We start from the raw sequence: 58,149 nt of genomic DNA, 5'->3' as shown, positions 1-58,149 counted from the left end.
GTAGTTTCTGGAGACCACAGATGTTGCCGACATCTCCTGCTTAGAAGGCTGGGCCTCTTCTATGAGCTGGCGCCCCTCTTAAGTGTCTCCTGAGAAGGGACCTAAATGAAGAGCACCTCTCAAGGGCACCTCTGAAAATCCTGGGGCTGCTTCGCTAGAATGGCCAAGAAGAGCTTACATGTTACATGTGGAGTGTGTTCTCCCCTCTGAGCCTGATCTCAGGGCCCCCCAAGAGATACCTCTGTTGGCCTTTACCACAATGGAAACAGCCTCAGGAGGGTCTGCTCCAAGGGCTTGAACCTCTCTCATCTCTAGGTGAACATAACCTAACAGGTGCTTCAGTAAATGCAGTCCCCATACTTGCCAGCACTACCTCACCAGGGAACTGACTTGAACCCCAGAATTCTGCATCACCCCTTGACTAGGAGACAATGGCTTATCGCACAGTGAGTTCTGAGAAGCGCCACTACCCCTGCTGATCATGGACAGAGTCGGGGGTGGGGGCGGAGTGGAGGATCTGCCCTCCTGTCTGCTGCATTTCCTGGTGCACAGAAGAGCAGCTTACCTGCCGGGTGAGAGAGCGGCAGTGATGCAGGTTTACACTCTCGATGGGAGAAGACCATCTCTAACAGCCTGAGCTGCCTCGACTTAACATGGGCAGCTGTGCTCACTGGTTCATTCCAGGTGGCTGGACAACAGAACCTCTCTGCTGGAACAAGGATGGCTATCGCAAGGGACCTGACTTACAGCTTTCCATAACCCAAGCTATGTGTAAGTGATAAGGGGCTGAAGTCTAAATAGTGTGGCTTTATACACATAATGTGGGGATCATTTGCATATGAAAAAGGCGATCCCAAGGAAAATCTGAAGTGTTTATTTGTTAAAAACTATTTCGGCACAGACAGTATCTTACCATTGGGCACACCTGTTCTGTGGGTCTTCCACAACACGCAGGTAGAAAACCAAGCTGAGCAGACAACTCTGGGCCATACCATGAGAGCTTGTCACCACTGCACTGCACTTAGGCTTCCTCGGTGTCACATCTACAGGGACCCCTGAGTGGAGGACTCCTCCCTTCATTTTTGCAGGTGTCTGGAGGCATTGTTAGAAGGTCTTCCCTTCCCGGGATTCTGGTCAGCACAAGTAGATCCCTGAAGAAGAAAGAATTCTTTAGAAGGGGCATGTGCACAAGGCAAGACGTATGACTTCTCTTGCTGCTGTGACAAAACATCTAATAAAAGCAACTCAAGGAAAGAAGGTGTTACTCTGGCATGCATATATATAATTTTGTTTTGTTTTGTTTTCTCAAGACAGGGTTTCTCTGTGTACCCTTGGCTGTCCTGGACTCGCTTTGTAGACCAGGCTGGCCTTGAACTCACAGTGGTCCTCCTACCTCTGCCTCTCGAGTGCTGGGATTAAAGGCATGCACCACCATGCCCGGCTCTGGCTTATAATTTGAAGGTACAGTTCATGGCATCAGGGAAGGCATGGTGGCAAAAACATGAAGCAGGTAGTCAAGTCCTATCTGCAATCAGGAAGCAAAGAGAAATGTGAGCTGGTGCTCAGCTCTCATTTTTCTTTTTTATTCAGTCCAGGACCCAAGTGCTACTTGAATTCAGGACAGGTCTTCAATTAAACCTTTCTAGAAACACCCTCAAAGATACATGCAGAAATACATCCATGTAATGCATCCATGCATCACATAAGAGAACAACAGGAGGCCAGGACCACTCCTCTATAATAATACTTCTAGACAAAACTAGCATGCCTTGCATGGCCAGCACTAAGCCCTGTGCTACCCTGGTGACCTAACCATGCCCCATTAGATCCATCATCTCAATACCACAATGAGAACCGGGCTTCAAGTGCATGAGTCTACGGAGGCGAGCCACATCAAGCACTGTTGCACCTTTGCTAAAAATGCAGTTCACTTTGTAGTTGTTCTAACTACCTCAGCACATTTCTCAGCTTAGGTGGCACTGCCAACCCTGTCCCTGTTCTTATGCCATTGGTCCTCTCGGAGCTGAGCCCTGACTCGCATCTCATAGCTAGCCCTCCTTAGTGTTACAGTCTTTCTCTACCCTTCAGAACACTGTCTCGGGAACAGCCTGTTGACCCCTGCCTGCCAGTCTTTCTGCCTCCGCGCTCCCAGCTCTAATTTCCTCTGCATCTGGGAATTTTAAGCCAAATCTCTTCTTACTCATTTCTAAACCTCAGAGTGTTCTAAGCGACTTTGGTCTGGATCTCTGTGCTTTTACTACTCCTTTGTTCCTCTGTGAATACAACTGAGAGTGTCAGCAGGCCAGTCAAGCATTACCCCGAGAGTCAGACTCCCACAGGACTTCAGCTCAAGGAGAAGCCATGGCTGCTCTCACTTGTATACATCTGGCCCCCACTGGGTAGTTTCACTAAGAAGGAGCTACTTCACAGAGCATCGTGATCTCAGCGGAACTCCACTCCTTCCCAACACACACACACATACGCACCACCCACAGTTACCATATTGGCATTGTCTAGCATGCTGCTTTTATAGAAGATGGATATTTTCCTTTTGACCAGGGTTCACCATCACTACTTATCGGGAAAAGCAAGTCAAAACCACAAGGAAATGCGACCTCATACCCACTGTGCAAGCTACCACCATACCACCAAGACAACAACGCAAAGAAGAGGGCTTGGAATCCTCATGCTCTGTTGAGGGGGATATGAAATGGTGGTGTGGTTTTGGTCAGAACGTCCCCCAAGGCTACCTGATAAAGGCCGTTGGTTTCTAGCCTGTGGTGAAAGGGAGAGGTCTTTAGGATATGAGACCTAATTGGAAGAAACAGGTTGTTGTAGGTGTGGCCTTGAGAGGGCTATAAACTTCCTCCTTTAGTTATAGTTCTCTCAAGTACTTTGTCACAACAACACAAAAGCTGACTAACACAAATGATGAGACTGTTAGAGGAAAACAGTAGTTCCTTTGAGATTTGAATATATAATTATCATGTGGTGTAGCAATTCCGCTGTTGGCTGTCTGCACAATAAAATAAAACAGGCACTCAGATAGATGTTTGACCATTCATGTCCATTGCAGTACTGTTGACAATAGCCACTCAAGTGTCCACTGACCAGTGGTGAGACACAAAAATAAGAGATACCCATGCAGTGGAATAGTATTAAAGCTGCACGATGGAAGGAGTTCTGAAACACTCTATAGCACAGATCAACCTCAAGAATCTATGGTCGTGAAATAAAGGGACATGTGTGTGTGATCCCACTCACATGAGACACCTAATACAGTGAGACTCAGAGACAAAGAAAACAGAATGATGTTCGCCAGGGCCAGGAGAGAGAGTAGTTAATGAGTAATAATTCCATTAGGGGAGATGAGAAAGGTGTGGGAAGGGTAGGTATACTTAACAGTATCTAATTTGCACCAAAATATGACAAAATAGTAAATCTTAGTTTGAATATATTTAACATAATCTTAAGAGAAATAACAATACACCGAGAGAGAGAGGAGACAGAGAGAGGAGGGGGGAGAGAGAGAGAGAGACAGAGAGAGAGAGAGAGAGAGAGAGAGAGAGACAGAGACAGAGAGAGACAGAGACAGAGACAGAGACAGAGAGAGAGAGAGAGAGAGAGAGAGAGAGACAGAGAGACAGAGAGAGAGAGAGAGAGAGAGAGAGAGTCCTTTGCCCATTGTGATATTTCCATTCACTCATATGAAACAGGACAGCACAGGCTAGACCCTCAAGGAAACAGCACCCCCTTCACCAGTTTTTCTCCACTTCTCCCCCTCCCCTTGAACAGATAAAGGTGCAAGTTACCAGAGTAGTCCTAGATTCAGGTTTCTGAGCCAAAAATAAGGTGGGAACACCTGCTCAGTACCACCCTCCATGACAGCGGGAGGGAGGAGAGGCAACTGGCCTGACTCCACAGAGCAAATGCAGGAAGAAGCTTGCTTCCTTCCACACCAGGTCTCCTCCTCCTCCTCCTCTTCCTCCTCCTCCTCCTCCTCCTTTTTCCTGGCCCCCATGGCCAGCAGCTGTACTTCCTGGTGGTCCAGCTTCCTCCAGATGCTCTTCCCACCACTCTCAACTCAATCCAGCCCCAAATCTATCGATTCTGCCTATAGACATCTTCACTCGTCTGCACTTTACCATTGCTTCTTACTCCGACTGCTAGGTCTCCTCGCTGCCCTTACTTGCAATCTGCCCCCTTCTAAAAGGTCCCACAGAGTAGGCCAAGGTTGCAACTAGCACAATACTCTGATCTACAAAGTGCCAGAACAATCATGCTTACCTCAAGAAAGATTGAAACTCCTTGACACCTCTCTGTCTCTGCAGCTCTCCAAGAGTCCCACTTCCTTGAGCCTCTTTGGACTGACCGTGCACTGCCCATGTAGAATTCTTCTTGTTGAAGTGTTAAAATATGTCCCCACATTTTTGTCCCCTCTGTTAGAAGAGGGAAATACCATGCCACTTCTATGGCCCTCAATAACTTCTCAGCTGAGGAAAAGATGGCCCACAGTCCAAGGACACTCGTCTATAAAGAGGTCTACCAGCATCTGTGAAGAAATGGCCTTGAGAGGCCCTGAGACTATCTAGAGAAAAAGGGATGCCCCCTGCCCAGCTCCTGCTACAGGTGGTCAGATTCTCCTCAGAGTCCACATTCACAACCCCATGAGAGATAATAAAATGGTGTGGTCTTAAAGAATTATTTTCATGCATGTGAAAGACTTATCTGTTTGTTTTCTGTATGTGTATGTGCACCCACCATGTGTTTGCAGGTTTCCCAGGAGGCCAGAAGAGGGGTCGGATCAGCTGTAACAGGACTTACAGGTGATCGTGATCCCATGTGGGTGTTAGGAACTGAACACAGGTACAGAGCAAGAGCAGCAAGTGCTCTGAGCTGCAGAGCCATCTCTCCAGCCCCAAGTGATATCATTTTCAAGCCTCTGGGGCTTGGAGTGTTGTTATGCCACAGCAGGGAAGCAGGTCCTCTCTTCCACTCCACCTCCTTTTCGCGCTTCACCCTCTCTCCCTGCCAGTCTTCTGTCCACTTCCTGAGTCTGAGCCTCACGTCCTCCTGCTACCCCTTTGGAGTCATAACCTACACCTTTTCCCTGTCTGCTTCCTCTGGGTCCCATCCTTACAAGCACACACCTGTTGTTTGCTTTTTGTGGCTCCTGATCTCACAGCCTCCTCCTGTTTTCTGTGTATCCTATCCTCGAAGCTTGTCCACTGTCTTTTTCTTCTTCTCAGTCTCTTTCTGTCTATGGCATTGGCATAAAAATCTTTTCTTGTATATTTCTTATGGATCTTAACCTTATAGTTTTTGCTTACCAGATTCCTACAGATCCTGATTTTATGGCTTCTTCCTGTCAGCTTCTTATGAGCCCCAAGTTCACAGCTTTTCCTTGCCTCCTTCCTATGTACCCTAAAGTGCTCTACCTTAGCCTATGAGATGCCCTAATTCCTAGCCACACCTAACTTCCTGAGTCTTTAGGCACTATGTGCTTCCCATGTGCTTCCCATGTGCTTCCCATGTGCTGTACATATCATTATGATAATGTATGTGATGTGTGTTTGCATAGCCTACTCAGTGGTCAGCTTTGAAGGGAGGACACTGTCCACATGACTGTCTCCTCTTCCAGTGTATCACAAGGCCACAAGGGAGACTTTCAGAAAACCTCACTGAACACAGTGGACTTCTTCTTTAAAAGCGTTGGGTTGAAGCTAGGGAAGAGAGTCTTTTTGAAACATAGCCATTGCCACTTCATGCCATGCCTTTCTACAACCGCAGGACATCATGTCGATAAGCTCTAGGCCCAGAACAAAGCAATCACTCCGCTGCTCTGAGCCCTGTGTTGGATAGCCATGCATCCTGGGCCCTAGACATGGGATCTCAGTGACCCAAACCTATGGACAGATGTCTCACAATGTAACCTGTAACTACATACACTTTACTAATGGTCTTTGATGAGAAATCTATGCCTGCCAACAAGAGGAGGCCAAAAAGCCTGCCCAGCACCCAAATGATATCCAAAACCCAAATTAGAACTAAATAATTGTTTGGCTTGATGATGGTGGACTGATGAGGACATTAGGCAAATTGTATTATGTGAAAGTATTAAATGTGCCTGAGTGTTGTGTTTACTACCATGGGAGACCTCGGCATCAGAATCCAGTTTTCTGAAGTACTTTTTTTTTTTTTATATTCAGTTGCCAAGTGGAGAGGCCAAGCAAGTACAGGTGAGTTTCAACTTTGATGTCACCTAAGAAGATCCAAGGTGCCATCTGGCAGATTCAGGAAGATGAGGCATTCCTTCTCACTTTCTCCCAATCCGTTCTGATGAGTCTGTCTAGTTTCAGTTCCATAGCAGGTAGGGGGAGGCTATCACAGATGGAAATGACTCTAAAAGGTAAGTCACACTCTCCCCATGGGTCCAGATTTAAATTGTAAGGACTAGATTACACATGTGTCCTGAAATACCTAGGACCTGTTCTCAGGGTTCCAGCAATTTGAAACCACTTGACACAGCTGAGCTCATTCGTTAAGGGCCCTGGCTGTGCTGTCACCCTACAGCATATTAACTTTCCTGACAGCTCCAGGGAAGACCTTTGCCCCTTACACTCTTCCCATAAGAAGGTAGGGTAAAAGCCACCAAAAGCAGAGAAAGAAAGGGAAAGAGACAAAGTAGGAGTAATGGAAGAATAAATGGGGGAGGGGAGAGAGGGAGGAATGAATCTCCAAACACATAGCATTGTGTTTTAATCTAATTCCTGGAGGCTGCTGACAGAAAATGCTAACTGCTTGTCTTCTAGGTAGCTCTGAGTGCTGCACTGATGGCCTGGAGAAGAATTATCAGGTCCAGAGGGGCTGACTGGGACTCTTCCTTTCTGTCACCCAGGCAAGGATCCCAACAAAGCAAATGAAACGTCACTATCTAAATGGCACCGAAAGTCCATCCATTCACTCCCTTCTAGGTAAACCAACACTTTCTGGGCCTCTAGGGAAAACTCAGTAACAAAAGATAAATGCTTAGAAACAATTTTACTATAGCCCATGAGCAAACCCTTAATTGAGTTTTCCAGGAATTTAAATTAGTTGCCATCACCAGCTAGACTCCACATTATGGAAACGGCCTTCCTACAGCCTTCGTCTCAACAGCCGCATTCTGCATGAAGCTGTAGCTTCCAGTCCCCCCAACAACATGCAGCACCGAGGTCCTGAAGAGAAGGAGCCAATCCACTGCCCTGAAACGGTTTCCAGACAGAAGTGCCGAGGAAACCCGGAAATCTGGATTAGTGGCCACAGAGATCAGAAAGAGGCCAAGAACACAAGTGTTACCAGAGTCACATACAGGACAGAGGGAACTTTACAGAAAGAAAGCACTAGACATCTGCAGAGCAGTTTCCTCCAGTCTTGGCTAAGCTGTGGTATGCACATACATATATGACGGGAATCTACCAATGCTAGGAAAAGAGTCGCTGCAAATGCAATAAGAATAAGGTTTCATTGGATCCAGCCTTAAAAATCTCTAAAGCAATGTTCTATGAAGTCCACCTGTGTGGACACAAAGCGTATGCAGCCGTTTAGAAAGGTTAGCCCTTCCGTTAACTAACCCAATAAGAAGTGCTCACTCCATACGAGATGTGTTCACTGCTTAGTCCACACAGATGATAGACTGTTTTGTTACAGAGTCAGCCCTAAGGGGTAGGGGCGTGGCTCAGAAGTAAAGTGTTCCCTGTGTAAGCATAAGAGCCTGACCTCAGATCACTGCACCCACACAAAAGCCATGCATGGCAACACATGTCTTTAACCACAGTGCCAAAGGACAGAGACAGAAAGACCCCAGAGGGTCTCTGGCCAAAGAAAAGGGCGTGCGGCAGACTCCATGAGAGACCCTATCTCAAAAAATGAAGTGGGGAAACAGTTGAGGGAGGCATCTACCTTTAGCCCCCACCTATGGACATGTGGGTCGGTGTACCCACACACATGTGTACGCCAAATACACAGGCAAAAATAATAGCAAAGTTAGCTCTAAAGGATCTAGTTGGCTTCACACAACTTGGCTATTCAGAAGACAAAAATAAAAGTCTGTTTAGCAACCAAGAATATAAAAATCACAGTGTCCACAGTACAATCACAGCTTATCAGGCTACCAAAGAATCAGAAAAGTAAAATTCATAACCAAGAGACAGAACACACAGTGAGGACAGATCTTTAGATGAAGGCAATGGCGGGCAACAGGCAAGGGCATTGCTTTCCTCCCTGTACACTCCAAAATGTCGACGACAGAATGAGTATGATGCAAAGACAAACTCAAAACATAAAAAATAACTGACATGCGACATCAAGAGATGGGAAATAATGCATCTGAAATGAAAACCACATTGGACGAGATCAGTATTTTATTAGAGAATTAGAAATCAGGAGATTCGACAATGGGCATTATATGCAATGGGATACATGGGGGGAAACTCAACTAACAGCAACAGTTGCCTGTGATGTGATTTAACATACATTTGACTGAACCACAAATAAAGGAGGAAAAAATTAGAGATGGGATAATGAGGGGTTTTTTTCCCAAATTTAACAATAACTATAAATTTAAAGATCCAAGAAGCTTAGCAAAACCTAAGTAGAATAAATCTAAATAAAACTCTTCTCAACAAATGTAAAAAGGAAAATTGTAACAGTCATAAAAAATGGACACCTTGGCCTAGAGAGAGGGCTCAACCATTAAAGGCTAAGCTCGCAACCAAAATTATAAGAAAATGGATGCTTTACAGTGCATTTTTTAAAAATTAAAGGTCAAAGGTAAGAATTAGAGCCAGCTGATCACTAGAAAGTATCTGGGCAAGAAGAGATGGGGGGGGGACAGCTTTGAACCCTGAAGAGTACTTTGAGGCTAGGGTACATTTCAGTTGTAGAGACTTAGTCGTGAGTTAGATCCCTAGCACAAAATAAGGAGGAAGGAAATGAGAGAGAGGAAACAGAGGGTGGGTTAGCAAAATTATGAATTCTGACAATCCCACCTGCTGACAATACTGGATAACAACCGCATTCTATTCCACTGTCTCTCAGAAAACTGTCTAGTGCAAACAATGTGTCTGTTTCCTATTAACATGTAACAAAAGGACAGCCATATGATGACTCAGCAGTTAAGAGCATCAGCTGCTTTTCCAGAAAACCTGATTTCCATTTTTAGCAACCATACCTGGTGGTTTATAGTCACCTACAATCCCAGCTCCAGGGGATCCCATGCCTTCTTCTAGCCTCCAAGGGCATCATCTGCACACAAATGTCACACACGCGCGCATACAGATACACATACTCACACAGGGAGAGAAAGCTCTGGCCATTAGGCACCCGGGACATCTCAGTCTGCTGTAGCTGGAGCCTGGCATTCCCAGAGAAGTCACAAGTTTAGTGAAGAATCATTCCTAGACTGAGGGACACTGGGGACGCTGATGACAAGGTAAGTGCAGCTCAGATGGGGAAGAGCGATTCCCTCCTTCCTTGTACCAACCCCAAGCCTTGTATTCACAGAAACTAGCATGACAGGGCTGGTAGCTCCAGAGGAGTAGCTGGGAGGCTTGTGGTCTTGGCCAACACAGATCCAGTGATGTCCATGGCTTGGGCCTCAAGTATTGAACAACGTTTCCCTGAGATGCAGGTTCCCAGGCATCCAGAAACAGGATCTGGGATCGCAAAGTCTGAACCAGGTAGAGTTCCTAGACTAGGAAACACAGACCAAGTAAGTGCTAGCCCACCAGCACCCCTGAAGTGGATGTAAACATGTTTTTGTTTTGATCTCAAGGTGAGGGATATGAAACGGACTTGTGTATGGGTGTATGGTGAGAGAACAGATGATGTTTGTCCACTAAAAGAGGAACCACCTCTCGCGGGGCATGGTCTTTGTCAACGGATAAACATCCTCCTGTGGACTCCGAGAGGAGCCATATATATGAGCCCAAAACAAGAGGCGGGGATTTTGGTCTTGGCTGTTCATCTCTCCACTTCGAGACACTCCTAGAGAGAACCACCGCTCCAGAGAACACTTCGAGGTTCCATGTCCAAGTTGCTGCTCCGGGTTCCAGCGGCTGCGGTTGCAGTAACCTCTGTTGAATTTCTGGTTTGCTGTTTAACGGGTCTGCTGGAATCCAGCCAACTACGTCAGTGGAATCTCTGCAAGGAATTGAGTCTAAAAAGGTCTACTAACTCTCCTTTTTCCATCAACCTCTTTTCTCTCCTATCTAGGGTAAGTGGGTTGGAAGGAAAGTATAAGCATTAAAGAACCCCCAAATAAAGTAGGTTTGAAAAACGTTCAAAGCCTACACACCCCAACCCCACCCACATGGCCTCCCATCCTTCTCTGCCTCCCTGGCTTTGTCTCCTGCCACCAAAGCCCTTTATCTCCATCTGCCGTGTCCCCCTTCTCCATTCTTTGTCCTCAGTTTCCCTCTAGTACTTGTCATTTAACATGATGCAATTTATGATTGTGTCACATGTACGGTTGATCATCTCTTTCGTCTGTCAAGAGGACAAGCCACAGGAGGTGGTGTCTGTTGTTTGTTCCCCTCTGAACCCAATGCAGTCAGAGCATAGCGTGCTTAGTAACAATCTGTGAGAGGATGGAAACAAAAGAGGAGCGAGCGAAAGTTATCAGAGTCAAAACAGAGTTCTTTGGCCAAACCCTACTGAAGTAAAACCAGCAAGTCACAGAGATCCAGCCCTGCTGCGTGATCTGCGCAATAACAAGAAAACCACAAGAAAGTGCCAGAACCGCAACATTGCCTACAATGCTTCTAGCTTCCAGCAGCTGCTTGTTCAACCATGCCAGCCATCGGACTAATCTTGTGGCCAGGGATAATAAACGTTTCAAAACAATTCCTGCAAACTTCCTCTCTAGTCTTTAAAATATAGTGTAATAAAGGAAAGGGGAGGAGGTCAGAACAAGAGTATTAAGAGGGTATGGGATGGGAGAGCAGGGAGTATGGTAGGGATAACTAATACTAAAGGCTTCTTGAAAAACCATGTAATAGCCTACTACTGTTAGACGCTTCCTAAAACATATGCCTATAACAAGGGCATTTAATCACCACATAATAGGGGAAGAGAGTACCCCAACTAGACATCATAGACCACCAAATGAATCCCCCAGTGCCAGAAATGGGTTATATCTTTTTTGAGTTGTCAGTCAACATTACAGGCTGCTGCAAAGGCTACTTGTTAACCCTCTACAACTTGACTGTAAGAGCCTATTACTGAAGACACCATGTATTTATGGCATGGACCATGGAGAAATCTAGATGCCACTCAGTGGGAAGCTTCGCCTTTACTGGCTAGCATTCGTAGTGCTAGAAGGTGCTATATACACTAGCAAAGGAAAAAAAAATCGCCAGTCTCACCCAGCTATGAACCTTGTGAGCTATAACACGTCGGCAAGATATGCCCACTGGTGCAACCGTGGCATAACTGTTAAGGGAATAACTAACCACTCTTGCTTAGATTTAGGGCCCAGTGCATAAGATGGAGTATAGCCTGATACTGTTAGTGAAGCCACGGACTTAAGGCTAGATAGGTCATGAGCCCAGAGGAAAGCAACTATCATTATTCTGTTAAATGAGCATAGCAATAAAAGGAATCCTAAGAGCATTACTGTGTGACAACAGAGCAAAGCATCGCTCAACCTTCAGCAAAGAAGCTTCTCCCCGCAGTAGGTGGTACTTAACACAGACACATACAAGTCAACAATGTGCACAGTGAGAGACTCACGAGTGCATAGTCCTGAGTGGGATGTCTTGTCACACATACACCTCCATCAGGGTTCCGGGGCATATGTGGAAGAGGGGGCAGGAAGATTATAAGGAGACGAAGTTGTGGAGGGTTTTAAGGAAACAGCCTTTTTCCTGACACAACAGGCCACGTATGAACTCAGAGAGATGAAGAAGACCTGTACAAGCTCAAAACAGACAAAAATCTCGAAAGGAAGTAATGGAAGTCAACACAAAGTCTCATCTCTAGCTAAGAAGCTATCCTCAATTAATAGCTGCTGGGAGAGGGAAATTTTTTGTGGTTTTTTTTTTTTTCCAATGGAGTCACACTGAGTACATCAGCCACACTTCAGGGTAAGGAGTAGTTGGCCCACACAAATTGGATTCTGGTATTTTTAGTGGCTTTTTTCAATTTCTCTTTTGAAGAAAAAGAAAGAACATCAAGTTGAGAGGACAGGGAGGAGGATCTGGGAGGAATCAGAGGACAAGAAAGAATATGATAAAAAAAAATTGCGACAAATTTCTCAAAGAATAAATTAAAAAGTAAAAATAAAATAAACAAACAAAAAAAATCTACTTGATGTCCTTTACCTCCTCAAATCTGTTTGTGATCCTTCAGAGCACACACATTCCAAACAGTTCTGCTCTGTCTATCTGGAGTATAGAGAGGAAGAAGAGAAGAAAGGAGACAAGGAGGGAGGAATCGAGGAGAAAAGAGACTGGCCAGCAGCAGTGATGGGGCGGCAATGGACTGGGATCAGATGGGAGACAGCCTGTTTCAAAGCAAGCTTTAAGAAACCCACACAGAAGCCCAGTCGGTGGTAGTGCACGCCTTTAATCTCAGCACTTGGGAAGCAGAGGAAGGCAAATTGCTGCGAGTTCGAGGCCAGCCTGGTCTACAAAGTGAGTCCAGGACAGTCAAGGCTATACAGAGAGACCTTGTCTCGAAAAACTCTCTAGTTTGGGAAGCATTGGGGTACGTGGCACTGCTGGGTAAGGGAAGCCAGTGAGGGACCAAGTCTACCCCAGCAAGCTCCCTCACTCCAAAAGCATCCCACTGAGTAAACAGAGATGAATCTTCCCATAAAGAGGGACTCCTACCGATGCCATTACTAATTGCTGGCAATAAAACTGCTAAATAAAGAACAGAGACGAAATGACGCATCTACGGGAGGGCACTCCGACAGAACAATTAGACTTGAGAGATGAACCCGTGCTCACGGGCTGCAAAGGCAGGCATGTATTATTAATAAAACAGACAGTGAGCCCAGGTCCGTAGCAAAGGAAAGGGGACCCCAGGCTCTCCATCCCAAAGAAGCCATCAAAATTTCTTAACCTTGGCACGTAGCTGTATCTGAAAGGTGGGTGCTGGGCAGCATCTGCCACAATGAGGTGCTAGAGCAACCCCTGCCCCATGCCTGGACCCTGATGATCCCACTTGTTCATTCCCAGGTTCAGCTCCTCTGCTCTGAGAATGTGAGGTCAGGAGATGTGCTAGGGAGAGCCGGGAGAGAAGCTCTGGCTGTGACTTCCAGACACTGGACAGGAGCTAGCACCTCTCCTGGCAGGGTATCACCAACAGCCACTTTCAGTTATCAACTGGGCCAAGGCTAAGAGATGGGGGGTGAGGTGGGATGCCCTCCCCCACCTAAAGCTCAGGAGCTTAGTCTGCTGTGTTGCCTGAAGACCACTAGAAAAGGGAACACATTCTGAGGTAACCTAAATGGGTTTCCATTCTTCTAGGACTGTGGGCCTGAGGCCCCTCGGTTCCTGCATGGAGCATGGAGCTGCTCCTCCCATATAGCCCTACGGAGCTGTCCAAGAAGAGATGAGAGCCTGTAACCAATGGGGGAAAGGCTGTCATCTTACAGCCCACGTTGGAAGCAGTATCCCAGAATTTTGATCGCTCAATCCAGTTGTACACTCAAGAGGAAGGCGGTACGCAAGAGGCTGGGATCGCTGGGGTCGCTTTAAAGGCTGTCTGCCACATCCCTATACATGCTGGAGAGACAGGGTGATACGATGTAGCAAGTGAAGCCACCAATTAAAAGGAAGCCAGAGCCCAAGAAAGTGAAATAAGTCAAGGGAAGAGATGAAGAGAAGAGAGGGGAAGGAAGAGAGAAGTGGGGAGGAGGGCAAAGTATGAAAAAGGAGCATCCTACTGTGTGTTATTAGCCAACTTTACATAACTCCAAAAAAATCACCTGACACAGACTGCTTAGAAAGTACAGAGGTTTATTTTCGTGGTCCCAGAGAATCAAGTCCAAAATGCATTAGCCTCGTTGTTCTGGCAAAGGCCATATATCTTTGCAGACACATGTGTCTGAGAATAAGCCACTCCATCAGGAGCCAGTGGCAGCAAGTGGGGTCCCATAATCTCCTTTAAAGGAACGCCTTCAGTGATGTAATGACATCTCATCAGGCCCCAAATTAAAGAGCCTAATAGTTCCTGCATCTTTGGCACCAAGACTTTAGCAAATGAGCCACAGCATCCTGGCACCCACCTGACCTTCTAGGCTCAGCACTGTTCTGCAGCTCCTGAGGTGTACAGTGGGAGCCATGTCCTACTCTGTCCCTGGGGTCCCCTCTCTCCTACCTCCATGTAATTACTGCCCTCAGTGGGCCTGAGCTCTCGGGCACCACAATGTCTTCAGTATTGGTCTTTAAACCAACTCATTTTTTCATGCAGATCAAATATTTGAAAGAGAAATTACCTCGGAGGTCAGCTGTGCAGCTACTTATTTCTTACACGTTTGACTGCTACACTTCTACACAGCAGTGATATCGGCACAACAGTTGCCAGGTTTTTCTGGGCCAGTAATGCACTGTAGCCTATAATCCAGGAAGTTCTGCCCCAGCTCCATGCAGGGGGCAGCGAGCCTGCTGTTGGCACAGCTCGTGAGCTCAGGAGTGACCCCGGAGAAGTGGGAAGTGGGGCACACTGAGTGCCAGCTGTCTGCTGTGCAGTGGGCAGGGTTGAAGGTCCCTGCACTCTGAGGCCCTGGAAAAGGGGTAAATCCTACTCCAGTGTGCACTGCAGAAAGCAGAAACTCTCCACCCTCAAGAAAGGAAGGTCCCAAGAAGAACCCTGATGCTGGCTGTCTTCCCTGTGGGCCAGTAGCAGTAGGGAAAGTGGGGAGTTGGAGTTTGGGTACTACATGCTCCAAGTGGAAATTCCAGCTGTTGGACTCTGGATAAGTCACTCAAACCTGTGTCCATTTTCTCCAAAGAAAAGAGAATAAAAGAAAATAAAACACTCCCGTCTGGCCTGGATTCGTGTCAGGGTTCTTCTTTGTTGTTTACATAATCTCCCTTGAAATAGGAAGGAGGCGGGAGCTTTAAGAGTTGATGAGGGGGGACCTTGTGGGTAAATTAGTGTCCTTACCACAAGAGCAGACTTCTTAGGAAGCAAGCCTGACTCACTCGCACGCATAGCCCCCAGCCTCGATCACACCATGTGATGCTTTCTGCCTCCATGAAGCCAGATCAGGCTCCTTGGTCCTGAACGTAACTCCCCAGTCTGAGCAATCATGAGCCAGTGACTTTCTGGTCTTTATAAGTTGCTCAGTCTCAGACATTTCATTAGCAGCAGAGTGAGCTAAGACGCCGGCCTTATGAACGGATCACAGTTGGCATGGAAGGAGGACCTGGCTGTGTGCCAGTACGTGGGCATCACCCATGACTTATCTTTTTCACAGCCACAGCCACAGCCACCCTTGATATCCCAACCCTCTGCCTCCCCTCACAGATAATGCCAAGACTTGGACCCCGGCTCACAGGCCCTGGGGCGTGTCCCCAGCCTGTGTTCTCCCCCTTTCTCTTTCCTCTGTCATCTATCTACCCAAACCCCCTGTACTCTTCACTTGGGAATATTGACTACTTATAAAAATTATTATCATTTTGCTCATGTTGATTTTAATGGCGTGTTGATTACAAATATCTATGGGAACCATATTTCTACCCATGATATCAAATGTGATGATGAGATCGAGGCTGACGGGCCTATCTGTCAACTCAGACATCCTCACTTCTTTGTATCTGGATACAATGACTCTGCACATACAGGCAGCAACCTTTTTACAAAGTGAAGCTTTCCTACAGTGTACGGCCACCCCTACATCAACCTGTGAACCAAAGCCAGACTTTGAAACAGTGGTCAATGAAAGAGCATTTTCAATAAAACAGCATTTTAGTCTCTCTCTCTCTCTCTCTCTCTCTCCCACCCCCACCACCCCCCAGTACACACACACACACACACACGGAACAGATGAAAGTCACTGTGCATACCACTGTTACAAAATACTGTCCCCCCGCAGGGGCTCACTGGACAGAGAACACTGGGCTCATCAGTGAGAAACCAACAGTGGAAGGGCCCATATCGCAACTTAGGGGAAGTTTCTAGAATGTGCCAGTGGAGAAAATAGAGTCACATTAATTATGAACGAGCTGCCAAATGGCCACACATGAGAACAGGGAACTCTTCGCAAGTTATATACTTCAGAGGAAAAGAAGCAAAGACCAATCAGTATGGGTGGCATGCTAAGTTTTGCTTGAAAGGAAAGCATGCCAGCCTGTACGTCTCTGCCAGCACACAGATTCTGAGGAAGAGGCGCAGCGAGGAGGAACCTGGCAATGTCCTTTATTGCTGTGCAAGTAAGTAAGTTCACAAGACCTTACGCTAAGCTTCCGACACGCTACAGATTGCAACGCCAAGGCTGGCATTCCATCTCTCTTGATGAATTGCTCCAAAACGTTAATAAGACATCGCCACGGTGAACTGTGCATTCTTTGCCTTTACACTTCCAGGATCCCCATTGGTTGTTTTTGGTTTTTGTTTTTTTTTTTTTTTTTTTTTTCCACGCCGAGGATAATTTCCTCAGATCAACATCAGTAACCATTATGGAAATACAGGCCACAGCCACAATGAGGTGCCGCCGCATGCCCATGAGCATGGCCACTTTAAAAGGAAAACAAATTCCAAATGTGATGGGCATGCTCAGAAACTGGAGCCTTATACACTTCTGGGAGGGACGGAGGACGAAGCAGCCAGAGTGGAATGTGGGACAGCGGCCTGTCGCTTGAGCTGCTGTGTGGACTTCGCAATGCCACCTGTGGATATTCATCCAAAAGACATGAAAGCAAGGACCTGAACAGATATTTGCACAACTGTGTACCTAACAGTGCTATATGCAAAGGCAGAGGCAACCCAGTGCCCAGCATCTGGTGAATGCCTAACCTAGATCTCACACACACCTATGGTAACATATTCTCAAGTGTTTATCTCCCCCAAAAATGCATGTTAAAGCTCCAAGTCTACCTGCATTGAGAGAAAAGGGGCTCTAGGGTAACAATTAGGATTAAATAGAGCCCAGATCTGATAGAACTAATGTCTTGCCTTAAAAGATAGAGGACAGTGCTCCTCTCTCTCTCTCTCTCTCTCTCTCTCTCTCTCTCTCTCTCTCTCTCTCTCTCTCTCTCTCTCTCTCTCTCTCTCTCTCCCCCTCTCTCTCTCTCTCTCCTCACTTCATTCATCTTCATGCACACACAAGGAGGACAGGCCAGATGGAGACATAGAAAGATCATCTACCAGCTGCAGAGGGATCCATCCCCTGGTACACTGATAGACCCTTCCAGATCTGTACTGATATCAATTTCTGTTGCTGAAAGCACCAGCTTGTGGTGTTACGTGATGGCAGCCTGAGCTAAGGAGTGCCCGGTATGGTTGGTGCTAACTTGCTGTCTTTGATATCCTAATTCACCAATGGGAAACAATTCATGCTTAAATTTAAAAACAAGCTGATAGCCACTTCAGAAGCCCTTGTACAAATCACTCTCAAAATAAAACCGATTGGTGAGGAACAGACCGGTAGTTGCTAGGGATGGGGCTGGTATGGAGCAGTTCTACACCCCAGCTAAGGGATGGTGACCGTGAACCTGGATGTGCAAGGTGTTTCATCCAGCTGTTGTCCCAACTACAGAAGGAGCCTAAGTAAAAACTGGTAAAATCCAAGAGATACACAGATCACCAGTGCCAGTGTCAGCTTCCCGTTGAAGCCCATGCACTCGGCTTTGAGGAAATGGATACAAAGAACAAAAGGCACTGTACTGCTCTGCAAATTGTATCTGAATCTAAAGTTATTTCCAAATAAAAAGCCTTTTTAAATTGAATTTCTTTTCAGGAATTCCTTGCTTGGCGGATCCTATGTCTTGAGGTACTTCATGTTTTTCCTCTAGTGTCTCAGAGTCTCAGGTCTTACATGAAGGTTTGTGGTTCCTTTTGAATTGATGTTTGTGAGTGGGGAAAGACGTGGGTCTTGTGAAAATAGTTTTCCCAACACTGTTAGAAATGTATCAATATGTTTTTGACAACTTTATCAAAATCAGCTAGCCAAGTGCTGGTGAGATGGCTCAGTGCTTAAGTGTCCTGACTGCATGGGGGCCCGGTCTGCCTCAGTAGGAGGCAATGTGCTTAGTCCTGCTGGGACTTGAGGTACCAGGGTGGGTTGGTACCCCTTAGAGGCCTCCTCTTCTCTGAGGAGAGGGAGGAGAAGGGGGTAGAGGTGTGAGAGTGGAACTGGGAGGAGAAGAGGGAGGGGGCTGGGATCAGGGTTTTCCTGTAGACCTGGGTTCAATTCCCGGAACCCACATGACAACTCACAACTGTCTATAAGTCCTGTTCCAGGGAATCTGACACCCTCACACAGACACACATGCAGGCAGGATACCAATGCACATAAAAATAAAGAAATCACTAAAGAAAAAAAAATCAGCTACCTCTCGTCTGATAGGATCAGGCGTGCTCAAGGTAGTATGGCCAAACACAGGCCCTCCACTCTATTTCAGTGGCCCATGTGTCTGTTTTTGTGTGGCTGCTATGCTGGTTTTGTGAAAGGGGGAAGAGATCACAAGGGTGGTGAGAATACAAAGGGAGGACAGAGGGGAGATGGAGCCAGCTGGAGGGGAGAGGGTGCGTGGAGAAGGGCAGTGGGAAGGAGAAAGAATGAAAACAAGTATAATGAATGGCCTGTGTAGGAAGATGCTGTGATGGCAATCATCATTTGTATGCTAACCTAAAAAGTTAATTTTAAAAAGAAAAATGAAATCATGACATTTGCAGGAAAGCAGATGCCCCGGTCACTGAAAATCATTGGGTTAAATTAAACAACACATAAATTAAGAACAAATAGGATATTGTCTCTCATATATGGAACACAGATGTAAAAGCGCACATGCACATGCATGCATGTTTATGTGTGTAGGTCCTAAAGCTAGAAGGGGCGGGTGGGTCATGAGAAGAGAGGAAGTGTTGCTAAGGGAGTGGCAAATTGTGATGGAACACATCACATCTGAGGAGAAAGTAGGAGGCACTCTCAGGGAACAAGGAGGGAGCTAGCAGCTTTGGGGAGGAGATATAGAGGGCAACAGTAGGGGAGAAGATGGTTAAGGAAAAGTATAATGCTGTATACATGTGGACATGCATAATAAAACCAGTTTCTTTATATGCTAACCTTAAAAACCCTATTAAATAGTGGGCTAGTGAGCTAGCTCATCAGGTAAAGGTATGTGCTGACAAGCCTGACGACCTGAGTCCAGTCCCTAGAACTCCTGTAAGTTGTCCTCTGCACGCGTGTGTGCGTGTGCACGCACGCACGCACGCACGCACGCACGCACACACACACACACACACACACACACACACACACACACTGCTTCCTTACACAGGGTTTGCATAGCTCCAGATGCACTGCAGGAGAGCATTCAGCACATCCCATCTCACAGATGGGAAGACTGAGGCCTGGAAAGGTCAAGAGACTGGCCACAGACACACAGCCAAGGAATGATGCTGATCCTTGATTCCATGGCTCGGGCCTTCACAGCTTGGCTCCTACTCTGCCCCTATTAGCCACCTTGACTGCCACCTGCAGGCTGGCCTCTGGCAGCAGGTGTGAGACAAGCCAATAGGAACAGGGAGCTAATGCAGCTGTTCACAGCAGCCTGGGGCCATGCTGCTGTGCCGGTCTCATTCTTGTAGATAAAGTGCCCCACTTAGGAGAAGCGATCTCCCGCTCTCCTGTTGCAGTCATTAGCTCACTGACTCCTGGAAAAACCATTTGGCCCTTGCTGACAGATGCGGCCATTACAGGATCACTTAGCCCCACTCCCTGCCCCTCCCGACCTTGGGGAGGGTGGGATGCTCAAGTCAGGCAAAGCCCTGGGGACAGTCCGGGCCATTCACTTCCTGGCGCTGCTGCCTCCTCCCCAATCCTAGGCTGCATTTCACCAGACCGTACTGAAGCTTCAGGAGGCAGCTTCAGATGGTGTAGCAAGCTGCCAATGACCTTGTCCTCCTGAGACCTGGTCCAAAGCTGCCTGCACCTTCTTCGTCTCCTTGGCTTCTCACAACAACCCAACCATATATGCTGGAAATGAGGCTTCTAGTGGTCACTCCACAGGTGGAAGAGGGGAGCAGAGAAGTTGACTTGCTCAAAGTCACCCAGGTAGTAATGTCAAACTTCAAATTCTCAGGCCTGTCCTACTTCCCCAGCCACAAGCTGCCACAATCCTGTAGGGATGCTAATGCCTGTGGGGACTTCAGTAGGGGAGTCCCAGGCTAGGGCGAGGGCCATTTCTCCGAGTCAAGAAGATGAAATGAGCTGGTGGGCCTTGTTCTGCAGTGAGAACAGCTCATACTGGGAGAAAGAATGGGGCCTCTGCTCAGGATGGAAAAAAAAAAAAATGCTGGCCAAGATGTCACACCTTATTTCTTTTGAACAGCTGTTGGTAGTACTGTGGCTCCATAGGTCCACCCTCCCACACAATAGCTTTGTCACTGGAAGGGTCATCTGGACACAGGTGGACAGCTGAGAACAGCTCATAGGAGCAGCATGGTGTTTCGTGGCTGCAGGGACCATGAATCTCCCGGGTGCAGGCAGGCACAGCACACATTTCGTGCTTCTGTGTGGATTTGCAGCAGTGCCCTGCTCCTGCCATGAAATGTACCAAGTGCTGAATTCTATGGCAGGAGGATGTGTTCTTCCTTTTTCAAGTGAGTGGTGGGCCAAATAGGCCAGCCTGGCCTTGAACTTGCTGTGTAGAGGACAACTTTTTAAGTCCTAATCCTTTGCTGGTAACTCTTGAGAGCTAACCAGGCATGCACCACAGTGCCTACTTTTATGTGATGCTGGGAATCAAACCCTGGGCTTCATGCATGCCGGGCAAGCACTCTGAGCTTCATCCACAGCCCTAACTGGCATTTTATAAATCGATCTTTCAAATTTCTAAGTATCCTTGTGGCAGCTAGTTCCACCACATCTGTGCCTTTCCCTGCCTCGAATGCAGCTTGCCCTGAGAGGCACACTCCTTGCCTCTATCTAAGTCCCTACGAACTGCCTGCCCCTCAGGTAGGGTGGAGCCTGGGCAGCCCTGATTGGCCACGTTCCTTCGAACCAGATGTATCTGCTGGGCCTTGGCTAAATGGATCAGTGCCACTGCCCAAGAGGTCTAAATGAGCTTTCAAAACCACCCTGAACCAATCAATGCCTCGGTGAACGAGAGTGCTGAGGGATGAAACAGAAGGGCTGTGCTGCCCAGTGGGGAGGATCAGAGGTCTCTGCAAAGAGCAGCAAAAAGCAGAGGAAAGAAAACACACACACACACACACACACACACACACACACACACACACACACACACACACACACACACACACCTGCCTGATTCTCTTGATACCTGCCCCCTGAAGTCCAGGAGGAGTCTGAGCTATATGAAGCTATATGAAGTCATTTTGTATCCTTTTGACTTACTGGTTTCAACTTACTGTAAAACTAAGAGCCTGTACTTGAGCATCCTCAGTCTTCCTGGTACCCTGTTCACACCTCCTCGGTGCTGAGGAGCAGGTGAGAGCCTGGGCCTATGCCTCCTGCCCTTCCATGAATTCTGATGGAAATGGGGTCTGGTGGACTCTTTCATCCTCTGGATCCCTTTTCTTCTTGAGAGCACAAGGTTTCCATCCAAGAAACATCTTCCACCCCCAATAACTGCAAGGTGTTAGGGGAAGAGAACCAGCCTCCATACTGTGTGTCCTCTATACCAGGCATCATTCAGAAATAGATTCAACTATCGCCTTCAAAGAGCCCCAAGAGCCTGTTGCCATGGTTACATAAGACTTAAAGCACAGAAAGGTTAGATGACTGGCCAGAGTCACACAGCCAAAAGATATGGGATTTCAAACATATAAAATGTATACCTTGGCAAAGCTCTGAACCGGCAGATATTTTACCTTTTCTAGTGAAGCCAGAAGCTTTCATGATGTATATTGGTTGAGCCCCAGGCTGTTTTGTGGTAAACTCCCGAGAAAAATCATCTGAATAGCCAGGAGTTCTCATATCATTAGGGTTGAAAAATCCCTGCTAAGTCTGTCCCCAGACAGACTTGCACACACCAGAAACCCAGTGCACTGGCTCAGAGGCAGACCAAGAGGGAAGAGGCTGGCCTCTGCTCTGCTAGGCTGAACCCAGGGAGGCCTCCTCCCTTCCCACAAGCCTTCAGGCCAGAGTCCATAGACAGCAAGCAAAACAACACTTTGCCCTACTTACCATCTGTCAAACTTCTGCCACTTGCCTGCTCTCTCAAGCCACCTGTGCCCTGTGCTAGGCACAGGGCCATTAAACACTGCTGTGTGCTCAGCAATGAGCCCCTGTTCCTCCTGCTGAGTGTCACCAGGTAATGTCACCTTCGAGAAATTGTCCAACCTTTATGCCCTCTGTTTTCATATCCATTAAGTGGGAATAAGAATAGACTCTCTCAGATGCTTGTGGCCAGAAATGTTTGAGATTTGGGACATTTTCAGATACTGGAAATTTTTTTTTCATAAGCACAATGACATGCTTTGGGGAAAGGATCCAAATAAAACCCGAACAGAGTTTGTATTTCATAAACACTTTACGTGGCCTTTATACCATTGTTTCAAAGATTCCATGTGTGAAGTAGGGAATGGAATTTTCTACTTCTTTAATATCAGCCTTCAAGAGCTTTTGGGTTTTGGAACATTCTGGATTTTGGGTTTCCAGATAGAGATGCACTCAAGCAATACTTACTTTTGGGTGGAGAGTTGGGGTATAGTGCCCTAACCGCCGCTGCACTCCCAGCCAGTGGGACGCGGTGTCTACCAAAACTCTCTCTACCCAGATGAGAGGCCCCTGCACTAGATATTCCTAGAGAAAATGCAAACTGAAGCATGGAGAATGAATTCTTGAAATGGCCCAGCGCCCTGGTTCCAGGCCACCCACTGTGATTCCCTTTGGCCCCTCTGTTGCTCCTCTTCCCAGGACTATCACCCTGACCCACACTAGCCACTGGCCCTATCATGGCTGCACCGGCTTCTAAACTCTATCACCATAACCAGCAGTGCATTAAGGCACGCTCTTTGGAATGTTTCAACTAATAAATTAATAATAGTTATTAATCAATCATCAATCAATCCCTGGGGCCTGAACCTCCCTTCCCAGACCAAAGCTGGCTATCTTTTTATAGTCACGTTCTGAATTTATGCAGACAGAGCAGCCCACAGGGGCTCCAGCTAAAACATCCCAAAGAGCACTTCCCCAATGATGGCCCTAATGAGGACAAGGTGGGGCAGGTGGCCTGAGTCCTGAAGTCCTGAAGCCAGGAAGAGCTCTTGCTAGCACAGGGGCCTCCAAGCTGCCCTAGCATCTGCTAAAAGGTTCCTGTGCTGGAGGCTTCCAAGTTCTCCTCCTGCAAGCTTCCAGAGCCTTTCCATTTGCAAGCTGGCCTAGATGGAGTATTAGAGAGCACAGACTCCGCCCAGCCCAGAAGCTGAGGGATCAGGGACCAGGAAGGGAAAAAGAGAAGTCAAGGGAGGTCTTTAAAGTCTAAATTTATTCAGGTGTTTAAATGAACAGAAACAAAGTCATGCATCGGTTACTGTTTCCCTTTGTACAACAAAACTAAGTGCTCAGATATCTCTGCAGAGGTTTGGCGCTCGCTTTTTTTTTTCTTTCTTTCTTTCTTTCTTCCTTTCTTTCCAGAACGTCAGGCAGACTTTTCAATGTTATCCAGTTTTGCACAGTCACTGGAGTGTCGCGTCATGAATTATTAAATCAGTGCTTCGTGGTAATACATAATTTCTTATCAATTATTCATGCTAATGTGTGTGTAGTTTACTTAATTGTGTTATTGACGATCAAAAGTAATTTCCTGAAAGTCCTCAAGGACACAAAATTTAATCAGCATAACTACTTTTCGGATGCAATGCTGTTAAGTATTCTTAATTTGCCCAACAGTTCACTTATTTATGCACCTTTCTGGAGGAAATACGAGTTTAATCAAACAATTAGATTGAAGAGTTAGTACACATAAGGGCTGGAGCATACATTGCTCAACCAAACCTTTGTAATTACAGGGAAATGGAAGCAACTTGGCCTCTTTTTGGCAAATCACTTCATCTTTGTACTCAACAAGCAAAATACAGCAGGAACAAGGATCTGGCTTTTTTTTTTTTTTTTAAGGAGACAGTGTGTTCTATCAAATGCGTTGCAGTAACTGTAAGTGAGGCACGATACACTTAGGAGTATTACAGGGGGGGGGCTCCTGAAGAGTTAGGGGAAGCAGAGGGCCGGGGAGCATGGCCTCTCAGTTATCAGAACTGAAATGAAAACAGCCTTCATGAAAGCAATAACTGTTGGCGTGGAAACATCCTCAGCAAAAGCCGCTGAGGACCACAACCCTTCCAGTACCGGGCGAGGGGTGGGGCTCATGCGATTGCACATCTCCCCTTTGATCTCTTCGAGATCAGCATTCACGTGAGAGAACACAGCCAAACTAGACCGAGGCAGACATCTCTATGAAATGTGGCCCTTTGGGATCCATTCTCTTCCACACAGGGAAGTCACCTTCCTGGCTTTCCTGTCTGCGCATCCACCAGTCCTGTCTTGTGGCCCCTGCAGATCTCCCACCACATACGGGGGACATGAGGAAGAGCAGTTCATGTTGTGCAGAGGTATCTCAGGGCCTTCCTGGGGACTTCCTCCACCATCAGGGCCTCCTGTCCTTTCATAGGCCACAAAGCTACTTTCCGATTGGTGATCTGACTGTCTGTCGTTCTTCTGAGGTGAGGCAGGGCCTGCACGTGGACACTGTAATTGCAGGGGACCTACATTTGCTCCACGCAAAATCAAGAGTTCCCAGGTCACAGAACTGGCAGCCTGGCTGACAAGTCCAGGGAAACCTGCTTAGGGTCAGGACCACTGTGTAATCACCCTGTGTTTTGTCATTTCCTAACCAAACCTTCAGCTAAAACAAGAGAAAAGGGGGTTGGTGCCAGTCTTGGTTGAAGGGGGGAGGGAGGATAAGAACTGGTTGATATTCCACCAGTTCTGTGGTTCTTAGTATGAGAGCGACTGTCTCATTTCTTGTCATGAGATGTCACTTCTTGACATCTTTCAGGGATGATTCTTGCCACAACCCTTGGAATTGACAAGACCTTCCCAAACAACAAAGGTGGTAGGATAAACAGTCCTGCTTTGCTCCAAGGCTGGTTGGCCTGGAAAATAAACAAAACCAAACAAAAAGCAAACAAACAAACAAACCAAAAAAAAAAAAAAAAATCCAGAGACCTCACCACAGATCAGTGTCCAAGTGCCATTGGAAATTGTCACCAAAAAAGCCAGAACACAGCCTACCAGCAGAATTCTAGAAGGACTCTCAGGTGTCAACCGGGCTGCAGGTCTCGCTTTCCCTGCAAGATCCATGAGGAGGTGGCTACTCCTTTGTGGTTCAGAGAGATGCAGGGCTGAAGCTGAGAGAAGCAGGGGTGAGGCCGGGCTCCAGGCTGGGGACTCTGGACCCTCATACGCTCTTCTCTCCCTCGCTCTGTTCCTTGGTTGGGGAGGTCTTGTCCTGGCTGCCTTCTGGAGGCATGTGCTTGGAGGCGGGGCTTGGACTGCTGCTGCTGCTACTTGATGGCAGGAGGTTAGCGGACTGCAGGACCGCTTCCGAATGCTCGCGGGCCTTCATGCGCAGGGCAGCCACGCTGGCTGTGCGGTTACTCTGGCAGCCGTAAGTGGGGAGGAAGGAGAGCCCCATAGGGTCTGGGACACAGCAGGAGCACAGTGGGCCCCCTAGAGGAAGGAAAACAATAAGCTCTATCAATGTCCATATCCTGTTTCTTAAGGCTGGGGAGGTGCTTGGCTCCAAAAGAGGGACATTGATTCCCTTTGGTTCCAGAGACAAGGCAGAGGACAAAGCCCCAGGTCCCCAGAGATGCATGGCTCAAGGCTCAAGTTGGTAACCCAGTGGGAGACCTGGTAAGTCTTGGTCCTCTCACCAGCCATCTGTGTTATCTTAGTCCAACATATTGGTTCTCTGAACCTTGACCTCTACTTGGGTACAATGGAATGATATACATAACATCACAGGATTGTTACAAGGGTCTGATAAAGTCATCCCACACCCCAGCCCACTCACTGCGAGGCTCTGCTGGGTACCCAGCCACTCTGCCAGGTGCCAAGCAAGCTACTAGCTCAAAGTCACGCCCAGCTTTACTGTGAGACCACAACATATTCCCTCCAAGAATATCACATCTTTGTGAAGCATGACTTTGCAGGGACCACCTGGCATTGGCGGGGGTGGGGTCGGGGGGAGGACAACATCAGATATAAGATGACAGTGGTGGTGTGGTCTGCCTGCAATGTTGAAGAAGCTGAGCAAGGCTCACCATGTACCCCAGCTCTTTTCGAAGAGGTTTTAGCTGTTTAAATTGTCTTTCCAGTTATAAGAATTCTGTTCCAAATGTCTATGAAACTGCTGGAAAGGTACACTGCTTACTAAGGTAAGCATTTGTATCTGGCCATTTTATGGAAAGAACTGTTGGCTATTGCTTATGGTCCAAGAGCTGAAAGGACTGACGTCTGGGGCTCTGAAGTAGTTTTTGGAAACACATTGAATACAGACCCGTGGCCTGAGTTATTATTTTTACTCACTTGTGTCCTCTTGACTAACAAAGATGAGACATGCTGAACTGGAATTCCTGGAGGGGCCCAAGCCAGAGTTGAAAACCGCAGAAAGAACAGAGTCCCCTGTGTCCCTGTGTCCCAAATTCCCCTGCCATCTTGGGGATTTTCTGTCTGAGCATAGCTCAAAGGCCGCTCATCAGGCCACCTCAGAGCAACAATCCAGATAGTACGCCAGTGCCTACTTTGTCTTCAAAGCCATGCACACCCGCGTCTCACAGAGCCCAGCGTCTGGGGGTGAATGTAGCAGTGTCAGCTATGTAGGCAACTGAACATCTCCACCCTCTCTTCCCTAGGACAAGTGTTGCCTCTCAGTGCCCTGGCCAAGCAACCCACCTCCTCTTCAGCATATTCAAGGCTTTTGTCCTTGGCCTATCCTGCTTAAAAGCAACAAGAAGATCCTTTTGGCCCCCCACTTACCATCCCTCTCATCACAAGTATGACCCTCAGAGGGGTCCCCAGGTAAGAAGACAGAGGCTCTGTGACATACAGAGCCGGAGCAGCCCATTCTGCTGCCTTAATAAAATGGTTGAAATGCGCCTCGGCTTCCTGCCTTGGTTTTGAAATGAGGACCTGAAACCCAGGCAGCAGCTACCAAGATGAGAAGGAGACCTATCACCAAGGCCAGTGCATAAGAGAATTTAGAGAACTGTTTTCCCAACCCTGGCTGCCTAGCTGGCATCTAACATGAGGTGCATTTGATCAAGCCCCAAGTCCTGGTATCCCTTGTTCCCAGTGGCTTCACACAAAGTGATGTGCTGGCACCAGTGAGATTCCATAGCAGAGACTCAGCTTTGCTGGGAAGGAATGTGTGTGTGTGTGTGTGTGTGTGTGTGTGTGTGTGTGTGTGTGTGTGTGTGTGTGCCGGCACCATGATTTGCTAACCTTCCCTAGGAAGCCTTCTCCCCTCCAGGTTCCCTTCCCAACAACGCACTTGTTGTCTAAAAAAAAAAAAAAAACCAAAGGTGTGAAGAGACCAAACTATTAAGGATTGTGATCCCTTTGGGAAGAGGGATAGTAAAGAATCTGCAGATTTTCTCCGTTCGTAATGTTTACACTTTTCTATAATATCATAAACTTCATTTAAACCTAGAGACCTTCTTTATTAATAAATAGAGAGAGAGGGAAAGGGAGGGGTTAATGAATGAGAGAGAGAGAGAGAGAGAGAGAGAGAGAGAGAGAGAGAGAGAGAGAGAGAGAGAGAGACTGGAGATGACCCAGCACAACTGAGAGGGAGACCAGGTGGCAGAATCCCAGGGCCACACAGCTGAAAGTCCCAAAGAGTGGGCGCTGGGGACATGGAAGGGGCCACAGCCTCAGGCTTAACAGACTCAGTCCTAAGCAGCCACTGTGTTGGGCTACCCAAGAAAGGCTAGTTTTGCCACAGAATAGGACATGTTCCAGTGTGTTATATGAGTTAAGTGCTCTGTGACCCAGGTGACACTTGCCTTTTGTAGAATACAGATGTAAAAAAGCTCTTTCTGAGACCACAGTCCACAAGCCCTAAGTGACATCAGCAATGGCCCCAGAAAAGTCACCAATAACTTCAGTCCTGGTCCTCAAGCCCCAGATTTAGAGGTAAAGAAAAATAACTCTGAACCCAGTTTGTGGCCTGGGTCTCACCCCACCCCCATCCATGACACATAGGGAAACTGAGGACCAAAGGAAATCGAAAGTCCTAGGAGACTCTATGATTAAAAACTGTAAGCGTCACACACCATGGAGCAATATTCTTCTTTGAAAGGGGACACTGACCTATGTCCCAACAAGAAGTGACCCTAAGGACTTGATAAGTGGAATTAGTATCAGGAAGACAGTAGTACAGGATTCCAGTCACAGGGTGTAGTCAAGAAAATAGATAAATCTATAGGGACAGAAAGTTCTCAAGGGCCGGGACAAGCAGGTACAAAGGGCTACTGTTTAATCACTACAGCTTTAGTTTTAGGAGAGGAAATGAATTCAAAGAGCTCAGGAAGTGATGAGTCATCCCTCAGGGTTCACCTAAGACTACCTGCAACACCAAACTCCAAGGATGCCCAAGTCACTTACAATGAAGTGCTAGTGTTCGCACAGAACCTGTGAGCATCTCTCACCAGCTTTCCCTCATCTCTGGGATACAAGTACTGAGCAAGTAGCTGTCCTGCTGTATTGCTTAGGCAATAATCACAAGAAAAAATTGTCTGCCTGAGTCAGCATAAATCCAGGGTTTTCCAAACAATTTTTACTTGTGTCTGGTTGAATTGAGGAATGTGGAACTTATGCACAACGAGGGATGGCTGTATACTTAACAATATTAAAATGTACACTTCAAAATGGTTAAGGGGTTGGACAGCTGGCTCAGCAGTTACAAGCACAAACTGTTCTTGCAGAGGACCCAAGTTCAGTTCCCAGAACCAACATCAGGTGGCTAGCAACTACCTGCAACTCCGATTCAAAGGGATCTGACACCCTCTGGGCTCCAAGAGCACTCAGATGCATATGCCCCCATATATATATATATATACACACACATATACATATATACATACACACACACAAATATATATAATTAAATTAACTAAAATAAATATTTTAATGTAGGTAAGATGATAAAAGATGTTAAGTGCACTTTACCATAATTTTTTTAAAAAATTAAACTGTTAGGGACAAAGGATGAGTCCAACTGGTCCAGGAAGATAAGGACCACAGGAGACTGTTAGACTGTTTCCAAGGGGATGGAGAGATGGCTCAGAGGTTATGAGCACTGCCTACTCTTCCAGAGGTCCTGAGTTCAATTCCCAGCCACCACATGGTGGCTCACAACCGTCTATAATGTGATCAGATGCCCTCTTCTGGTGTGCAGATGAACATAAATAAATAAATCTTTTTTTAAAAAAGACTCTTTTCAAATTACTACAGTGAGTGAGGACTTTCAAATCCCTGGGGTTAACCTACAGAGTGAGGATTCTCAAAGTCCTTGGGGTTAACCTACACTTGCTTAGCTGTGCAGCCTCACATGTACTGGTTGATTCCCTCAACCTTGCTGGCTTCGTGGGTCTTTGACTAAGGCCACTTTATAGGGTTATAAACCTCTGTCATGCTGGTACATGCCTGTACATGGGGCCATGAAGCAGGGCGCTGCTCTGAGATGAACACTGACCACAAATCTCTGAGGCATCCATCAATGGTCAAAGTGTCTAAGTGAAGTCACAAATGTCTGGACAGCCTATCAAGGAAAGCTGAAGAATGAAGCCTTGGCAGAGCGAAGGACGTCCAGTGGACTATCAAAAGCGCATTTATTTAGCTTGCCATCAGCCAATATCTCCCTTAAGTCTCACAGCCATTTTTAAACAACGAAAACAATGACTTATATATAGAGAGTCCCTATAAGACTAGCTCTCGATTTCTCAGCTATTTTGCAATGCTGTTAGGCCACCAGAAGTCTCCACAGGCCATCATCCCAAACAGCTCCTCAGCCAAATCACTCCTGAGAACTTGAGATAACAATCGAGTGGTTGGTTAACAAAGAGCTAGGGTGGGAAAAATCCAGGCCCAAGACCCATACAATGCCCAGGAAAGGGCCATTCAAAGCCTTTACCTAGTGTTTTGGGGTTCTTGTAGGTACATTTCTGGGGGGAAAATTCTGGTTTAGAAGGCTGTCGCAAAGAAAAGAAAAAAAGCAACTGTTGATAGAAAACTTGTTGGTGTGTAATATAGAAGAGACAAAAAATATCACATAAACAGCCTTAAAAGAAAAAAAAATCCTCAAAACACATAGTAACCTAGAGTCATTTAGTACTAGGGAAACCCATGTAAATGGTTATCTGAGGGCCTGAGAGAGAGCACAGTGGTAGCTCACTTACTGAGTAGGACTAGGGAGCTAAATTCAGATCCACAGAACCAACAGAAATTCTGAGTTTGGTGGTGTGTGCCTATAACTTCAGTGTTGGGAGACAAAGGCAGGAATATTCTGGGGGGCTCATTTGCCAGCTGTCCCCAAAAATAAGGTGACATGATTGAGGAAGATAACTTTGGCTTCCACCCACTCTTGAACAAGTGAGTACACACATGCATATGGACAAAACTTATAAATAAATATATACACATATAAATATATAAAAATAATTATAAACAAACATAAATATATAATTATAAACAAACAATTTTTTAATTTTTAAAAATAGCTTGAAGCTATCATTCCAGAGGTTGGCAAGCCACACAAAATTAGGCTGTATGAGGCTTTAAAATCACATGTTTGTGACTATTAGGAACAGTGCCATCGAGGTAGCCAGAAGAGAGGCTCAGCACTCTCCTCTAGTGGGTCTGGGAGGCAATGAAGACATCTGGAAAATGTATGCAGCAAAGTCAAGGCATCAATGAGTTCAGACGCTCATAGGATTAAAGGCTGTCTCCTGACCAGGCAAACTGGAAGGTTATTTTTGAAGTATGACCCCAACACAATGGTCCAGGCAGAACCACAAATGTTTCTCTGTGATGGGATCACACTCTGATGAACCAATGCAGTTGAAAATGTTGTAAATTGCAAATGCCCCGATAGAGCCAGCCCACCCAACATCCAAGCTCAGGCTGACTTCCTGCACATGCCCAGAACACTTACATTAGTCACAGCTGGACAAAACCATTCCACATACAGCCTACTCTATAAGAAAGTGTGTAATCCCTCAGACAGCTCTGGGAGGACCATACAGAAGGTGAGAATGAAAATGAGTGTACAGTGTGCCTTTCAATCGACCACCAGAGGTCCAAATCTAAGCTGCAAAGCCACCATAATGCCAAGACCTTCCATCATCATCTGAACTCACGTTAACTCCATAAATTACCATGGAGATCCAGTCTAGAAAGTACTGCTTCTCTGTCCTCAAGCAATTGTAACATCCATAATCTTGCAGAATGTAGAGAGCAATTCAAAGCCGCAGCTCAGAGCTTCTCTAATTTCCTGTTCTAAGCAGCCTGGTTTGTTCTGGGCATCCTAGAGGATGGCCCAGAGAACAGGAGATGGATGACATCAAGATGCTCCTTGCAGTGATGCTCCCTACCCTGTCTCAGGGGGCAATTCCTGCACCCTTCCACAGCCATGTTTATCCCTCCACCACACTTGCCATCTGACCCAGAAGTAGAGTGTTTATTCTGGTGAGAAAATTTTGAGAAGTAAGACCAACAAATATTCAAAGCTCTTGATTTCTAGACCTGGAGACCTAGAAGGGATTAGCATTCAGTCTTTTTGTTTCTTCTTCCCATCTTGGTTATGTTTTTAATTTATCAAAATATACCATCATTATTGGGCCAAAAACTAAATTCTACAAAAGTAAGTATTCTGGTGTGGCACGTGACAATGGGCCTAGTAGTCACATCATATGCAGAGCACATTGCTACTATGTTAAAATTTCACTGTAGGAGGATGCCTAGTGCCATGAAAAGGGCACAAGGTAAATATTAACATGAAATCAGGTTTAGGGACAGGAAGTTAGTGTGATGCAACTTTAACATATGTGTGAGCCCCCTAAATTCACATACAGAAACCCTGGTCCTCACAGTGATGGTCCAGGGAAGCAGAGGCCTTTGAAGACAAGTAGGTCACAAGTGAAGGGTTCTCAGTGCCCTATAGGAGCCCAGAGAGCCTGGGAGGACAAACGACATGCGATAGATGGAAGGAAGATCGATAGATAGATAGATAGATAGATAGATAGATAGATAGATAGTAGATAGATAGTAGATAGATAGATAGTAGATAGATAGTAGGTAGATGGTAGATAGGTATAATATGTTAGATAGATGATAGATAGACAGACAGACAGACAGATAATACATATGTGAAAGAAATAAAGGAAGGAAAGAAGGGAGAGAAAAAGAAAGAAAGGAAAGAAAAAGAGAGAAAGAACACATAGCTGTCCACAGTGTCTATGGGGAATTGGTGCCAGGACCTCTGAAGATACTAAAACCTATGGATGCTCATACCCTTTAAATAAAATGGTATAATGTGTCCTCACTCCGTTCTTAAACTTTAAATCATTGCTAAATGGCCTGTAATAAATACCTAACAAAATAGAAGTGCTGTGAGAATAATTGTGCTGTACAGTAACAAGAAAAATGACTATGCATGCTAGTATAAACACAATTTTCTAGTTCTTTCTCTGTGCCTGGTTGACTCTGTGGGTATAGAACCCTCGGTTACAGAAAGCCAACAGCATGCATATAGAGTATTTGTAAAAAAAAAAAAATACATATCGTGCTGATTTTGTATTAAAAAATACATACATAGATAGACTTAAATTTTTTAGAAAGTAACATTTTAAGTTAATAAATGTAAATTTATAAATGAGTTACAGAGGAGGGGAAAGGTTGCACCAATACCAAAACAGAGTGGTTAGTTCTGGCTGCTGGTTATGAACCATAATTTTGTTACACTGTATTGTATTTCCCACGTTTGCTAAGCTCACCGGGTATTGCTTTCATCAATAGTGTGTCTGCTACTTCTGTGACCTGTATTTTCCTGTCTGCTCCCATGCCGACAGTGGGACAGGTGTTGCTCAAATCCCTCTGCAAAGACTGTGTCCTCTGCTCCCAACGAAGACTCTGAATGACTAATGGCTCTGGCCACACAGGACTATTAGTACAGACCTGGAGTACAGGATGCACCAGGAGATTCACTCAGGAACACTCCATGCATCGCCAACTCAGTGAGAGTTGACATCAGTAAGTCCCTTTGCATGAGACCCAAGCAGCCCTGAAGCCTGCAACACACCCCACCACCTCCCTCCATCCAGCCCACCAACTTCTGCCATCATACAAAAACTATGTGGTCCTTAAACACAGCCTGAGAATTGTTTTGTTTGGGAAACATACTGCCTCCTGGACACTAAATTAAAACGTACAATTAGATTTCCATTAAGTTACAGCAAATTCTGCTGAACTGATCCAATCGGCCTCTATCCCTATATGACATCATACTTTAAAGGCTTGGCCTGAACATAAATACTTAATGTAATAAATACAGTCTGAAACATTTGATCTCCTTGGCAGCTTAATTGATCTACTACGGAGACTGACAGGAAAAATTAAGTTAGCTCTGTCTCGTCTCTGCCAATAGCACAGTTTCGTCCTAGAGAACCATGTGATCTGATGTGGGTGGCAGGTAGTGTTCTGGTCCACTGTTTCCTTGTTGAACATTCCAGATAACTGTAGATGCGGAACAGAAAAAGAGGTGCACAGATTTGTGAGACACTTCTTCCCAATATCATAGTCCTTTGCTACTTAACCTCATAAATAAATGAGGAACCGTATTTCCAAGCCCCCTTGCTTATGCCTTAAATTCTTAAGGCGAATCAGTGTGGGACTGTGGATAGATAGATACCCACGACACTTTCTGCCTGGTTTTAGCAGCCGTGGCTAGATGTGCTTGTAACAACCAGATGCACCATAAAGCCAAACTCTTACTCAGACACCGTCTTCTACCGTAGACGCTGAGTCCTCGCTCCTGATCCTACTCTGTGGGGTCCCAGCCTTTGCACCATGAACTATTTGCTTGTGTGTGCACCACACCTCCAAGCTTGCCCTGAGCAGCCTTCTCTAACTCCTGATCGCAGAACCAAACGGTCGCATTTTCATGCACCGCTCAGTGATTGTCTGGGGGGAACGGAGAAAGAGAGGGACAATCTGTGCTCCCTGGAGAGTTGGCCTATGTCAGTCACTCTCACTAGGTTTCTACGGCCCATGTTCCAAGCCTCCTCACGGAAGGAAACCCTGCGGTCAAGGCAGTTACACACTTGATTAGTGCCAAGAGTATCACACTATTTTAGTAAGTTCCTTTTAGCACTACTAACCCTGATTCACACACTCCCTCCATGCCCTCTAACACTTATAAACCCAATGTCTCAACAGTCTGAGCAAATGCCGGGGCATGTAAAGGCTGGTTTTCTGGCTGCCTCTCTCAGCCTCTGGCACCAGCTGAGCACTTCCTCTCAGCTCCCTGCACTCCAGGGCCCCATTGATTAGCAGGAAGGGCAAACCCATCAGCACCCATAGGAAATGACTTCCAGAAAATGAACTGTAGGTTTCAACCTAGAAGATGACAGCAGGTGCCTTGTCAAAGAAAGAGAATCAATCGGGAGCCTGGTTTGAGAATCTCAGAGAGGCACACTTAGATCGCTGGCTTGGCCGGCCACTGTCAGATGTACTCTGTGACCTTGAACGGTAGTACTGCTTCTGGTGGCCTCAGTTTCTCCCACTGATGCATGCAGAGCTGTAAGGGCGTTCCTTACAAATCATGCGTGCCACGTTCTCCACCCCTCTGGAATTTGGAGTTTCAATGCTGCTCCACCCCAATATCCATGTATTATTGAAGGTTGGTTCCCAGCCTGAGGGTACTGTTGAGTTGGTGGTGCCTTTAGGGAGTGAGATGTTGGAGAAAAACAAAAGCTAGACTTCTGGGGTCATATCTTTAACGGGGATATTGGAACCTGATGCCTGCTCTTCTTCCTCTTTGATTCTCAGCTGCCATGAATGAGGCAAAAGGACCTCCTCCACCGCATGCTCCGGCCGTGAGGGTCTATGAAGTCAAAGGCTCAACGCAATAGAGCAAAAAGACTGAGGCTTCAGAGACGGCAAGCTGAAGCAAACTTCTCTTCCGTCTAAGTTTAGTAACCCAGATATCTGATCTCAATCCCACGAAGCTAGCAGTGCTATCAAACAATGAACAACAGCCCCGAGGGGGATCAAGGCCTGACCCAATTACTTGCCTCATGAGGAATGACCATGTTCTGTCATTCCTAAACACCTGCTCCCCTACACGCCTGCATTCTGGAATCCTGCAGGACTGTGCTGGTTTCCTGGGGCACTGCCCATGCCCCATGGACCTCTATCACTGCATCCTGGAGGCTACTTCTTGGGTGAGCAAATACCTGCGGGATTTAGGGCCTCTGCCCTAGATATCTAAACCCAAGCCCTTATCAGACCCAAAGTCACCTCTGCTCCTTGTCATTTTGACTCTAACTGCAATTGCTACTACTTGCTGGAAGTACTGTGCCAGGCTTTGAGGCTTGCCTACTTACCATACCACCATTATGTGTGGCCACAACGACATTCCATTCACAGGTGACCCAGAAACAAGAAGGAGACTGTGCTGTTAGTCCATGTGTCTTGTGCATGCCTTCTTTCCGCCCAGGAAGCCCTCGTCCCTTGGAATCTCCTACACCTCTTTCAAATTTTCCTTACTACTCTGCAAAATGAGTGCATGGCTCTCCCTGCCTGCTTTTGTTTAACTCTGTCACCTGACTCGAGGATTCATGGCCAACTCGACTCCCTCCCCACGCCCAGCCCTCAGCCTTCCAGCCCCTTAGCATAGGAACATGCCTAAGCCATTGGTGGATGCTTAGATCTAGAGCAGGGTCTGGGATGCTCCACTGGTACTGGATGGTGAACAAGAAAGCTCAAGGGTTTTGGGTATCACAGACAGCTGACAGCGAAGACTAGAGTCAATAGCCCTACGCCTTCCTAAAGAGCCCTCCCGCCACGCCTGGGGACTATGGCCTTTTCCTCTCCTTTACCCATACTTCCTTATCTTCCACTCTACAGAGACTGTGCCGGGGCAGAGTGAGTGTCTTGGGTAGATCTGGAGTTTAGGCAGATATGCCCAATACTCTTAATGAGTGCATAGAAAGGACTGGGAAGTAAGCTGAGTTTAAAAAACAATGTCCCAGTCCATGTCATAAAATCAACACATCTGTGGTTGTTGGTCTCCAAAGAAAGCTTTGGATGTAACAGCTCCCACTGGGAAATTACCTCACTCAAGTCTGGGTATGCCCCGGGACTGCCTCTAATCACTACAATGTAGCAAAGATGGCACCTGTCCTGGGCATAACCTGCAGAGTCTCCTCATCTCCTGATTTTACACTCCAGTAACCTCACAACCACCCAGCTCAAGCCCAGCCTGGAAGGAGAGAAGCCCCACTATCCCCACTCCCCAGGCTTCCTGCCCAAACACCAGACACATAAGTGAGACCATCCTACATGTGTCAGGCCCAGCTACCATTTGGGTACAATCTGCTGGGAAATCCCAAGCAGAAGTTGCAGAAAAACTGGCCAGCAGAGCCCAGCCAGTCTTCAGAACTATAAGAGAATAAAACATGCTGGTTTCGTATGTAACAGGCTCACTGTAGCTGCTCCCAGATTCAGCAAGCCTCAGAAGAAACACACTTTCTGCTGAATGTGTACAGACGTTTTTTTTTCTTTTAATCACACCACACACAACAGTTCGCCAAGCATTTAAATTGTATTAAGGATTATAAGTAACCTAGTGGTGGTTTAAAGCGGACAGGGAGGCATATAATTGACACTATACTCTCTTATATAAGGGGCTTAGTATCTGTAGACCAGAAACCACAGAGCAAGAGTGCTAAGATTTGGGTAATCACAGCTAAGTAAAGCTAAACCAAAGCCTGGATTGCAGATTCTAAGAAATTAAAATTAACAAATGCTGGTGAAGATGTGGGAAAAGAGGAACAAATACTCGCTGCTGGTGCTGATGCTTCTAGAAGAAGCTGAAAATAGAGCTCTCATATGGGAGGATCAATCAAAACTATTGCCACCTGCGGTGGCAGTCCCTTTGGGGATACAATGACCCTTTCACAGGATAAATATCAGATATCCTCCATATCAGATATTTATATCATGATTCATAATTGTAGCATAATTACAGTTATGAATTAGCAACAAATATAATTTTATGGCTGGGGTCACCACAACATGAAAGGAACCGCATTAAAGAGTTGGTCACAGCACTAGGAAGGTTGAGAGCCACTGGCCTAAAGGAAACCTGCTACTTTGTAAGCTAATTATAAACGAACAAAGTCACAGATCAATCTCTTGATGATAATAAATGCAAAAAAGCCTAAAGAAAATATTAGCAAATCAAGTCTAGCAATCTATAAAGAGGATAGCATGTCACATCTAACTTGGGTTTACTTGAGGAGCATGCAGTTGATTTAACATTTTAAAATCCAATCAACATAATTCAACATATTAACAGAAAGAAAAAGAAAAATCATGGAGCCATTTCCGCAGCTGCAAAGAAAACAAGTGATGATGCTCTGCTGAATTTTAAATAATAAACCAGGACAACAAGGGAGTAGCCCCCTTTGATAAAGGGTACCTTGAAAAATAAAGACAAGACAAGCATGGTGGCACACTATTATAATTCCGGCGTTTGGAGTGCTGAGGCAGGAGGATCTTGAATCTGAGGCCAACCTGAGTCAGAGCATGTGTGAAACTCTTTCTCGAAACTTCAAGGGCTGAGACTATCGCTTTGTGGCTGATCATGTGATTAGTGTATAAGACCCTGGGCTCGGTCTTAAGCACCACAAATAATTGAATAATAAAGATCATAAAGTTGTGAGGCCATGAGAGCTTTTCCAGGAGAACAAGAATAGGACAAGACAGGCGACACCAACAAGAATGGAAAATGGGGTTGGGTGTTGTCGTGAACACCTTTAATCCCAAGACTGGAAAGGCAGATGCAGGTGGAGCTCTGTGAATTCAAGGGCAGACTGGTAGGTCATGAGTTCCACGTCACCTGGGCTGCATAATGAGACCGTGTCTCAAGAAACAGATGTAATGTCGTGTGAGTCTGTTCATTTTAAAAGTCTTCAGTAGCAATCTCAAAAACTCTACATCTAAAGAAATAGGGAGTCTCAGGGTTGAGGAAAACAGTAAGCAATTGCCAGTGGAGCTGGGAAGATGGCTACAATGAAGGCTGGGCAGCACGGTGAGTTGTGTAGCATGTTAATTGTATCTCAAAAAAACTTGGTTTGAAACTCAGAGTAGCCCAGGATTGCCCGATAACGTCACTACTACTCAGAAAGCTAAGGCAGGAGGATAGCACCAACCCAGGAGCTCAAAGGTGGTGAAGGCAACATAGCAAGACTCTATCTAAAAGTAAAATAATAATTAAAAAAAAAAAAAGAAATTACTGCACCAGGAATTCTAACCAGCAAAAAGAGACAAACTATACTTAGAGATGACCTCCTCGAGTATATGAGCTGTCACAAAGATTCTATAGCTAAAGCCTAATTATGGCTAAACCTTAATAGCATAGCGCTGAGCCTGAGAAACCAGACTCCCCAAAGTGCAGAGTGATTCCCTTTATCTTCAGTCATATGTCATCTAAAGATGGGAGTGTACTTTGAGGAACACGCAGACCATTTCACCATGGTGTGAATGAACATCAGAATGCATTGATGTAAGTCGTTGCTGTGGCACTAATAGGCTGTTAGAATCTTGTAAGACATAAGTAGGCTTTGACTGAAATGTCATGTGATGCACATGTGATGGTGTGTGTGTGTGTGTGTGTGTGCGCGCGTGCGTGTTTGGTCAAGCTCAGTTGGTCAAGACTACAGTGTTCTAGAATGCCTACTTCCATTGGAAAGCTATCTCATTCTAAAACTCAGCAGGCTGGTTGCATTTAGTGTGAAGCAAGGTGATGTGACTAGAATGGGGCCCAGAGAGCCAGGCCTCCTGGGGGACAACCAAGATGGCAACACTGTGCTCACATCACTCCTGAAGGCCCAGCTACATGCTCTATGAATATTTCTAATGAATATTCTTTAAACGCGTTTTCATTTGTTTGGTTGTTTTGAAGCCAGTCAGTCTTACAGTGGAACACAGGCTGTCATAAAACTTGACATTTCCTTGCTTCCGTGTCTCAGGTGCTGGGCTGGTGGACATGGCCCTCCACTACTGCCTCAAAATTTACTTGTAAAAACTGCCATTTTAAAGAAGAAAAATATAATCATATAAGGGCTAGGGAATGCTTTTGTGGAGCCCTGAAAAGGAAATGGTCTGCCTCTGGCTCTGAGGTTAGCCCCATGGGCAAACTCTGACTGGCTAACCCAGCCTTACTCATTTCAGAGACTAGGTGTTGTGGCTTGGCCTAGAAACTAGATGTAAGAGGACGCTTGGTGGCTCACTGAGGAGCCTGCCTCAGAAGGGGCATGGCAGGGCCCTCTCTCAGCACCACCCACTGCTTCCTTCAGCCTCGTCGTGCATGCCTGGTGCAGGATTAGGACAGCTGAGGGCTGTTGTGCCTCGGTGTGATGATCGATGGAGCATCCTCTTCAGACTTCACAGCCCCCAAGGCCTCAGGCAAGAATAGCCAGGATTAGATCAGCAGCAGATCTGCCTGCCCTTGATTCTTCCTGGCCAGGCCTCAGCTGTGTCTGCCAGGCCCAGGTCATCTCCCCAGGAAGAGTTGACAAGAGGAAAGAAGGGCTCAGACCTCACTATGCTGTTTTGCTGCTACCTCAAGCCCACCTGAATCCTGCATGTAGAGTCTCCATCGTGAGCCCTGCCGTGGGGAAAGAGGTGCTCCCTTTGGGAAGGTCTGCTGTGATGCCACAGCCCAGCCCAGAGCAAGTTTGTGGTGGCTCAGACAGCATGAGCAGATGCTACGAATAGTGAAAGCTTCCTCCTGGCACACTCAGCTCAGTGCATCACAGGTTAGGGGCAGGGAGCAAAGCGACTCCGCACTCCAGAGGTCACCTTCCTCAGCTGTTGGAGGCTCTCTAGGCCCCAGCAGCCCCTGCTCACCTGCGGCCAGCTCTGCCTCAAAATAAACCCATATTCCTCCATGGCCATTAATGACTTCTTCTACATTAATGGGTCACGATCACCGGGCTGTCCATTAAGACAACAGAGGAAAAGGTTTTGATGTTGTCCTCTGGATGCCCACTACTTCCCTGTCCAAGCAGTCCTGTGACTTTCTAATATGACAGTTTGCATGAAGGAGTCAATCACGAACCAGGCTGAATGTGAGCCAGGCCGGCCTATCTGCCTGGTGCAAGTTCCCGCTAAGCATTCCACAAGCAAAGTGTTCCACCTGGGAAGCTCCGTGACATCTTACAAGGGTTGTGTGTATGTGTGTGTGTGTGGGGGGGGGAGTGTTCGACATTGCCAAATCATGGAAGATATGAAGAAAAGGCCTGTGGGAGGGGCATCCCAAGAGTGACAAAGCTCCAGGAGTTGGAAGTCTCTCGGGGAGCAGACTTCCTGTGGGTCCGTGAGAGGTGACAGGGCACTGCCACGGGATGAAAACAAAGGATTCAGAGTACTAGTGTCAGTATTCAATGAGTACCTCCCATGTGCCATCAGCTGTCCTCAAACAAGGCCTCCTCACACACTCCCTTACTCTGCTAACACACACACACATGTGCGCGCACACACAGGTGTGTGTGTGTGTGTGTGTGTGTATGTTTTAATGTTAAGACTTAAAAAGACTAGAGAAAGAGGAAACTCAGGCCACAGCAGCAATGCATTCCAGAGCCCTTACTTGGAACCCATGCTAGCCTATGCACACTGATTAAGGAAGAATGTATGTGCCTGGGATCGGTTACTTGACTCTGCCCCTGGTGAGCAGTTTCCTGGCCAGGGGAGCCCGCTGCCCCAGTGAGCCTGGGAGCTTCTCAACACCTCCCTCTGCGCATTGTTCAGAACAGCCACACTAGACGGCCCACAACCTCCTCCTATCACAGCTGCCACTGCCCACTCCCCATATGCCTTCTGTTTCCTATCACCAGGGTTCCCCCGCAGACCAGCACAGCTGCCCCCTTCTGGTGCACACTTTTCCATCCCCCGCCCCTCAACACTGAGCCTCCCGTGTAAGCACTGTAGCCCACAAGCCTGGCTCGCTACAGCACAGTGCTGCCAGCACCAGAGGACAGAGTGGGAGGTATGGGATGGGCTTCTGCCCTCACAGTCCGGGCCTGAGACAGATCCAAGTTCAACCTTTCAGGGCATACACAGAAATGACTGGATGTAGTGATTTTTCAGACAGTGGCCAATCTCGGCTTCTCCTGCCTTCAAGCTGAGTCCCAGGCTCTTCCACAAACATCAATTTCCAAGGAGGGAAAACTGGTCCTCTTCTTTCCTAAGGAAGCCACCATCTACAGTTCCCTGCTACTGACTGCTTAGACTCTACATAGGCCAGAGGATGACCAAGGGTCCCTCTCCTGCATACTTTCTGCATCATCCCTCCCTCAGTTACCTTAACATTCTGAAAGCAAGTGAAGATGGTCCCTTGCAAGTTTGCACAGGATCAAAGGGAAAACTCAGGACTACCGGCACTAAGTCTCTGGGGACCAGCCTGGCTTCCTCACTCATAGCCCAGGGGAGCTTGGTGATGGCTTTGCCTTAACAACTTCCTCCATCCTCTCCTAGCACTCAGCACGGGCCCTAAAACTGCTAGATATGAACAAATGTCTTTTCTATCCTGAACCTCAGTTTTTCATTTATAGAAAGCTTGGACCGGTTGTTTGAGCATATGTATATGCACTGGTCTTCCCGACTGCCTGATACAGCTCCCTTACTGGCCAGGGCCCTTGGGCACTGAGTTCAAGCCAAAGAGAAGATTAGGGGAGCCAGCAAAGTATGTCCAAGATCTGGGGGGGTGCAAGGAAAGTGGTGAAAACTGAGTCACAGAACCGGGCTCCTGGAAGGCAACCAGGCCCTAGCAAGTTGGGCTCCTCCCACCTATCGTGAGTGCAGAAACTTCAGTTGACTTACGGGGAGCCTGGGAAGAAAGGGGATGGTCTTTGAGGGTGAGGAATCCGACCCATCTCCAAAGCGTTTAACACATTCCCCACAAAACAACTGAGTGTTAAATCTCAAGAGTGTTCCGGAAACCAACTTACACCCTGTATCCTGGCTCAGAACATACTTCAGAAGCTACAAAGCCCACCTGAATTTACAGCAGACTGTGGTACAGCCCCAGGGATTTCCAGCTCAGAACATGTCCTTTGCTGAAGAGCTGTCACAACAGAGAGTGACAAATTTACATGTTTAGCATCCCAGCACCTGCAGGCCAGTAATCTATCTGAATCCTTCCTTGTCAGATAACGATTGTGTCACTACAAGAACTCAGCTGGACTAAGACCTGAGACTGCCTGGCCAACGGAGAGGAGACATTCAATAATTGTTCATTTCCTTCCTTTTCCCCTGTAGCTTAGTTTGTAGGAGGTGAAAAAGCCAGACCCTCAGAGAGACCAAAGGGTGTGGGGCCACAGAGGATGGCCAGGAAGGGCCCCAAGAAAGAGCTTTGCTGGGGAGGGACATGCAGAGGCGAGAGGAACAGACGCACAGGAGAAGAACTCAGAACACAGACAGAGAGGAAGAAAAGTCCTCCTTGGCTCAGTGGAGACCACAAAAGGGCAGGGCAGGGCAGGGCAGGGCAGGGCAGGGCACCAGTACTTTTCACAGATGTTCTGTCTTGACCCAAAGACTTTGGAGGCAACATTTGAAACATGGAAGCTATTGTAAACTGAGTGATTGCAGGCCCCCAAATGAATTTGTTGACATCGTATGCTGACAGTGTTAGGAGGTAGGGCCTCTGGGAGGGACAAAGTCATGAGTAGAGCCCTCCTGAGGGGACTGGAGCCCCCTTGATGGAGGCTTGAGAACTAGCTCACTTGCTCTTTCTCCTGTGGAGGCAGCCCAGAGCCAGACCTCAGTGGACGCCCATGCTGCCAGCACCCAGACCTCAGCGGACGCCCATGCTGCCAGAACCCTGACATCCAAACCCCTAGAGGTACAAGAATAAGATGCTTTTTGTTCATACATCACAGTCTATGTGCGTCTTTATAATTGCCCAAAAAGAGGAAGGCAGGAATAGCCCAAATAAAAACACATTTCCAACTTCTATAAAAATTTCAGAAATTCTAGCAAAACTGTCCACTTGATAGGCCACTGGCCCTTTGTGGGCAAAGCCTTCTAATCTTTCTAACTCCACCCACACCTCTGCCCAGTCCAGATCTGAGGGCTCATCCGCATCATTCCTGCCGTCACTGTCTCTAGTAATAGAGAATTCTGCCTTTTAACCAGGCCTGTGTCGAAGCAGGAAAAGGACAGGTCAAAAGGGCTCCATGCTTCCAGAAAAGGGGGCAAGAGATCACTTGGACCTAGGGAGACAGAGTGAGTATACAGCCCAGTTCTCTCACTTTAGCCTGACTGTAGGATAACCTGTGGGTCATGACTCCTTCGGCAAACCTCCGTCTCCAGAAGTCTTTACATTACTATTTATAATAATAGCAAAACTAGTTATGAAGTAGCAACAAAAATAATTCTATGGCTGAGACCAGCATAACATGAGGAACTGCATTAAAGGGTCGCAGCATTAGGAAGATTGAGAACACTGCACTGGAAGCATCCCAGCCTGCTGTGGGTCCCACCAGGTCTCCTTGTCCTCCCTCTCCCTACCTAACCCTGACCTGCCAGGAAGAGTGTAGGTACCTGAGGACACGGTAGACTGGCAGGCCGGCTTCTGCAACACACAGAGATATGCCCGTGTCTAGTAAACACACTGTGATTCCTGCCGCCTCTGCAGGGCCCTCCCCGTCCCAGGTCCCCCCAAAGCAATGTAGTATCAAAGGAATTTGGAGTGGGCACAGGGTGGCTCTCACCCAAGAACTGCAAGGAAAGAGAAACATGCAAATCACCCCCACTTTACAGGACTAGGACATGTCTATTAGAAGTTCGCTACTGAGTTTACCCTCACTGCAGCTGACAGCGCTTCGCAGACTGATGGATGTGGCGCGATCCTTTGTCAGGATCAGCCGCTTGGAATAATGCCAAGCTCCTCTGGGACCCTAGGCTGGCTAAGCCGTCGTTTCTGTGCAGGTTGCATGGCCCTTATCTGAAACGCCTGAGACCAGAGAGTTTTCTGACATGAGATTTTTTTTTTTCCGTTAGTATGGGAACTATTTGAATATACATAAGGCACCTTGGGGCTGGGCCAGAAGTCTAGACATAAAGTTTGTTCAGGTTTCATGCACATTTACACACTAGACACGCAGGTAATTTTGCACAATAACTGCAGCACCTCTGCCTTTTGACAACCTCCTGTCATGTGAGGTCAGTATGGAATTTTCCATGTGTTGCATCACCTCTATCTTCTGTAGTATCCCAGCAGCCTGTTGTGTCCTGTGAATATGGCTGAAGGTTCCTCAGAGAGAGTGTGTGTGTGTGTGTGTGTGTGTGTGTGTGTGTGTGTTTACTTCAACACATCTGCAGTAGAGGAACCCCTTGGAAGCCAATGACCATAGCACAAAACAAGCAGTAGGTGTCCTAAGAGGTCCCCTATTGCCTTTGCTTCTCAGAGAAAAACCTACAAGCCCATACCCACATTTCCATCCCCCAGATTTCCTGTGACAAACAAGCCTTGGGGACAGCACTCAAAGCAGTCTCCCAGATCCACTCTGAGGACCCTTCCTTATTCTTGGCCAACTCAGCTGCTGGACTGACTAAACATCTCCAGTAGTGTTTGGTTTGTTCTGTGGCCTGGAATTGAAAGACACCAGATGAGCCTTTACCTCTAGAGACAGTGCCCCCTTTCCTCCCCCCATCCCGCAAAGAAAACAGCCCTGCAAAGGCCTTTCCTCTGAGTCTGACCAAACAACTCTAGTAATTTTCTTCCCTCCCGTAAGACTAGCCACTGACAAGACATCAAAAGTCCTATGGGGTCAGATCCCTATCCCCAGAAATCTCTGAGAAGCACAAATAAGCAAGACGCACAGATGAAAGATCAGAAGCAGGCACAGCGACCCCTTCCAGACCTCCCTGTGAGCTGCACCTTAAACTGTGACCGACCAGGTGAGGTAGGAAGCTGTAGGGTGGTGGCTTCTGAAAGGGCCGCCTTTAAGCAAAGCCCTCACAAGGGTACAATGAAGCTTAGTGACATCGTCCTAGATTCTCAGGCTGTTCATGCCAAACAGGACAGCAAGTGTGGAAACGTGTGGTGCCTGTGACCCTGCCTGTGACTTGGCAGAAAGAGAAGCTGTCTCCCAGCAGAGACAGCAGGGAGGCCAGACAGTCTCCACCCACTACATCATCATCCCCACCCTCTGCACCAGCCAGCCCAGCAAATCGTACCTTTCAGAGACGCCACGTGTGACAGGGCCTGGGCATAAGTGGCTGTGTTCAGGAGGGTCCCTGGCAAGCAGGAGGGGAAGAAAGGCCCAGCAGGGCCCACTGTTCGTCCCAGGCTGGTGAAAACAGAACATTCCATTGAGGTCCAGCCTGTTGCCTTCAGAGCTACCCCAGAGGGCCCCCCACCCCCACCCCTAGATGCAGGGCCAGCTAATCTTACCTCTGCTGGGCCTCCAGGACCTCCTTCTTGCTCCTCGCCTGGTCTCCCGGGGGTGGAGAATTGATGTTTCTCACTGGCGGTGGTGTCACCTCTGCCATGGGTTCCTTGGCCCCTCCCTCCTGGTCAGAGGTCCCTCTCTCTGTCTTTCTCCACTTGGCTCGTCTGTTCTGGAACCAAACCTGAATGAATCCCACAGGAAACATGCCCAAGGGAGACAGAGTCAGACAGGAGAAGCCAGCCAGGACCCAAGCGCGGGACTCCAGGAGGCCCGTGCCGACACCACGCTCAGTTCCCGGCCGCCCAAGAGCTTCAGGCCACAGATGGATCGGCTGGGCTGCCAGGCAGAAAGCCCACAGGAAGGTAACGCACCATCCTGTAGGCGTTTTTGCAATGCTGAGCTGCCTGTGAGGACACAAATTTGATGTGAAAAGTTTTCCCTACAGGGATCGTGGTGAAAACAATTTACAAAATGCTGTCTGGGACTTCTTGTCGGAAAAAAAAAAAAAAAAAAGACACACTCCACCTTCCAGCAAGCTCACACCTGTTCTCTGCCCTGAAGGACCGTTCCTGACCAGCCACCCACAGCACCCAGGGGAGACTCTCTCTCTCTCTCTCTCTCTCTCTCTCTCTCTCTCTCTCTCTCTCTCTCTCTCTCTCTCTCATCAGTGTGGCTTAGAAATTCTGAATCTTGATTAACAAATGTGGCTTAGGGTCCTCAGCAACCCTAAGGGATAAGCAGTCCTGTTGTCCCCATATCATAGACAGGGAGGTTCACTAGCCTGCTGAGGTTCATTCAAATGGTAAATTAAAGTGGCTTGGCTCAGGACCCAGATCCACACTTTGGGAGGGATGGGGTCGGGGAAGGCTGCGTTATCACCTGAAGCATTGTTAGAAAGACTGACATACACGCAAAAATGCCTGGCATAGGGCAACTGGACACTGAGTGAGGAATGACCACTGTTCCATCTACCTCATCATCAGGTCAGGAGAACGTTTGTGCCTGACCTTGACTTTGGTGCCTCCTTAGAAGCTGGTGTCAGGTAATTCTTAAGTCTTGGGAAGAAAAACAAAAATTGCATTTAACTGATAGAGTCCTGGCAGCTCAAGGATTGTCTTGTTTACAGAATGCAACAAAAGCCCACAGATCTTTACATCATCCAGAAAAACCTGCCCTCTCCTCGCCTCTTCTCTTCTCAGAGATAATTTCCACCTAAAAATCAGGTTCGGATAGCGCCCAGAGGCAACCTCCCACCTCCCCTGGCCATGGCACACTGATAGGGAGAGAGCGAGCCTGGGTCCTTGACGCTGAGCCTTCTGCCAGCCCACCCTATCTCTTCATTTTCTTTCTCCTTTAACTGGGTTTCTTTCTTTCATTTTTTAAAATTGTGTTGGCTTTTAATTGCACATATCAGCAAGCATTGAATAATGATTTTATCTATATTCTAAATTTAGGGCGGTTAAATGCAAAGCAAAATGCAGACACTTTCTTGTGTCTTAATTGAATGAAGGTCACAGCTATAACAACATTTAATTGAGCTATTTTTCATTATCATATTTTAATGACTTTGCACTGACAGTTCGCCTGCTTCTGAGGAAAGAGCGTGATGGAGTCGTTTATTTCCCTATTTAGTTATTGTTTGACAATATCAGCTTCGATTAAGACCCTGCTCTATAGAACATTAATCATATTTGAATGAGCAAGTGGTATAAGTGTAAACACATCTCCCTTCCCACCACTGTGGCTCCTGTCCCCACATGGAAGCTGCCTAAGCATTCGCTTGGCTGCCATTGTCTGTCTGCATAATAGCTAACAACAGCCTGGACAACAATTCTCGGCTTTAATTGCCACCACCCGTATCTTACCCTTGCACCTTTCAGGGAGAAGTTATGATCTCCTACTTCTGAATGCTCAATAATTGTGTCATTTATCTCAATTTGCAGGTCAGTCTTTAGGCAGCTACTGGCAAGCTGGCATTAAAAAAAAGAAACTATAGACGGGGTCCGGGCCAAAGAACATTTTCATTCCCAAATAATAATCAGTTTAATTTGCCCGCATATGACCAATGATTCATGTTCAGATTTAATAATCAGGATCACATAATCTGATTATAGGGGAAATAATTTGTTTACAACCCCCAATTTACTGCTCAGAATTCCATTATCTCTCTTCAGCCATTGGTTTTTAAGAGATACTAACATGACCCAGGGGAACAGAAAGCAAACTATTATATTTCCTACAATTAGATCTTTGCATAGTCTTAACCCCAAGCTCCTACATTAAAAAAAAAAAAAAAAAAAAAAAAAAGAAAAGAAAAGAACAGAAACAGCATGGAGGGAACCCCATAAATAAAATGAATATATAATTGTGCTCAACGAATAGAGGCAGCACTGTGAGTCTCTGCCTCCCATGCTCGCTCGGGCAAGGCTGCTGGGCTCAGGCACTTAAAAGCAGCTTCCGGAAAAGCAATGCAGCTTAGTGGCGGCCACGCTGGCCAGCCCATATCTGCTCAGCCCTTTTGCTGCTGCTGCTTAAAGATTTTTAAATTGCACGTGTTTTTAGGTCCACTTTGCTCAAAGAGTCTACGTGCAAGGGAAAAGTTGGACATGATGCAATTTCTGGAAAGCAGACCCTGCTCTGCCTCTCTCATCTGAAAACGCGGTTCTCTGCAATTGACCGGCCTCACCCCAGAGCGGTCAGATTTGCTTTGCGAATAGCATCTCAGCTTTTTTTTTTTTTTTTTTTTCCAAAGCAAGGAAATGGATGTGCATTGATGTAATTTAGTACCTTAGAGACGCGGACAAATTAGTGTAGAACATTATCACTAGTTAATTATGAATGACCGATTAATCAACCTAATCTAATATTCCACATTATGTTGATGTTATTAAAGTGCATCATGAAAATGACAGATAGTCTTCATTTGCTTTCTTTGGCCAAATGTGCACTCTGCAGTCATGATGTCAAAAAAAAAAAAAGTTTGCCAGTTTTAATATTAGAGAGTTAAATAATTTAGAAGAAGGTTTACCTGCACTCTGGCTTCTGTGAGGTTTATTTTCATGGCTAGCTCTTCTCTAGTGAAGACATCTGGGTAGTGTGTTTGGGCAAAGACTGCCTCCAGAGCTTCAAGCTGGTTAAAAGGAGAAGGGGGAAAAAAAAAAAGCTGGTGAGAGGCTGCGGCTAGGTAGGAGGAAGGATACATATTTCAGAGTTGCCAGGAGTGGTGAGGAAGCAGTTTTGAAGATCAAATCCAGGAAGGAAATGGAGAAAAAGCTGTCTGAAAAGATTCCACAGAGGGCTGGAAGAAGTGTCAGCTAGTAAAAGCTCTTACACCCAGGCCTGATGAACAGAGTCTGAGCCCAGAGACACACATGCTAGAAGGAGTGAACTGACTCCTACAATATGGTCTCTCACCTTCTCGTGTACACAGTGGCACAGGTGTGCACACAGGTGCATGTACACAGACATACACAATAAATAAATAAAATATGGGGTTTTTTTTGTTGTTGTTGTTGTTTTGTCTTGTTTTTAATAAGTTTAGTAAATATACTTGTTCCTTTTTCATTACAATAAAACCCATGATAATTACCCAGGTGTGCAATTTTTTTGAAATTTTTTATTAATTTATTCATATTACATCTCAATGGAAAATATGTTTTTTAAGATAAGAAAAATTCCACAGAATGACAATTTAAATCTTGGTGGATTTTGTTTGTAGCCAAGGCTACTAGCAACCACAGTGTGCCCTCACCGAAGACATTGAAATAGACAAGTAATAGATGTTGCTGTGTGATTACATTTAAATTTTGCCATGGGAATTAAAAAGTCTACAGGTAGCCTCATGAATCATTCCCAGGGTGCCACCAAGGGAATAGAGAAGGCTGCCGCCAATGAAATCCTTGATCAGTCATCCTTACAGAAGCGGGGCGGGGGGGGGGGGCACCTCCAACGCTGAGCCTGGGACACTCAGCTCTGGGAAGCCTGGTAGAAAAGTTGTGTCTATGGCCGGCAACACTGTCTTCTCATGAGCCAACACTGTGGGTCAGTTTTCCCATGCATCTTTCTGGGGATAAGAATGGCCAACCTAGCCAGGCATGGTGGCACACGCCTTTAATCCTAGCACTGAGGAGGCAGAGGCAGCCTGATCACTGTGAGTTCAAAACCAGCTTGGTCTACAAAGCAAGTCCAGGACAGCGAGGACTACAAGAGAAACCTGTCTCAAAAAAAAAAAAAACAAAAAAAAAAAAAAAAACAAAAAAAAGAATGCCCAACCTGCATTCTACCGACAAGGAAATGTAACTTAGGCCATGGGTCTGAGTTACCTGCTTCTTCTACAGGTAGACATACAAGTTATTCAAGAAAACAAAGACTTGGTTAACTCAACAGTTGGTCTCGGCTTAAAAGCCAAGGGAAAGAGGCTCATCCGTGACTTTGGGGGAGGTAGGAAGAAACCGGTTCTCACACGGGAATCTGTCCTTACCTGCTGAAGAGTGAAAGTCGTCCGATTCCTTCGCTGTTTTCTTCTAAGAAACCCGTCATCAAAATCCCCTGAAGAGTGGTTGCCAAAAGGTGCGGTGCCTGCACGGAATAGAAGGCATCAGTCTGAGCCGAGGGACCCTGGTTTTTGTTCAGACTCTCACCCACACCCAGGAGCCCCCACCCCCCACCCCCTGCATGCTCCATCACAGGAGCTTGTCCTTCCAAAGTTCTTCTCTGTGTTCTCTTAGTAAGATCCTTCTTTCTCTATCCCTTGCTCGGTGTCACCACAAAACCTTTGGCTGTAGGACCAGGTCGCCCTATTTCACAGGGCAATGGTAACCTTCATACTCAAGTTGGTCAAGTCTACTCCCTGTGAAATTGTGGCCTCTCTGTCAGGAGGGGTCAGTGGCTTGAGAGAACTCTGGCTCTCATCTGCCTTCCTACTGTCTGCCTGTCCTCTGTTTGCTCACCGCCTCCCGTGGACCCCCCAACAGAAGACTGACTGGTCCTTCTGCTCACCTGTTAGTTCATTCCCCTTGTTACTATAGCTATCAAGGACTAAAGGCTGGGAAAGAAAGAAGACACTGAGAGCTTTTCACACCCTTTACCTCCTAAAAGTGCAAAATGCAAGGAGGTAAGAAGTTTATAAATGGTTATTAATTACCGCTGGTCACAGCTCATCAGCACCATAGTAGATCTATTATATAGATGCCGTCAATTAACAAAAGGCCTGCACCAATAGAATCCCAAAGGCCACTCTCCAAGGGCACTCCACTAGGTAGCCAGGCCTTACACAACAGCCTGCTGTGCCCACCTCCCTAGAAAAAGAAAGACATGGCTCTCACCAGCAGCCTCCAGTGCTCATGATAAAGCCAGAACAGAGCCTGGCCCCAAATGTACATTTGGATCATTTTCCAAATGTGCACTATTTACTTGATAGTCCACAATGGCTTCTTAGGAAAACGAATGAGTAAGTTTTCATTAACTAGTGTGTGTTTCACCTGCCGTGGGCGCTGCTGTCAGAACCATCCCAAGCACCTTCTCAGCCATAGGAGGCCAAGTCCTGGGCTTTTCCACATCACGTCTACTACAAAGGGTAACCCTAAAAGACCACATGCCTTGTCGCTATACTGCCCCCCCCCCCGTCTCTACTAGAGCTTTCTCCCACCATCTTCCTGCCCAAAGTGCATTCTTCCTCAAAATCCTAGAAACAAATATGCCTCTTTCTTCTCAGTATAAACCAAAAGGGACTGGCTCAAAGCAGCCTTCTATCCACTACTTTGTAAAAGGTCCCACCATCTCTTTTTGAAGTAAAGGGTGACTGGTCAGCATGGAGTGCCCACTTGCCAGCTTTCTGGTCCCTGTCTCCCAAGGTCTTCTCACTTAACACTTCATTTGCACAGTCTCCACAATGCTCTCCAGCTGAACCCTACAAGAGCTGACTTCACCAAGCTAGTAAAAAGAAGACTGACAATCTACCAAAAGGAAAGAAAGAGAGACGAGAGTAGGGTTTCTTAAAAATAAATAGAATACTTGAAATCGTTGTGCATAGCTCCCTAAACAGACCATAAAGGACAATGAAGTAATGTGTTTATTGCTTTGTCTGAAAAAAAAAAAGTTCACATGATACCCAGAAAATTGTAATAAATTGTGCATGTTTATTATTCATATGAGTATCAACTAGTGAAACTGTATTAGAAGGCAACTGAATATAGCCATCAAAAATGTAAGTGCACGGGTTTTTAATCTATGAATATAGTCTTCTCTGGAAGAGAAGAGTGTTCTTGATGCTGTGGTAATTAAGAAATAAAATAGGAAATGGCAAAGCACCCATTGGTGAACACACTCTGCAAACCAAATACTGGAATACTACACAGCAGTCTAAAAGAAAATAAATAGATCCACATACACAGGCACAGAAAAATCCTCAGAGATGTATTGTGATGTTAAAACAAGGAAGTCCAAGACAAGGGAATTGCATAGTCTTAGTACAAACACCAGACCCTGAATAAAAGGCTTGGGCGACGGCCTCACAAGAAACAGACAGCAGTGCAAGGCTTTAAGAGAGGAGAGGAGGGCGTTGCTAGCCAGAGTGTAGGTTCTTGTTCTAACAAACTCTGAGACCCACACAGCCAGTGCTCTCTAATTTAATCTGGACGAAGTATCTGAGAAGTAAGGTTACAGCCACACTTTGCTTTCCCCTCTGTACCTCCCTAGAGTCTGAGGTCTGTCCTTGGCTGTCCTCTACTTTGCCATCTACAGAGCATCATCATGTCTCAGCAACACTGACCTAGATGTAAATTCCACTAAAAAAAACCAAACAAACAAACAAAAACCTGGCACAGATATGTATCTATAAAAGCACAAAAGGTGCTTGAAGCATTCCTCTCTTTCTAGTCACCGAAATCATAGTCAAGGTGGGGCCTGCACAGAACATGCGTAGCAAATGTGACACCCCCTCCCCTCCAAATAAGCTAAGAGCAGTAAACAAGTCAGAGAGAGCCTGGGATAGGGCAGTCTCTAAGTCACTTCTGTAACCCATCCTTACAAACAGGGGCTTTCCCTTAGATCACCCAGAATGTGCACAGCTTGCTAAATGCCCAAATCTCCTTCTTTTCCACTTGGCAAAAACCTGGCCTAAGGACTGGCAATCTGAGGCTGGAGTCACCAGCACATAAAAACTACCCAACCCAAACCAGCAGAGTCTCCTCCAGGCGGGTAGAGCTGCCACGGATTGCTCCTTTCTGGCTGCCCAAATGCCTCCCCTGCCTGGGTCTTCCCTGATGTTGAAATGTAGGCATACAGAAAGCCCACCAGCTTTCTTTAGCAAAGTCTGCTGGACTCTTAAGGACTTTTATAGGGGAAATGAAAACAAACCTTCTCAGATCCTGGCTGAGACTGGAACTGTTCAAGGTAACCTACAGCAAGATGGACAAGTATCCCCGGGTTATAAAAGTCCTAGTGACCGAGGGCCATGGCTCACAAGCCAGAGTGTAGGGCAGCATGTTCACCTGATGGCTACAAATCACTGGTCCCCCAAGCCCTGGTTAGGGACACCCAGAGATGCAAAGTTTTCACTTCTCACTACACCTGCCCCATGTAACAACTGGGACCAGAGACCACACCAGAAACAGGAAAAGGCATTTTCCCCCTAAGTTGTAAAGACCTTAAACAACCAGATCCTGGTCCTGGGGACTGGCGAGCGAAGGCATTTGTGGTCAGAAATTCAGTGGGTCGCTGAGATGAAGCTATCCCTGGACACTCAGGCCAGGTAACTAGCAGGGAGCTTGCCTCCAGGGACATCTTTGCTGCTAGGAATTGACATTAAGTTGTCCAGAATCAACGCATGCGATCGCGGAGCACTCTCGTCAACGCCCAGGGTGAGGGGCAGACCAGCAATCAAGCCCTTCCTGGAGTCCAGGACGCAGCGGGCAGTTCAACTTGCTTTGGCTTTCTGGGATGTTAGCAAAACACCGTGAAAGATTGATGCGGGCCCCCTTGGGCGGAGGAGCCCCGATTAAAGGCGGAACACCAGCATCTGTGCTGGGAGGACCAGGCGTCCCTGAGGCACCCGTAGCCCCAGGCAGCACGACCCAGGCGGAGAGGGAGGTGGGAGGCAGGTGGCACCCGGGTGGAAGGACGGAGCTGGGTGTAGGGAGGGGGTTAAAGGCGCCCATAAGCACTGCTTTGTGGCTGCCACCTCATGGGGCTAAGACCCCAACACCCATCAGCCCTGCCACGGCCGGGGCCCTTTTGGTTGGCTTGGCCTGGCAAAACACCCCGGAAAGCGGCGCTTACTCACCCTCTAGCTGAGGCGGACAGTGGAAATAAAACATCGCCGACTGTCGAATGGGCCCTGACGGCTGGACTAGGGCTGGTGGCGGCCTGGCTGACCTGTCCCTGTGTGTGGCTCCGGCCTGGCTGCAAAGCAAACAGTAGTAGAGCCTGAGTCTCCTGCCCGCACATCGCACACCCCGAGGATCATGGGGAGTGCCCTCTTACAAAGCCTTTTCCCGAAGCCCTTGGCCCCCTGGGGCCACCGCGCAGGGGTTGCAGGGGAAGTGGCTGCACCTCCAGTCCCAAGCTGTGACCCTATGGTCAGCCTTTCGCGTAGGTCCGACTGCTGGACAACCGCGCCCTCACTAAGCTGGGCACAGTCTGGCTCCTGGCTCTCAGGGGTCCCAGCCGCAAGCCCTGCACTTGGCCACCGCAGCGGGGTCCAGCGATCGCGCAAGGCCATCTGCACGCGCAGCAGCTCGGCCAGAAAGCCGGTGGAGCCCCAAGGCCCAGCGCAGGGAGCTGGGGGAACGGGTCGGGAACCCTGCCTACCTCTGCGGGAGGCTGGCGAGAAGGCCGGAGTGTGCTCGCCTCTAGTCCGCACGCGGGGCTCGGCTGGCGGCGGGCGGGGCTTGGCGCTGCTGGCGCCCGCAGGACCAGAGAAGTGACTGGGGAAGTGGCCAGATGTCTTGCTGTCTGTCTACAGCGCGCGCCGCCGCTCAGCACTCGCCTTTATAATCTCACGCATAATTGGCCTTAATCTGATTATTTCCAGCGCTGTCTACAGCGAGTAACTTGGATAGGTCTATTGGGCCTTACAAATGGCCCACGTGGTGTAAAAAAAAAAAAAAAAATCCGTCACTTCTCAGCAAACATCAGGGATCTTTTTTCCTTTTTTTTCTTTTAAAAGAAGATAGAAACAATTGCTACCAAACCAATATCATCCCCCGCCCAAAAGAGATTATATCCTAAATACTTGCCCCAACCACACCCCTTTGGTTCCCTTCAGACTCAAACCTTCTTTCTCTGAGTGAGATTGGATTTGGGCTCGCCCTTGTCAGAGGCCTGGCTACTCCTGGACTGCAAAATTACCAAAGCGCTGCTAATTGTCGCCGCCGGATGGGTTTTGGGGGTACTCTTTGCACACTGCTTCTCTTTCCAAGCGATCCAAGGAAAGTTTGATTTTGTTCTCAGCAAGGGGTCCCTGAATTTATGTTCGCTTCTCCCTGCAAATGATATGCGGTGGGACCCTTCGCAATTACTTTTAAAATGCATCCGAGGCAGACACTCAGCGGAGAGAGACCGCCCTTCTCTCTGCCTGGGTGAAAATTAAACTCTAAAGTACCGGGTTGAAATTTTCAAGTCAGGGGCGCGGGATTGGATCAAATCACATAAACTGCAAAAAAAGCAAGTCTAATGGCGCATAATTGGTTCTGTAATAGCATTACACCAGGATAATAGCCCGTTACGGCCCCCTGCACTATTAAGTGCTTCCCTGGCGGAAAGCCTTTATGATATTAAAGGGGGAATATAATGATATTTTGGTTATTAAATGCGTGTAATTAATTTATGCACCACTGAAAATAAAGTTGGTATTATGACCCACTCAAGATGCATCAGAAGATGCGAATCAGACAACTGTTGATAAGTTCTGGTGTCTGTGTTCCGTCTAGACTGCCGATTTTATTTTGGGACGATGGCTTCTTGGACAGACTGCATAAATTGAATATTTTATAAACATTCTAATGCTGCATTTGAGAGCCTCGGCGAAGCGGTGGATCGGGTCTCTGCCTGGCCTGGGATCCAGCCTTGATCTTAAAGATACAGAGCTTTGGAAACAAAAGGCCTGGCGGGCCCACTCGTGGACAAGCGCCCCGAGGCAAGAAGCGCCGAGCTGAGCTCGAGAACTGAGTGCTGAGGCCCTGGCCGGCGGTGGACACCCCTGGGAAAACAGCCAGGAAGAGCCGCGGCACCGCAAGTCTGGGCCTCCTTCACTGAAGTGGGCGGCCTTTTCTAGACTCAACCGCCCCTGGCCCTAATCCGCCCTGCTGGGAGCAAGGAAAAGCTGGAAATTCCTGCTCAAAGCGATCGGACAGACCCTGCTGCGCCAGTTCTCTTCCAGGGCCACAGACTCCGTGAGTCCAGGCGGCGGGCCCGGGTGGAGAGCGCCGGCAAGTCGGCGGGCCCGGGCGATGGATGGCGGGGCTTCGGGGTAGTGCGCAGCTTAGAGGCCCGGAGAAGACCTTTTCTTGGCCCCAGGCCACAACTGGCTCGCAGGCGCCGGCTTCCCTCAAGATCCTGCTCCAACCCGTTCCAGGAGCCGAGGGCCCCCTGTGCTCCAGAGTCTGCCGAGAGCCCTTTCGAATGCCCTCCTGCCCTGGCGTACAGCTTCCCCTGACCTCCCGGCACCCAATGCGCTCCAGGAGTCGAGCGCCCAGGAAGAGAGGTGAGAAAGGATTCCCTGCCAGCTCCGCTCAGCGCGCACTTGCGTTAACCGCGGGAGCCTCGGCCCCAGCAACCTACCGCCAACTGCCGCGTTGGCCCCAGAAAACAGTGATATCCAAGCTTCCCTATCGCTGATGTCGAGCTACAAGGATTTCTGCGAAGCCCCGATCTGTCCCAGAGTCTGAGCAGACTGTCCCCGCCGTCTGAGTCTCTCCCGGAATTAACCGATTGATCAGTACCTTGGACAGCAGCAAGCGTCCTCACCCTACAGGGAGTTTTGCTAGCCAAAGAAGCCGCTAGTCCCCAAGGCCCCTTTGGGGTCCTGCAGTGCGCCGCCGCCGCAACAAGGCCCGCGCAACCAATTCCCGGCGATCCTAATCTTCTCCTGGCCCAAACCTTCGGAAGTCAATTGGGATACGCACTAAGCGCTAGGAGCAAGAAGCGAACTCCCAACTCTGCTGTATCAAATGCATAGTTCCTACTCGGTGGCTACAGCTGAGAAATAACCCACCATCCCCTTGCCTTTGCGCCCCGGCCCTCCCAGAGCCCCTGGACGGGAACTCGGCCACTTCCTTAGCTGCACAACCAGCCCAGCTCTAGGAAAACACCCACCTTGCGAGGGGGTCCAAGCCAGCTCAGGACCCTCAGCCTCAATTCGACCGATGTCCCGTCCCCATAGCTATAGGCTGGGCTCATTCCTATGGCAAAACAGCGAATAAACAACGAACCAAACAACCGCAGAAACGAAAAGCTACAGTAAACTTTGATGACGTTGAACCCCCTTTTCCCCAATTGTCTCTGATACTCGGGGCCCCGGAGAAGGTGACTAACAGATATTCGTTATGATCTCCCCTCACCAAAAGGGGGTGGGGGCGTTAGCAAGGAAACTCTCATTCTTTTTCCTTAATTCTTGTGCAGTAAAATGTATTTCCCAATTAACCAAATCTGCCGATCTGTCCCGCTTGGACACTCTGATAATTTACAACCTAAAAGTGTACTTTCTTTATCTAAAGACCAAGGTGACTGCTTTTAATTTTCTCTAACCTCTTTACACTTGATGTTCACCAGACTCATAATGTTAATTGGCTTCATATACGGATCATCAGTTTAATGAAGAAATAAATCCTGTGTTGCTTTATGTTTTAACAGTGATTGCTTTAATGAGGAATGTGACGTGTTCCAAAATCAAAGCTGCAGGAGACATTAGATGGGACTTCTATTAGGACGGAAATGCTTAGTTAAAGTTGAAGCACAGGGTCATATTTTAGCATTTTTCTTTGGTGGGGGCCTTCCTCTCCCCCACCTACCTGGGTTGCTTCCAGTCTCTACAAGGAGACACTTCTGTGCTCCTGGAGGGTCCTCGTAATATTTAACTCCATCAGCTTCAAGCTTTGTATTCCCTGTAAGAATCATTTTCTGGTTATTGCATAGGACATGGTAACTTACCTCTTGTCCAGCAGGGCACAGAGAAGCCAGAACAGAGTGGGGAGTTTACTTTCGAGGTTGCTCATGGTTTTAAATAGA

The 58,149-nt window shown here is 47.3% G+C and overlaps 1 protein-coding gene across 1 annotated transcript; it reads right to left on the bottom strand.

Moving 5' to 3' along the window:
* Nucleotides 1–25,637: 25,637 nt before the first annotated feature.
* On the bottom strand, nucleotides 25,638–54,239 carry Drgx (dorsal root ganglia homeobox). The gene is made up of 6 exons (XM_051143290.1): nucleotides 54,206–54,239; nucleotides 50,405–50,502; nucleotides 48,953–49,054; nucleotides 45,927–46,105; nucleotides 45,710–45,822; nucleotides 25,638–25,909 (listed from the first exon to the last, which is right to left on the bottom strand). The coding sequence occupies exons 1-6, from the start codon at nucleotides 54,237–54,239 to the stop codon at nucleotides 25,638–25,640; spliced, it is 798 nt and encodes a 265-aa protein (XP_050999247.1).
* Nucleotides 54,240–58,149: the final 3,910 nt, after the last annotated feature.

The sequence above is a fragment of the Acomys russatus genome, chromosome 3 (genome assembly GCF_903995435.1).
Source record: "Acomys russatus chromosome 3, mAcoRus1.1, whole genome shotgun sequence".
Lineage (NCBI taxonomy): Eukaryota > Metazoa > Chordata > Mammalia > Rodentia > Muridae > Acomys > Acomys russatus.
This window is presented reverse-complemented; position numbering and strand designations above follow the sequence as displayed.

Excerpts from the sequence above, each read along its gene's own strand:
- Drgx (XM_051143290.1), bottom strand. The coding sequence starts at position 54,239 with ATGTTTTATTTCCACTGTCCGCCTCAGCTAGAGG. Across the intron at positions 46,106-48,952 it reads TCACAGAAGCCAGAGTGCAG|GTTTGGTTCCAGAACAGACG; the intron begins GTAAACCTTCTT and ends GGATTCATTCAG. Across the intron at positions 25,910-45,709 it reads ACACGTGGCGTCTCTGAAAG|GGGGCCCACTGTGCTCCTGC; the intron begins GTACGATTTGCT and ends TCCTTCCTCTAG.